At 49.5% G+C, this 71,360-nt stretch overlaps 1 protein-coding gene across 12 annotated transcripts; it reads right to left on the bottom strand.

Moving 5' to 3' along the window:
* Positions 1-1,910: 1,910 nt before the first annotated feature.
* LOC137361279 (class I histocompatibility antigen, F10 alpha chain-like) lies at positions 1,911-42,117 on the bottom strand. Of its 12 annotated transcripts, none has more exons than XR_010972139.1 (9): positions 41,685-42,117; positions 33,593-33,853; positions 26,293-26,565; positions 25,468-25,743; positions 17,420-17,545; positions 16,329-16,364; positions 15,891-15,938; positions 10,628-10,690; positions 1,911-2,099 (listed from the first exon to the last, which is right to left on the bottom strand). XR_010972139.1 is itself a non-coding variant. In XM_068026164.1 (8 exons), exons 1-7 carry the CDS (start codon positions 42,100-42,102, stop codon positions 15,892-15,894), a joined length of 1,437 nt encoding a protein of 478 aa, XP_067882265.1. In that variant the 5' UTR covers positions 42,103-42,117; the 3' UTR covers positions 12,850-14,016; position 15,891. The 12 variants fall into 12 exon arrangements, 8 of the variants coding, with proteins under 8 accessions (XP_067882270.1, XP_067882265.1, XP_067882271.1 ...); XR_010972140.1 differs by having other exon boundaries at positions 10,583-10,690; XR_010972141.1 differs by lacking the exon at positions 16,329-16,364.
* Positions 42,118-71,360: the final 29,243 nt, after the last annotated feature.

Raw genomic sequence — 71,360 nt, forward strand, 5'->3', positions numbered from 1 at the left:
CCTCGACAAAATCCACTGCATCTCTTTGCAGACCTGCCTTGCAAATGCACATTCCAGAAGGAGGTGGGTGACAGTCTCTCCCCCACCACAGCCACCTCGAGGGCAGTGTGCAGAGGCGGTGAGACTCTGGCTATGCAGGAAGGATCTGATGGGGAGGGCCCTTGTCACCGCCAGCCAAGCTATGTCTTGGTGCTTGTTTGAATGTTCTGGCAATGAGGCATTCTGCCAAATGACTCTGACAGTCTGCTCGGGGAACCATCCGACAGGATCCACCATCTCCTTTTCCCGCAGGGCCTTGAGGACGTTCTGTGCGGACCAATGCCTGATGGACTTCTGGTCAAAGATGTTTTTCAGTACAAACATTTCCACAAGGGAGAGGTGGTACTGGACAGTCCAACTGAATGGAGCGTTCCACGGTAACGTAGCCAGACCCATCCTTCACAATACTGAGGACAGACAGATCAACAGCACATAGTGACAGCTTGTGTCTGCATACCCGAGGTCTACGCACAGCTTGATGCAGCCACAGACAAAGGTGGCCATCAGGATGAGGGTGATAGGGTGATGTTGGGTACGTTTCCCCTCCCCCCCTTTATCTAGAGGTTTGAACATCATGTCCCTGCGGACGTGGTCCATTTTCAATCTCCAGGTAAAGTAGAAGAAAGCTCTGGTGACCGCCATGACGCAGAAGTGGATATGGGCCGTCCTGTGCCATGTACAGCAACACTGAGAGCGCCTCACACCTGATGACCAGGTTCTTAGCCACAATATAGAGGGAGTGCCACTCCCACATGACCAGTTTCTGTTTCCCCATGGCTACTCACTCCTTCCGGTTTTTGTCCCCAGCCCCAGTCCCTCCGAGCCATATCCCCAGCACCTTCAGACAGTCTGACCTGACAGTGAAGGAGACAAAGGATCGATTGGCACAATTCCCAAAGAACTTGGCCTCTTTCTTGCCACAATTTACTTTGGCTCTAGAGGCCAGTTCAAAGTGGTCACAGATGCTCATCAGTGTGCGAACTGACAGCGGATCTGAGCAGAAGACGGCAACATCATCCATGCAAAGCTTGATCGGTCACTTGAACTGGTTGTGCACTCAGACTAGACCAGATTCTAGTTTTGATATGTTGGTGTTAAGTTCTATGATGAAACACCATAAAGTCAAAAAGGTTTGAAGGGCAAATAAAATGTTGAAAAAATAAATCTGGAGAAATGTGTACTTAAGTTCCCAACTTAGGTGACCCAAAGAACATACAATAGTTATTTTTAGTGAGGCTTCACCTGCTAATCTTCCTGATTGGTATTAGAGTGCAGCTGGTTTCATGTTATTTCTAATGGGTGAAAATGGGAAATGTTGTCCTTTAGTTAGGAAGGTTAAGAAAATAAAGCAGGCCTATTAAAAGTACTTTAGTGCAGAAACACTGGCTTTTGTGAGGCAGTGGGATTCTATTTGACAAACATTTTAAGTAGGATTCTATACAATGGACATACTGGGAGATAGTCTACCCATTGAATGCCATGTAGATAATCGTTCCTTTTGGGATAATGTACACTCTATGAAACATGTGAGTGAGAAAAGGATATGGATTGACTTTACTGGCTTAAAACAAATGTTGGAGAGAAATGAAATCTCTAAAATTAAATGGGTAGCTGCAAGTCACCAACAATCTGAATTGTTTTACAAAAAGAAATGCTTGTACAAAGAACTTGTTAGGGGTCTTTGGGCCGAAGGGCCTGTTTCGGTGCTGTATCTCTCTCTCTCTCTCTTTGACTCTCCATGTCCTCGAGGAGGAGCATCTGGCAATATAACGCTCTGTACTGAATATGGAAATTGTTTCTGATTTTCTTTTGAAATGTTATTTGTGCATATTAACTCTTAAGATTTATTTAAAAAGAAAGAAGGGAATCTGTTAATTGTATATCAATTGTGTTTATTTATATGCAGGTGAAGGGCATTAATTGGAGTTTTATTTTAGCACATATAAAGTGACACTTACTGAAACTGTGTGGTCGAGTTAGGAGGTATATGCTTGTAATGTTTCACACTGTAAAGACTGAGTAAAGTTTGGGTCCCATATCATCCTTCATCAGTTGGTTTTCTGCAATAGAACAAGAGAGACAGACACTGCATTAAGATTGTACAGTAAGCACCAGTTATAAAGTTCCAGTTGAAGGCCATTGAATGATCTGTTTTTTTTTAAATTCATTCATGAGGTGTGACAGTCACTGGCAAGGCCACAGCATTTATTTCCCATCCCTTATTGCCCATGAGAAGGTAGTAATGAGCTGCCTTCTTGAACCGCTGCTGTCCGTGTGGTGTAGGTACACCCACAGTGCTGTTAGGGAGGGAAACCAGGATTTTGTCCCAGCGACAGTGAAAGAACAGTGATATACTTTCAAGTCGCATGATGTGTGACTTGGAGGAGAATTTACAGGTGATGGTGTTCCCATATGTCTGCTGTCCTTGTCCTTGTAGGTGGTAAAGGTTGAGGATTTGGAGAATGCTGTTGAAGGAGGCTTGGTAAGTTGTTGCAATGGATCTTGTAGATGGTACACACTGCTACACTGTGCACTGGTGGTGGATGGGTGCAGATCAAGAGGTTGATTTTTCCTGGATGGTGTCGAGCTTCTTGAATGTTGTTGGAGCTGCACTCATCCAGGCAAGTGGAGAGTATTTCATCACACACCTGACTTAAGCTTTCCAAATATTGAGCAGAATTTGGGGAATTACTCACATCAGAATTCCCAGATGCTGACCTGCTCTTGTAGGTACAGTATATAGCTGCTTAAGCTAATTTTCTGGTCAATGGTAAACCCCACTGCCTTCCTCCAAATGTTGAACGTGGTATTTCAGTGACGGTAATGTTGTTGAATGTCAAAGGGAGATGGTTAGATTCTCTCTTGTTGGAGATGGTCATTGCCTGGCATTGTGTGGCATGAATATTACTTACCACTTATCAGCATAAGCCTGAAGGTTAAATGTTGTCCAGATCTTGCTACAGGTGGGCATGGACTGCTTCAGTATCTGAGGAGTGGCACACGGTACTGAACACTGTGCCATCCTCAGTGAATATGCAATATCCTTGGGAGAGATGATTGGCCTCCTAACCACAACCATCTTCCCTTTGTGCTGGGTATGATTCCAACCAGTGGAGAGTTTTCCCCCGATTCCCATTGACTTCCAATTTTGTGAGTGCTCCTTGATGTCATACTCGGTCAAAGGCTGCCTTGATGTTAAGGGCAGTCACTCTCACCTCACTTCCTGAATTCATCTCTTTTGTCCAAGTTTGATCCAAGCTGTAGTGAGGTCTGGAGCCGAGTGCCCTGGTGGAACCCAAACTGAGCATTGGTTAGCAGGTTGCTGCTGAGTAAGTGCCGCTTGACAGCGCTGTCGACAACACCTTCTCTCACTTTGCTGATGATTAGAGTAGACTGATGGGGTGGTAATTGTCTGGATTGAATTGGGCTGCTATATGTGGACAGGACACACCTGGGCAATGTTCCACATTGTCGAGTAGATGCCAGTGTTGTAGCTGTACTGGAACTGCTTGGCGAGGGGTGCAGCTAGTTCTGGAGCACGAATTTTCAGTACTACAACTTGGATGTTTTCAGGGCCCATAGCCTTTGCTGTATCCACAGTGCGCTGCTATTTCTCAGAGTCATAGAGTTAAACAGCACAGAAACAGGCCCTTTGGCCCACTGTGGTCTGCGCCGGCCATCAAGCCTATCTATTCTAATCCCATTTTCCAGCACTTGGCCCGTAGCCTTGTATGCTATGGCATTTCAAGTGCACATCTAAATACTTCTTAAATGTTGTGAGGGTTCCTGCCTCTACCACCCCTTCAGGCAGTGTGTTCCAGATTCCAACCACCTGCTGGGTGAAATTTCTTTTCCTCAAATCCCCTCTAAACCTCCTCCCCTTAAATCTATGCCCCTTGGTTATTGACCCCTCTGCTAAGGGAAAAAGTTTCTTCCTATCTACCCAATCTATGCCCCTCATAATTTTGTATTCCTCTATCAGATCTCCCGTCAGCCTTCTCTGCTCTAAGGAAAACAATCCTAGCCTATCCAATCTCTCTTCATAGCTGAAATGCTCCAGCCCAGGCAATTTCCTCTGCACCCTCTGCAGTGCAATCACATCCTTCCTATAATGTGGCGACCAGAACTGTACACAGTACTCCAGCTGTGGCCTAACTAGCATTTTATACAGCTCCATCATAACCTCCCTGCTCTTATATTCTATGCCTTGGCTAATAAATGCAAGTATCTCATATACCTTCCTCGCCACCTTATCTACCTATCTTGATATCATGTGGAGTGAAACTGGCTGAAGACTGGCATCTATGATGCTGGGGTCCTCAGTAGGAGGCCAAGATGGATCATGCACTCCACACATATGGCTGGAGATGGTTGAAAATATTTCAAACTTGTCTTTTGCACTGACATCCTGGGCTCCCCCATCATTGAGGATGGGGTTGTTTGTGAAGCCTCCTCCTCCTGTTAGTTGTTTAATTGTTCTCCGCCATTCCTGACTGGATGTGACAGGACTGCAGAGCCTGGATCTGATTCGTTGGTTGTGGGATCGATTAGCTCTCTCTATCCCATGCTGCTTCTTCTGCTTATCATACATGTAGTCCTGTGTTGTAGCTTCACCAGGTTGGCACCTCATTTTTAGGTATGCCTGGTGCTGCTCCTGGCATGCTCTCCTGCACTCCTCATAGAACCAGGATAGGTCCTCTGGCTTGATGCTAATGGTAGAGTGGAGGATATGAAAGGCCATGAGGTTACAGATTGTGGTTGAATATAATTCTGCTGCTGCTGATGGCCCACAGTGTCTCATGGATTCCCAGCTTTGAGCTGCCACACCTGTTTTGAATCTATCCCATTTATCATGGTGATAGTGCCATGCAACATGATGGAGGGTCTCCTCAGTGTGAAGATGGGACTTCATCTGCTCAAGAACTATGTGTAGCCACTCCTACCAAGACTGACATGGGCAGTTGGTGAGGTAAAGTATGTTTTTCCCTCTTGTTGGTTCTCTCATCACCTGCTGCAGGCCCAGTCTGGCAGATATGCCCTTCAGGACTTGGGCAGCTTGGTCAGTAATGGTGCTGCCAAACTGCTGTTGGTGATGGACATTGAAGTCCCCTACCCAGAGTACATTCTGTACCCTTGCTGCCCTCAGTGCTTCTTCCAAGTGATGTTTATCATGGATGAGTGATTCAACAGCTGAGGGGGAGCTGTAGGTGGTATTCAGCAGGAGGTTTCCTTGTTTATTTTTGACCTGATGACATAAGACATCATGGGGTCTGGAGTCGATGTTGAGGACTTCCAGGACAACTACCTCCCAACTGTATACCACTGTGCTGCCACCAATGGTGGTTCTGTCCTGTCGGTGGGACAGGACATACCCAGGGATGGTGATGGAGGAGTCTAGGACATTGGCTGTAAGGTATGATTCTGTGAGTATGACTATGTCAGGCTCTTGTTTGACTGGTCTGTGGCACAGCTCTCCCAATTTCGGCACAAGTCCCCAGATGTTAGCGACGAGAGCTTTGCAGGGTCGACTGGGCAGGGTGGAGCCTTTGTTTTTTTCGCTGTCTAGGTCAATGCCGGGTGGTCTGTCTATTTTTATTCTTTGACTTTTCTGTCATGGTTTGATACAATTGAGTGGCTTGCTAGGCCATTTCAGAGGGCAGTTAAGAGTCAACCAAATTACAGTCAGTCTGAAGTCACATGTAGGTCAGATCAGGTAAGGACAGCAGTGAACCAGATGGGTTTTTATGACAATCTGGTAACTTGATGATTCCAATTTCTGAGACATACTTTTTATTTTATTTTATTTATGAAATAATTGAATTTAAACTGCACCAGCTTTAATTGAGGGATTTGAACTCATGCCTATGGAGTATTAGTCTGAGCTTCTGGATTAGTTGTCCTGTAACATTACTACTATACTATTGATCCGTTGAGACAGAAGATGAGCCATGATCATAGTGAATGGTGGGGAAGGTTCGATGGGCCTTATCATCGACTCCTCCTATTTCTTCTGTGCTTAGAATCCTATTTTTACAACATATCTGCAAATGAGTCAGTAAAACAAATATGAATAAATTAATCCATGATAATCTTATTCAACATCAGGAATAACAACTTTTTCCACATTACGTGACATTTAAAAGAATATAAGAAATAGGAGCAGCAGTAGACCATACGGTTCGTCAAGCCTGCTCCACTTTTCAATTTGATCATGGCTGACCTTCTGCCTCAATTCCACTTTCCATCCCATTCCCCATATCCCTTGATTCCCTGAGTGACCTGTCTCTCTCAGCCTTAAATATATTCAACGATGGAGCATCCACAACCCTCTGGGGTGGAGAATTCCAAAGATTCACAACGCTTGGAGTGAAGTAATTTCTCCTCATCTCATTCCTAAATGATCGGTCCTGTATCCTGACACTGTGCCCCCGGATTCTAGATTCCCTGATCAGTGGAAACAATCTCTCAGTATCTACCCTATCCAGCATCTTCAGAATGCTGTATGTTTCAATGAGATCACCTCTCATTCTTCTAAACTCCAGAGAACATGAACCCAATTTACTCAGCCTCTTATCATAGGACAATTCTCTCATCCTAGGAACCAATCTAGTGAACCTTTAAAGTACAGCCTCCAATGCAAATAGATCTTTCCTTCAGTATAGTGATTGGAATTGCACAAAGCATTCCAGATGTGGTCTCACCAAAGCCCTGTACAATTGTGGCAAGATTTCCTTATTCCTGGACTCCAATTCCCTTGCATTTGCCTTCCTAATTGCTTGCTGTACCTACATGTTAACTTTCTATGAGTACACCTAAGCACTGCTGAACACCAATGTTTGGAAGTTTCACACCTTTTAAAAAATAATCTGCTTTTCTATTTTTTCACACTAGGTCACAACAGGATGCATCTGTCCTGAGCTCAGCATTTCAAGGCATCAACAGTTTAGCTAATATTTACATATCCTTTCACACCTTATGTGACAATTTGCATACTGCAATTTATTCTTACACATCTTGTTAAATACTTGTTATTAAAAATGGAGAAGAGAAAGTTTATCCCATGTATACTCTTCACCTTGAAGAGAAGGAATCCTATCCAACTCCTCACATTTAGACAATTAGTTTTTAATTAATGCAGCCAATTTAAAACTCAAATATTTTGTCAAACATTTCATTAAGCATCACAAATAACATACATCATGATTATTAGTACAGTGATTACAATTCTCTGAGCACAAATTATAATCATAGACCAAATCCCTCTCCATGGGTGCTGACTGACATTATACCCTACTTTGCACCATTTATTATTGCCTAACATTACTGTGCCCCTTTCCATGGTAGTTTATATGACAGTGACTACAAACATCAGTTATATTACAGCTTGGTGGCATAGTGACATTCAGACACATTTTATCTGTCTCACTCTAGACAAGGACAAACTGTACCGATTAACTAATGGTACAAGGACTAGGGGACACAGATTGAAGGTTTTGGGCAAGAGAAGCGTGGGAATATGAGAAAGAACTTGTTACACAGCGGGTGGTAAGGATCTGGAACTCGCTGCCCACAAGGGTGGTGGAAGTGGAGGCAATCAATGACTTCAAAAGGAAATTAGATGGCCAGTTGAAGGAAATATATCTTCAGGAGATTGAGTGGGGGAGTAGGACTGATTAGGGAGCTCCGTGGAGAACTGGCATGGACTTGATGGGCCGAATGGCCTCCTTCTGTGCTGGATATGACTCTATGACTCTCCATACGATCTCTGTAGTAGTAGGTAGCCTCTCAAGGTAGGTAACCAGACCTAGAACAATTAATACTCTAAGAAACACATTCCACCTGCCGGCAAGGTGTAGTATTTATTCCTTGACAGTTTTGAGCTGATTAATGTGATACTATTTGATATAACTCAGACATTTCTTACTTGAAAACTGAACTATATACATGGCAGGACTGGCCTGATCAGTGATAGGGTATAGTCCTGCCGTTTTTGTTCTAACAAAATGGTCCTTTTTACCATAATTTAGGACCATTACAGAGTCTCCAATTTGATACTCAAATGGATGATCCTATTTGTCAAAGTACTTTTAGACCTGATTCTTGGATTCTCCCAAATTCCATGTTACGAATTGATTCGTCTGATCGATGTAATGGATCATCTGCTTCAACCACTCAGTGGTACAACTGCTTTAAAGCAAAGGACCTGCTGTGGGCACCAGTAGGTGTCCAGGCATACACATCAGACATCCTGTCATTACCCGATAGGGGTAAATTCATGTAGTACGACACTGTCTAGATCACATCACCAGTAAATACATTGGTAACATGCTCACCCATTGAAAGGGGTGATCTGCACAGAACTTTTTAAACATTGTTTGAAGTCCTATTCTCTCTTTCCACTACTCCAGATCATTGAGGATGGTGACATATGGGCAATTTGTATTTAATCCTCATCAATTTCTGTCGTTCAGTCAAAACGTTTCCTGTAAGATGTGATCCTTGATCACTAGCTACCTGTATGTGCACTCCCCACCTGCAGATCACCTCAATCAATGGTATTTTAGCCTCAACAAAAGCACGATTATTATGGTAAGGAAAAGCCTCTGTCCATTTGATCAACTTGTCTAATATAAGTAGCACATGTTACTGGTTAACTGGAGGAGTTGGCAATGAACTGATAACATCGAGCTGAAGGTGCATCCAGGGTCCTGCAGGAGGTCATAGAGTCATTACAACACAGATTGAAGCCATTTGGCCCATTGTGTCCATGCCAGCTCCCTATACAGAGTCAGTCCCATTCCCTCGCCCTACCCCCGTAGGCCGGAAAGTTTCTTTCTCTCAAGTGTCGATCCAATTTCCTTTTGAAATCATTGATCGGCCCTGCTTCCATCACCCTCGTAGGCAGCGAGTTACAGGTCATTACCACTCGCTACATATAAAAATTCTTCTTCATATTTCCCCTGCATCTTTTGTCCAAAACCTTAAATCTGTGTCCCCTCGTCCTTGCACCATCAGCCAATGGGAACAGATTTTCTTTGTCTACCTTATCTAAATCTGACATAAATGTGTACCTCTCTGTTAAATCTCCCCTCAACTTCCTTTGCTCCAAGAAGAATAACCCCAGTTTCTCCAACCTAACCATGTAACTAAAATCCTGCAGCTGGAATTTTACACCCCCTGCAGGAGCGGGCTGGAGGTGGAGGAGGGAGGTTGTAAAACTGAGTGGGAGGTGGGGGGGTGCCGTTCCCGTCGCCTTCCAGCACTCGCTGCAGTTTCACGTGCGGTGGTGGCGGCAAGAAACGGCCCACCCGCCTCAGGCCAATTAAAGCCCTTAAGTAGCCAATTAACAGCCACTTCAGGGCCTCCTCCCATCACTGCCAGTCCATTACCAGCAGCATGTGGGCAGCTCAAGACCTTAAGAGGCCACTCGGCAAAACCTAGCAGCCACCACTGCAGCACATTCCTCCCCTCCGCCCCCACAACTGACTCCGCTTGCCTTGACAGGGCCCGGCCGATTGTCCCCGGTGAGGCCCCGCACACTTAGCTTCATTCTAAGGCCAGCATCCATGCTGCACCTCTCGCCGGGTGCAGTACCAGTCGTGCCACCGCTCCTGGTGGCACTGCTGGGACTGAGAGCTGACAGCCCGCTGATTGGCAGCTCCTGGAGGTTGGAGTTCCTGCCTCAGAGGGGTTGAACTCCTGCCCGAGGACAATTAACGGCCAGGGGCCCGTAAAATCTCTGCATGGCTTCCAGGTGGGATGGAGGCGGGCTCACCCCCGAATTCTTGGCCATTGGGTGGGGCCTCCAGCCCAATGTACGATTCCAGCCTGCATCCCTGGAACCATTCTGGTAAATCTCCTCTGCACCCTCTCAAAGACTCTCACAACCTTCCTAAAGTGTGATGTTCAGAACTGGATGCAATACTTTAGTTGTGGCCTAACCAGAGATTCAAAATGGTAAAGCATAATTTCTATTCAATTATTTATCTATTTATGCAGTACAAGTTCCCACATGCTCTGCTAATTATTCTCTCAACATGTTCTGCCACCTTCAAAGGTCTACGCACATGAATACCCTGGTCCCTCTGTTCCTGCAAACTGTGTTGTTAAGTCTCTATTGCTTCTTCCTATTTCTTCTGCCAAAATGCAACATCTCACATTGCTCTGTAGTAAATTCCATCTGCTACTTGTACAGGAAAGTGCAGTTGGTGTTTGTAGGAGGATTGTACTGTGCTTACAGGTAATGTTACTTGTCTTATCTGGCTCCCATACAGTTTGAGCTATTTTCTGGACAGTTAATATCCACAAAGAAATGTGCTCCCAGGACGACTGTGAAACAGCTCAAAGAGCTCCTCCCCCACCCCCCTTCTCACATCATATCACATTCATTTCTCATCAGTTCATAACAGGATGCACCTGTCCTGAGCTTTGCATTTTGTAGGCATCAACAGTTTAGCTTTATATTTGACACAGATCCTTTTGCACCTCGCATGACCATTTGCATACTGTAATTTATTTTTACACACGTATTATTGCTGCATACTTGTAATTAAAAATCGAGAAGAGAAAGCTTATTCCGTGCCCTTACAGTGCCTCATCTCCAGGCCGATCCTCCAATGTCATCCAACCATCTGTGCTCAGACTGTTTCAACTGGAACAAAGGAGACAAGAGGAGATTTCATTGAGGGATTTTCAAATGATGAAGGGTTTTGATCAAGTGAATCGGGAAATACGATTTCCTCTGTTTTAGGGGCCATTGAAGAGGGGGCAATAATTTAAATGCTCATTGAGTGAGGAGAGAAGATAGGAGACATTCCTTCTGAGTTGTTTGGAACATGGAATGCCCTACAAACAGGGAGTGGGTGATGGAAAGAGCTTTGCATCTTTTAAAGGGAAATTGGATCAATATTTGAAGGAGTGAAAGAGACTGGTTGGTCAGATTGCAGAGCTCACAGAGGCTGTCTATAGTGTGTGAGTCAGAGTTTGGAGAGTAAGGTCACTGAGTCTGTCATCCCTACCACTTCCACCTTCGGGATTCTGACATTGATTTCTATTGTTAAATATATAAATTGACCCCGTCTCCCCTTGTGCTGGACCTCCACATCCAGACATCCTGTCCCCACATCAGCATCAAGCAGCAAACCTGCTCCAGCTCCAACTCCACTTCACCATTGCTTGGGGTTAATGACACTGAAACTGGTTAGTGCCAAGTCCATACAGTCATCTCCCACTGATGTCAGCTGTGGGTTCACCTTGGGACTGAACAGGACAGGCTCAGGATGGGGAGGCTCCTGTTGTCTTGATGGTTCAGAGTGGGACAGGATGCTTATGGCCACTCACCAACCTGTCCCTGATATCCCAGTCCACACCATCAGGTGAAGCCTTGTTAACAGCTTCTATTGAGACCTCCCAGGATGAAGACAAATGGTCCTCTTTGGGCACCAGCGCCTCTGAGGTGTCTGTGCACAGACACAATGGGCTGAATGGCCTCCTTCTGTGCTGTAATTGTTCTGTGGGTCTATGGTGCCAGAGTCAGGCTGGTTCACCCAGGCAGCACCAGCTACTGTCGGTGAGTCCATCACCCGAGGCATCTGCCATCCCCTCTGGTGCCACTAACCCAGCCCTGGGACATTGGTCTCCAGTTGGCACTGGCTCATTTGGGGACATCACCCTCTGAGGACTCAACCATGCTGAGGATCGTCGATGTTGTGGGTGATTTCCACGGTGAGGGCAGTCGCAGGTCTCTGTTCACTTTTTATAGATCAGTGCCTCCCCCACCATCACTGTGGAGCCACCTTCAACCTCTCCCTCTAACTGCTGAGGGACAGCCAGATTGCGAGGGCACCCTCTCCCAGGGAGGGTACATGTGTCTCAGTGCCACTTCCCCCAAGTGGCAGGGGTTCACATCTCGAAGGTTTAACCAATGACTTGTATTCATCAGTTTATAGCTGCCTTGATCCCTGCTCCCAGGACTCCCTATCAACCTTCCCTGTCGGCTCAGCCTGTGGAAGCTTCCTGGAATTGGGAGCCAGAGTCGGAACACAACCAGCATCTGCTGAGGCCTTTTCATGAGAGAGAGAGAGAGTCAGAGACCAGGAGCAGGTTGGTATCTGCCATCCCACACTGCTGCCACAGAGGGATTGGGCCAGTAGTTAACAGGGATGTCTCCAAAGGCCATTCCTAATTTACTGCTGGGTTGGAGAGAGCTCTTGGCTGTGGCTTTCTGTTCCTTCAAGGAATATTATACCTACATTCCCTCCGTTCAGGGGCAGTGCCAGGAGCCAGTGGACAGTCAGTTCCTCAGGGAGCCAGTAATTGTCCAGTCTTTGGTTGGCAGGGTAAGTGAGAACACTGTCCGGTCAATGCAAATACAGGCAAACGGCAGACTGTGGTAGTGGGGCTAAGCTGCTCGTGATGGAGGTGGAATGAAAGGCTGGTCTGTCCAAAGACACAGGGAACTGTCTCAAACTGTTCATAGTGTAACCAGTCCACTGGCCTACTCTAGATAGTAGAGCAGGAGGGACAGGCAAGATTTCCCTGAGAGGCAGCAGAGAGGGAAGGAGGGTAATGGGAAAGCAGTAACTGAGCTCTGGATAGACATGGAACTTTCATCCAGGTAGGATGGTGAAGGCCAGTGAGAATTACTGGCTGCTCTGGGAATTCCCTGTCTAGTATTGTACTGGTCATGGGGCAGGGGGAAGGGATGGTCAGGGTGATGGTTTCAAAGTCAACCCTGATCAAATGATTCTTAGTGATCCTGGTTCTTTGTGTCAGGGTCTGGGACTGGACAGAGTGAACACACAGATACAGTTTGTGGAACAAGTGTTTTTATTATTCAATAGGTACAAATGTAAACTTTAATCCAGTACGTAGAGTGGTACAGAGTGCAATCCCAAACATTTTACATTCCCCACCCTCGGCTCACACAACAGGCCAGTGACAGACTGGGTTTAGGGAAGTGAAGCTGTTCATTTCATTTAATAAACCACATTCCCGGGAAACACAGGATCCAACCTCAGGCACCAATGAAGACGGACAGTTAAAAAACAGAAACTTAAACTGATCAGAGAATTAAAACGTCGAACCTCCCAGAGGGAAGAGATAGAAACATAGTCAGTGATCTGTGATTGGTCAGTGGCCTGTCGATCCCTCCCTATAATCAGTGATCTGTGATTGGTCAGTGGCCTGTCGATCCCTCCCTATGCTCAGTGATTTGTGATTGGTCAGTGGCCTGTCGATCCCTCCCTGTGCTCAGTGATCTATGACCGGTCACCGGCCTGTCGATCCCTCCCTGTGTTCAGTGATCTGTGATTAGTTACGGCCTGTCGATCCCTCCCTGTGCTCAGTGATCTGTGATTGTTCATCTGCCTGTCGATCCCTCCCTGTGCTCAGTGATTCGTCACCAGCCTGTCGATCCCTCCCTGTGCTCAGTGATCTATGATTGGTCACCGGCCTGTCGATCCCTCCCTGTGCTCAGTGATCTATGATTGGTCACCGGCCTGTCGATCCCTCCCTGTGCTCAGTGATCTATGATTGGTCACCTGCCTGTCGATCCCTCCCTGTGCTCAGTGATCTGTGATTGGTCACCGGCCTGTCGATCCCTCCCTGTGCTCAGTGATCTGTGATTGGTCACGGCCTGTCGATCCCTCCCTGTGCTCAGTGATCTGTGATTGGTCACGGCCTGTCGATCCCTTCCCTTTACTGGTTTAAATGAACATTTCTCAGATGCAGGAATGCAAGCAACAACAGCAATTAGAAATATCTCAATATTAAACTCCAAAATATTCAACTGGAGATTTCTACCAAATTACCAAGCAGAAAATAAACTCAGAATTCCAATAAATGATAGATGTATTGTTTCACTATATAAAACACAGCCAAATAAAGATAAAACATCCAGATTGTTTCTAAATGAATCCTCCCAGTGACACAGCCAGTCCAATCTCTAGTTCGAGTAATCTTCAATTCGGAATCAACCTGGCAAATGAAAGATGGACAGAATCACATGGAGGCTTCACACCCAGTACAGGAGTTGGAACCCAGAAAGATCAATGTGGAAACTCTGTTCCTTAGACACTTACTCCATCCCTCTCCCTGGTCACTGTCAGACTGAACCAGATTGTTCACAACCTCAGTGTCCTATTTATTCCTGAGCTGAGCTTCCAACACCATAACCTCTCCATCACCAAGATCCCCTCTTGATCCAGCGCAGTAACACTAACCTACTCCATCTCTGCCTCAGCTCATCTGCTGCCGAAACTCTCATCAATACCTTCATTACCCCCAGACACTGCTGACCAACCTCTCATATTTCATCCTCCATAAACTTCAGGTCATCCAAAACTCTGCTGCCCGAATCCTAACTCACACCAAGTCCCATTCACCATCACCCCTGCGTTCTCTATCCTACATAGGTTCCTGGTCCGGTAATGTCTCAAATGATTTTAAGGTTCTCATCCTCATTGTCAAATCCCTCCATATCTTCATAACCTCTGTAGCCCCCCAACTTAGAGATCTCTACACACCTCCAATTCTGACCTCTTTCTTCCCCCCCTCCCCCCCCAATCCCACTCCCTTTAACACATCATTGGCAGCTGTTCCAGGTGTCATGGGACAGGTTCCCTACAGTCACAGGTAAAGAGTGCAGTGATATGACTGAACCCAGACTGACCAGCCTGAACCCACAATCCATCCCCTGAAACTTCTCCAGGAGCACCATATCTCAGTGAAGATCGAGTGTCCCAGCACTGGATCACCAGGCTCACTGCACAATCTATCAGTCTAAGACCCAGGCTCCAAAATGAAGTCTAATCTCTGTCCCCACGTACACAGCACAACTATCTCCCCCTCTCCAGGTGACAGATCCCATCCTCCTGTATATTAAACAGCTGCAGTGTCTCACTAAGCAGCTGACAGCATCCGGAAGTTTGTTGCTCACCAGACCAGCTTTAGAAAGTTCCAGTTCTCCGTGTGATTCATGTCTTTGCTGCCTGGAATATTAACCTGCACAATCCAGTCACACTCCTGGAATCACCTGCTCCCTTCCCAACATATTGACCTCCCATTGGTCCAAAACAGTTGTACGTTTAATTCATTGGCTCAAGGGAACTGGATGCAGGTCAGGCACATTTAACAGAACAAGAGAATCCCAGGAGGTTCGTGTTACACCATCAGTGCAGGACCAGGGGTACAAAGTAACAAGACAAGTTCAGAACAAGTCAGCAGTACTTAGACTGGTCTCTGGATAGAGACGTGGACAGCAGTTAGACATGGGGGAGTGTGAGGAATCATAGCAGTCTGAGCAAGGAGGAGCCAGAGAGGCTGAATGGCCTCCCTGTGGTTTGTAATATACAAGTATATCTTTGTGATGGGGAAGAGCAGCAATGAATGGTGAAGAGCAGTAGGAGAATGAAAGGAGGTGACTCGAGGTTAAATTGAGGAGGAAAGCTTCATTCTACCTGACCAGACCTGGGCCTGCTCGATACTGATGGTGGGTTAAAAAAACTGCTCCTTGTCACAAAACCAGCTGATATTGATGGAACTCCTGTGTATTAAACCAGAGTTGATCAATGGTAGGCCACGACTATCAGAGTTAGTCACTTTACCATTGGAGCTTGTGTCTCTTACAGACTGGCTCATGAAACTCAACTTACACTTTATTTATTTATTTTTATTTCTATTTAGAGATACAGCACTATGTGAGAAATTTATGTAAACAAGTAAAAACACTGCGAGCCAGTGGTGAAACTCAGTAAAGTCCCTTCCGATACCCTGAGCTCACAGTTACTGCTGTTTATAAACTGCTTTGATGCTAGTTTAGCTGCTGTTAAACTCCAGTGAGTGATTCATACCTCAGGCCAGGGCTGATGAGTTCGAGGATGATTCCACTCCTCTTACAGCTGTGAAAAAGAAAGATTTCAGTCACACAGTCACTTTACAACATGGTGAATGTTCCATATAGAGACAGAGAGAGAGACAGAGAGAGAGACAGAGAGAGAGACAGAGAGAGAGACAGAGACAGAGAGAGACAGAGACAGAGAGAGACAGAGACAGAGACAGAGACAGAGAGAGAGACAGAGACAGAGACAGAGACAGAGATAGAGAGAGACAGAGAGAGAGACAGAGAGAAACAGAGAGGTAAACACACACAGAGACAAAGTAATGGAGCTATACTGTCTTAACAGACCAGAAATGGCTGTTCAGCCAATCGAGTCCATGCCAGAAAGTTCTGCCTCGAAGACAAGGCAGCTAACAACTGAACCAGACTATTGTAATATTTGCACACTTACGATTTGCTGAGCTGTAACTGTGTTTATATTCTCCTCCTACAAAGATCAGAAACAGAACTTCAGTTAACAAAAGCTCCCCCACCCACCCCTCACCCACACAAACTTACTGTAGTCATGGGGGGAATGACCAGCTTAACCTGAGCTCGCTTACAGGAGACTCTGCTCCTCACTCAACCCTTTACTCTGCATTCAGCCCAGTCCCTTCATCCCCTGTACAGGCCCCCCAGTCCCCTCACTCCCTGTAGGGGACCTCAGTCCCCTGACTCCCCATATGGGCCCTCAGTCACCTCACACCCTGTACGGGACCTCAGTCCCCTCACCCCCTGTACGGGATCTCAGTCCCCTCACTCCCTGTAGGGGACCTCAGTCCCCTGACTCCCTATATGGGCCCTCAGTCACCTCACACCCTGTACGGGACCTCAGTCACCTCACTCCCTGTACGGGATCTCAGTCCCCTCACTCCCTGTACGGGACCTCAGTCCTCTCACTCCCTGTACGGGACCTCAGTCACCTCACTCCATGTAAGGGTCCCTCAGTCCCCTGACTCCCCATATAGGCCCTCAGTCACCTCACTCCCTGTACGGGACCTCAGTCCCCTGACTCCCGATATGGGCCCTCAGTCACCTCACTCCCTGTACAGGCCCCCAGTCCCCTCACTCCCTGTACAGGCCCTCAGTCACCTCACTCCCTGTACAGGCCCCCAGTCCCCTCACTCCATGTACGGGACCCCCAGTCCCCTCACTCCGTGTAAGAGTCCCTCAGTCCCAGCTCCCCATATGGGCCCTCAGTCACCTCACACCCTGTACAGGCCCTCAGTCACCTCACTCCCTGTACAGGCCCCCAGTCACCTCACACCCTGTACAGACCCCCAGTCCCCTCACTCCGTGTAAGAGTCCCTCAGTCCCAGCTCCCCATATGGGCCCTCGGTCCTCTCACTTCCTGTTCCTCAGCCCCCTCACGCTCTGTACATCACTGGACTGTGTGTGCATTTCCCACATGTGTAGGAAAGTCTCTAATGCTTTGATATTTGTGCTTTAACATTTTAAAACTGCTGATACCAGAGAGTGACAGACCCTGCCCTCACTTCCTACCTCTCCTTTTCAACGCAACTGCACCGATGACAACAGCAATCAGAGCGATGGCAGCAACAACAATTCCAACAATCAGTCTGATATTTGTTCCCTCTGAAGATCCTACAGTCACTGGGAGCATCCTGGCTGTGGGGGGGGGGGAGGGGGGAAATGAGGAGGAGATCAATGAATAACCACAATCGCTGCTCATTCAGAAGCAAGTGTACCAAAGCGGGGCCTGAGTTTGAATGAGATTCAAGTCTGTGATGTAATGGGCAGTCTCTGAGCAGAGCATGTTGTAGGTTAGAAAGGTTCAGCATGACTTGGATTACACTCCTGTGAAGCACTTTGGGATGTTTATCTACATTAAAGGAGATAAATAAATGCAGACATTGGAATTCCACATCATTCCAAAGACACTTCCAGTCACCCAAACAAGTGATTAATTCCCACATCAATCTCAGAATAGGCTTGTTGCAGCATAGTGATGGGAGGTAGGGAGTTTCTAGGGAAAGGAAAGAGGGGGTGCCATATTGATCAAAGATACTGTTACAGCACTGGAAAGGGGTGACATGCTGGAGGATTCAATGTCAGAATCTATTTGGGTAGAGTTAAGGAACAATAGAGGAGCTATTTCATTGCTGGGTGTAAACTATTGGTCACCCCAAATATAGGGAAGGAGGTCGAGAAGCAAATCTGCAGGTAGATTGCAGAAAGATGTAAGAACTTTAGAATGGTGATAATGGGGGAGTTCAATCATCCTAATATAGACTGGGATAGTAACAATGTAAAGGCAAAGGTCAGAAAGGAATTCCTGAAATGTATACAAGAGAACTTTATTGATCATTGTGTTTCCAGTTCAATGTGAAAGGAGGCAGTGTTGGATCTAGTTCTGGGGAATGAAGTAGGGCAAGTGGAGCATGTTTTAATTGGGGTGCATTTGGGAAACAGTGATCACAATATCATCAGGTTTACAGTAGTTATGGAAAATGACATGGAAAAATTGAACATGAAATTACTCAACTGGAGGAGGGCTAATTTCAGTGAGTTGAAAAGCAGTCGATTGGTTTGATAAACATCACTAAAGAGGGTGCTGCTAATTTCACAGTAGAGGAAGAGGTAGTAGAGAAACTGAATAGAATAAAAATTGATAAAGAGGAGGTAGTTAAAAGGTTGGCAATGCTGAAAGTAGAAAAGTCACTGAGATTACTGAGGGAATTAAAGGTGGAGATATCGGAGGCTGTGGTCACAATCTTGCAATCCTCCTTCGGTAGTGGGATGGTGCCAGAGAACTGGAGAGGTTCAAATGTTATACACAGACACACAGACACACAGACACACAGACACACAGACACACAGACACACACACACACACACATACACACACACGGGCAACTACTGTTAGCCTGACTTCAGTGGTGCGAGAATGTTGAGACAACAGGAATAGGAGTAGACCATTCAATCCTTAGAGCCTGTTCTGCCATTCAGTGATATTGAGGGTGATCTGTGTCCTAACTCCATATACCTCAATAGATTAGCTAGCAAAAAAATCTATTGACCTCAGATCTGAATTTAATTGAGCTAGCATTTACTGCTTTTTATGGAACAGAGTTACACACTTCTCCCACCATCTGTTTGAAGAAACGCTTCCTAACTTCTCTCCTGAATGGTCTGGGTCTGATTTCAATGTTATATCCCCTTTGTCCGAGACTCCACCACCAGCAGAAAAGTTTCTTTCCATCTACCTTACCCTCAATTCCTTCCAAAATCCTGAAAACCTCAATCGTCCTTTAACCTTCTCTATCCCAGGGAACACAAGCCTAGTCTGTGTAATCTCTCCTCATAATTAAACCTTTGTAGCCAAGTAACATTCTGTTGAATCTGTGCTGCACTCCTTCCAAGGCCAGTATATTTATACCTTTCTAAAGATGAGGTGCCCAGAACTGTACACAGTTCTCCAGGTCTGGTCCGAGACAAGGCTTTCCACCATTTAGAAAATACGCTGATCTACCCTTATTTCATCCAAAATGGATGACTTCACGTTTGCCTGCACGGAAATACATCTGCCACAATTTTGCCCACCCAAACAATCAATGTCTCTTGTAATTTTATGCTCCTGTCTACTCTGCTTGCTATGCCACTGAACCTGGTGTCATCAGTAAACTTGGATATGTGTCGCTCTATTGTGCTTTTTAAGACTTTAAATACTGAATGGTTGAGGCCCCAGCACAGATCCCCGTGAGATACCACTGGTCATTTCCTTCCAATTCATACATACCCATTATCCCTACAGTCTGTCTACTGCCAAATCAATTTCCTAATCAGCTCAATAATATGCTTTCAATTCCAAGAGCTTTAAGAAATCTCTTATGTGGAACCTTATCGAAAGTCTTCAGCAAGTCCACATAAACTATATCCATAGACATTCCCCTATCCACTACTTTAGTTACTTCCTCAAAAAAATTCAATTTGTTTCATTAGACATGACCTCCCCCTTACAAATCCACATTGGCTCTCTTCAATCAGCTCAAATTTCTCTAAGTACTCAGTCACTCTGTCTTAATGATAGATTCCATAACCTTCCCCACAACAGATGTTAGACTAACAGATTTATAATTTCTTGGTTTCTCTCTCACCTTTCTTTAATAATGAAGTTATGTATACAATTTTCCAATCGATAGGAATAATTCCTGCATCGAGGGAGCTTTGGAAGATTATGGCGAAATTATCTACAATTTCCTCACCTACTTTCTTTAAAACCCAGGGGTGAAACCAACAGGTCCTGGGCATTTCTCAGTCTCTACAGTCATTTTTCTAAATACTATTTTCCAGCTTACATTGTCATTGGTTCATTATTTGTTTCCCTGCAATGTCAGGTATATTATCCTTTCCCATTCCTATGAAGATTGAAGCCTGGAAAAAGTAAAGCAGTAACAGAACAATGGAGAACATTCGGGAAGAGATAGTTCAGACAGAAACATATAAACTAGATATGTTCCTTTGAAGGGGAAAGGGCAGAGCATCCAAAGCTAATGTGCCATGGATGACAAAGGAAGTAAAAGTTAAACTAAAGCAGAGAAAAAAGGAGGCTATGACAGATGTCACTAGCAAGATTCAGTTAATAACCAGGAAGATTATGAAAAGTACAGGAATGTACAAATACACCAATCACTACAGGTTAGCAAGGCTTTCTTTCTAGAGGAATAGAATTGAAAAGTACTGAAATTATGTTAAACCTGTATCAAACCGCGCGACGTCCCAGTTGCCATATTATAAAAAAAGAGATAGAAGCACTCAAGAGAGTGAAAGAAGATTTACAAGGACAATACAGGAAATACATGGGTATACATATCAGGAAAGGATGAACAGCTGGGTCTCTTTTCTCTTTAAAAACAAGGATGAATTGTGACTGAAAAGAGGTCTTTAAAATTTGACAGGATTTCACAGAGTGGATAGAGAGAGAAATTTTCCACTTGTTGGGAAGACCATAACAGGAGGAGATCAATAACAGATAGCTACCATGTGAACACAGAATTCGCTATCACAGGGAGTGATTGAAGCAAATAGTATCGATCTATTTAAGGAGAAACTAGACAAGCATATGAGGGAGAAGGGAATACAGAGTTCCGATGACAGATTTTTTTTAGTTTAGAGATACAGCACTGAAACAGGCCCTTCGGCCCACCGAGTCTGTGCTGACCATCAACCACTCATTTATACTAATCCAACACTAATTCCATTTTCCTACCACATCCCCACCTGTCCCTATATTTCCCTCCCTATACTAGGAGCAATTGCTAATGGCCAATTCACCTGTCAACCTGCAAGTCTTTGGCATGTGGGAGGAAACCGGAGCACCCGGAGGAAACCCACGCAGACACAGGGAGAACTTGCAAACTCCACAGAGGCAGTACCCAGAATTGAACCCGGGCCGCTGGAGCTGTGAGGCTGTGGTGCTGACCACTGCGCCACTGTGCCGCCCTTTAAATGAGGAAAGATGGGAGGAGGCTTGAGTGGTGCCACCAACATGGACTGGTTGGGCCGAATGGCCAGTTTCTCTACTATTTATCCTATGTAATCTTTCAATCTTCATTGGATATAGGAGCGCTATTGGAGAACTGGAGGGTTGCTAATGTTATACCACTATTAAAGAAAGGGGAGAGGGATAAACCAGGAAATCACAGGCCAGTCAGCTGATAATTGGTAGTGGGGAAGTTATTCAAATCCAGTATCAAGGACAAAATTAACTTTCAATTGGAAAGGCATGGGTTAATCAAGAAGAGCCAGCATGGGTTTGTTAAAGGCAAATTGTGTCTGACCAACTTGATTGAATTCTTTGATGAGGTAACGAAGAAGATTGATCAACATAGTTCAATAGATATAAAAACAAGAAATGCTGGAACCACTCAGTAGGTCTGGCAGCATCTGTGAAAAGAGAAGCAGAGTTAATGTTTCGGGTCAGTGACCCTTCTTTGGAACTGACAAATAGTTCAATAGATGTTGCACATATGGACTTTTGGAAGGCGTTCAGCAAAATGCTGCACAGGAGGCTTATTAAGGAGATGTCAGCCCATGGAACCAAGGGGATATGAAACTGGCTCAGTGACTGGAAGCAAAGGATGTTGGTAGATGTTTTTCAGATTGGGAAGTGGGGGGCAGTGTTGTTTCCCAAGGGTCAGTTTTGGGTCCATTACTCTTGGCAACATTTATAAATGGCTTAGGCTTAGGTGTAGGGAACAGCATTATAAAGTTTGCAAATGATAAAACTTTTGGCAAAGTAGTATGGAGTAATGAGGATAGGATGAACATGGAGAGACAATATAGAATAAAGGGTACAATTCAGAAGGGGGGGCAGGAGCAGAGGGACCTATGTGTATATGTGCAAAAGTCATTGAAGGTGGCAGGACAGGTTGAAAGAGAGGTTAATAAAGCATACAGTATCCTGTGCTTTATTAGTAGGGGGGTAGAGTACAAGAGCAAGGAAGTTGAATTTATATAAGACACTAGTTTGGCCTCAGCTGGAGCATTGCATCCAGTTCTGGTGGCCGCACTTTAGGAAAGATGTGAAGGCATTGGAGAGATTACAGAAAGGATTCACGAGAATGGTTCCAGGGATGAAGAACTTCAGTTATGAAGATAGATTGGAGAAGTTAAGACTGTTTTCCTTGGAGAAGAGAAGGCTGAGAGGTGATTTGATAGAGGTATTCAAAATCATGAGGGGTCTGAACAGAGTAGAGAGAGAGAAACTGTTCCCACTCGTGAAAGGATCGAGAATGAGAGGGCACAGATTTCAAGTATTTGGTAAAGTTAAGCAAAAGTGACATGAGGAAAAGCTGTTTCATGCAGCGAGTGGTTATGGTTTAGAATGCACTGCCTGAGAACGTGGTGGAGGCAGGTTCAATTGAAGCATTCAAAAGGGAATTAGACAGTTATATGACAAGGAAGAATGTGCAGGGTTACAGGGAGAAGGCAGCTGAATGGAACTGAGGAAATTGCTCTTTCAGAGAGCCAGTGTAGACAAGATGGACCGAATGGCCTTCTCCTGCACGGTAACGATTCTGTGATTCAATCATTCTAGGCTTCAGGGTGACAGGATGGTGAAATGGACAAAGACATGGCAGGTGAAGTTCAATGTAGGGAAGTGTGAAGTGATGCACTTTGGAAGGACTAATGTTGAAAGAATGTAGATGATATTTTGAAAAGTGTAGATGAATAAAGAGACCTTGGTTTCCAAATGCACAAATCCTTAAAGATGGCACAGCAAGTTGATAAGGTGGTTGTAAAAGTATATGGGTTACATGGATTTATAAATCGAGGTACAGAATATAAAAGTAAAGAGATCATGCTAGAACTTTATAAATCACTGGTTAGGCCTCGGTTGGAGTATTGTGGACAATTCCGGCCACCACACTTCCGAAAAGATGTAAAGGCCTTAGAAAGGGCACAGAGGAGGTTTATCAGGATGTTAACAGAGATAACAGACTATAGTTATGAGGAGAGGTTGGAAAAGTTAGGACTGTTCCCCTTGGAATAGAGAAGGTTAGGAGGTGACCTAATAGATTTTTTTCAAGATGATGAGCAGTTTTGCTAAGGTAAAGAGAGGAAAGTTATTCCCTCCGGTGAGTGGGTCAATAACCAGAGGTTATAGATTTAAAATCATTGGTAAAAGATAGAGAGGGGAAATGAGGATTTTATTTTACTCAGCTGTCGGGATCTGGAATGTTCTACCTGAAAAGAAGTGGAAGCTGATTCCAGAAACAATTTTAAACAGGGTGTTGTACAGATATTTGAGGATGATGAGCTGACACATTTAGGGACAAAAAGCAGACACATGGCACTAAGAATGACTACTCATCCCAAGAGCCAGCATAGGCTCGATGGGCCAAATGGCCTCCTACTGTGCTGTAGGGTTCTATGATTCAATGACACGAAGTTCCAACAAAATAAAACACTGCAGATGCTGGAAATCTGAAATAAAAACATAACATTCTAGAAATACTCAGCAGGTCAGGCAGCATCTATGATGTGAGCAACAGAGTTAATGTTTCAGGTCAATACCACTTTGTCAGAATGGAGGTCACTGATCTGAAAGGTTAACACTATTGCTCTCTGTACAGATGCTACCTGACCTGCTGAGTATTTCCAACATTGTCTGTTTTTATTGTATTATTCTAAAAGTCCTACCCTTTCCTTATTCACATTTGCAGTATGACCGCAATGATTTTTAAAGGGCCACATGGGCCTTTTGCTTCTGACATAATTGTAAAAGCTTTGTGTTAATCTTGATACCCTCATAAATGTCTGTTGATATTTCTGCTCTTACTGTATGTTCTTTCGCTCTCTCCCAGTCCACTCGATCTATACTATGCTTTGCTTTATCCTTTAGTTTTAGGTTACCTTTCACTTCTTCTCAAGTAGACCTCTCGGCCCTTCTCGTTTCTGTATTAAGCTAAATTCTTTTCTGAACACCTCCCACTGTTCATCTGTAGTTTTACCCAATAACAGTTTTGTTCAGTTTGCGGTCATCAGTCTCTGTCTCATCCTATTAAAAGTTAGCCTTACCAAATTCGAGGATCTTCATAACAGTATTATGTTTTTCCTTTTCAAACATGTCAGGCTCGCAGTTAAGTAAATGTTCCCTTACCGTTAGATTAACTATGTCTGGCTCACTACTAGATCTAGTGTGGCCTGCCTGTTTGTTGGTTCCAGAAAACTATGTTGAATGCAGTCAAGAAATTCACAAGCTTTCTGACTTGAGCTACTCTGTTCTTCCCAATCTATATGGGAATTAAAGTCTCCCATTAAAACATCTCTTCATTGACTACAAGTCTCTTTGATCTCTGAATTAACAGCTATGCAGTGGAAGAATGTATTATCAGGATGCCTGTAGCCAACTCCCATTACAATTCTTATCACAGTCTCCATTGATTGCTTTCACTTACCTCGATCCTCTCTTGTTAATGTTGTAACAATCTGGGACAAACTTAATGTCAGGTGGAAAAACATGGGTTAATAAATTGAAAGCGAGCACAGAATTGTCAAAGGCAAACTTGTCAAACTTGATCAAGTTCTCTGATGAATAGACGGACAGTGTTGATGAGGGTAGTGTGCTGTATGTTGTGTATATGGGCTTTCAGAAGGCATTTGATAAAGTGCCACAAAATAGACTTACTAGTAAAATTGAAGCCAATGGGATAAGAGGGACAGTGTCAGAGTGGATATGGAATTGGATCAGGGACAGAAATCAGAGAGGAATGGTGAATGATTATTTTTCAGACTGGAAGGAAGTAGAAAGTGAAGGATTGGTATGAGGATCACATCTCTTTTTGATATATATTAATGATCTGGACTTGGGTATAAGGGCATAAATTCAAGGTGTGCAATGACACAAAACTCAGAAATGCAGTAACCAATGAAGAGGATTAGAACAGATTTCAGGAGGACATAGACAGACTGGTGAAATGGGCAGACACGTGACAAATGCAGTTTAATGCAGAGAAGTGTTAGGTGATTGATTTTGGAAGGCAGAATGAGGAGAGGTGATTCTAAACAGTCACTGTTCCTCTTACCCCAGTCTAGGATCTCCATTCCTTCTTTTTCGCTTTGCTCATACTGACAGGAATAGTTGGCACCATTCTCAGGTGCGATCTGAACCCATCTCCTGAGCTGGTAGGTGCCATCATGGTTGGGTAGGATGCCAGTGGAACATGTGTCTGCAATCGGTGCGCCATTTCTCAAGAGGGTGACTTCGATATCGCGAGGGTAAAATCCTGTGACGAGGCAGCAGAGTTGTGTCGGTTTAGCAGCTGATGCCTTGTCCGCGGAAAGAAACACTTGAGGAGCAACTGAGAGTAAAACAGATCAGAGGCAGGTCAGTGTGAGAGACAGGGAATGGCAAATATCCCTTTAAATTGGGGATTAGACCCCTGACCCCAGGGAAAGGTACATACCCCTTTAAACTGGGGTTTAGACACCCTGACTCCAGGTAACAGTACGTACCCCTTTAAACTGGGGTTTAGACCACCGACTCTCAGTCACCTCTTCTGACTCACCGACTCTCAGTCCCCCCTTTACTCACCAACACTCAGTCCCTTCCCCCTCAATCACCGACTCTCAGTCCCCCCTCACTCACCAACTCTCAGTCCCCCCTCACTCAGAGTCTCAGACCCCCTCACTCAGAGTCTCAGTCCCCCCTCACTCAGAGTCTCAGTCCCCCCCTCACTCGCTGAGTCTCAGTCCCACCTTACTCGCTGACTTTCAGTCCCCCCTCACTCGCTGACTCTCAGTCCCCCCCCCTCACTAACTGACTCTCAGACCCCCCTCACTCACTGACTCTCAGTCCCACCTCATTCACTGACTCTCCCCCCTCCCCCCACCCCCACCCACTCACTCACCGTGTCTCAGTTCCTTTTCTCCAAGTTTCAGGTACTTCTTCAGCCATTCGATGCAGGTCCCCTCCAGGTAACCCTTCCTCTGCTGGTTCCTGGCCTTGTCCTGGTCCCACTTGTTCTTGGTAATCAGTCCCCAGCTTACCGGTGTTACCCACACCATGTTATCCTTATCAAAGCTGATGTAATCCCGCCCGTCCCAGCCTTCCTGATGGAACCCGCTGGTGCTCCCGTCATCCTGCAGCTCACAGCCATACATCACCTGTACTGTGTGGATCCCTGTCAATCAAACACACACAGCCAATCAGAGCCAAATAACAGAGAGCCAACAGTTCTGACTGCCTTCCACAACTGTCAGTGAAACACACACAGCCAAACAGATCCAGGAGCAGAGTGAAGGGGAGGTGGGGGAAAGCCGGGAATGATTGGGAGTTGGTAAAGAGCTGGTCCTGTCTTTCAGCCCCACAACAAAGTGCATCACTCCACCCAATTCCCGGCTTCTGTTTACTATATAGTGGAGAGACCATTACGGTTGGAGCGTATGAAACAAAAATTGTGTTTGGAAAATATGTTTGAGATTTTTGAAGAAGTAACTGATAAGATGAATAAGGAGTACCAATGGATGTAGTGTATTTGAATTTTCAAAAAGCATTCAATGAGGTGCCATCCAAGAGCTTTTTTCCACTAAATTAGGACTCAAGGCTTTGAGGATTAGTTAAAGGACAGAAAACAGAGAGTAGGAATAAACGGGTCATCTCCGGGATGGCAGGCTGTAATGAGTTGGGTACCACAGGGATCAGTACTTGGGTCTCAGCTATTTAGGCCCAAGACACAAAAAGTTCCACAGAGGGATAGGGCAGGTTGAGTGAGTAGGCAAGAACATGTCAGATGAAATACAATGTGGTAGGGTGGCCATTTGGTCTGCATCCATTACTTTGGAAATGTCCAGCCTCTCGTCTTCATTGGCTAATATCAGTGTCATTTAAAATCAGAATTCTATTGGTCCTGTGAGTACCCGCAAAGATCCTATTGGACCTAACCATGTGCCTGTCTTTTAGACGCCCGAACGCTATATCTGTTGCTTGTACTGTGATGAAAGTGGAGCCATTGTCTTCTTCATCAAAATGCTCAAGCAAAAGACATTGTTCAATGCAGTATGGTCAAAAGAAAGTGATTTCATAGCAAAAAAAAAATCAGGAAGGGAGAGGATCAAACACTCTGCATTTTGTACCAAGGTGATACCAATGTCAGCCACCAAGGAAAGGGAGATGTGGATCAACACATTTTGTTGGAAAAACACAAAGTGAGCACCCAATTTGCAAGTACATCATCATTGAGGTCTTTTTTTCAAATCATCTGCATCACCTCAAAACAATAAAGTAACTGCTGCTGAACTACAAATGTCTGCCACGCGGTGAAGAATCACCAGTCTTATAGAAATATCGACTGCAGTACAAGGTGACAAAGAAATCTCCTTCATACCAAGAGACCTGACATGTGGGGAAACAAAGGCAAAAACACTGAGCGAGAAGCTTCATGCAGAAGTACTTGGATTGCATTAAAGCAGATGATCTTTTTATTTTCTTTGGCAATTGATGCGTCAAACAAGGGTGAAACAAAATGTTTCCCCTTCGGTTTGGGATATTTTAATTTTGAGAAGGGGATCCCGCATTTACTGTTGGATTTTTATACTGATAGCCAGGAAACCTGGGAAGCAATCGCAACAGAAAAATGATCCAAACTCAGTGCCTTTGATCTCATCCCATGAAGACTTTCCGTGTATTTGGCTGACAACACTAGTGTTAATTCTGAAAAGCACAACAGTATTTACCAAGAAGTAAAAGGCTCTCAAACGGACATAGTTGCAGCCAACTGTTTGGCTCATATTTTGCATAATACAACAAGGTACATCATCTGAAACCTCGCTGTTGATACAAAAAACCATCATTCTCAAGGTATACGGTCACTTCCACACTTCTGCAATCAGAACAGAGCATTTAAGGGAGTTTTGTGACTTTGTTGGCATGGAGGAGCGCAATCTGTTGAAGCACGTTGTGATCAGGTGGCTTTTTCTACTGCTGGCTATTGACAGATTGTGGAAATGCTGGAAAACTCGAACAAGATCATTTCAGAGTTTAGGTGAGCAAGAATGCCCCAAAATACGATGGAAATGCTTCAGGGATGAGGAGGTTGCTAATGACGTGGCTGAGCTTTACTTTCTCTTTCTCAGCATTGCTCAAACTATTCACTTTATCAAAGCTTTAGAGGCCAAGTCGTTCAGCATCCTCTTGGTGTATGAGCTGATTTAATTAAATTAAATCAATCAGATTAGAGAACATAGGAAATTGGAGCAAGAGTAGGCCATTCAGCCCCTTGAGCCTACTCCACCATTTAACTAGATCATGGCTGATTTTCTACCCTAAGGGCATCCTCCTGCACTATCCCCATATTCATTGATATCTTCAATATCTAGAGAACTATCAATCTCTCTCTTGAACACACTCAATGACTGAGCCTCCACAGCCCGCTGGGGTAGAGAATTCCTAAGATTTACTACCCTCTGAGTGAAGAAATTCATCCTCTCTCAGTCCTAAATGGCCTAATCCTTAATCTGAGACTGTGGCCGCTGGTTCGAGACTCCCCAGCCGGGGGAAACCTCCATCCTGCATCAACCTTGTCGAGACTTCGAAGAATTTTGTATGCTTCAATGAGATCATTCTTCCAAACTCTGGAGCATACAGGCCCAGTCTCCTCAATCTCTCCTCATAGGACAATCTCACCATCCCAGGAATCAGTTTGGTGAACCTTCATTGCACTCCCTCTATGGCAAGTATATCCTTCCGGAGGCAAGGAGACCAAAACTATACTCGACACTCCAGGTACGGTCTCACCAAGGCTCTATAAAATTGCAGCAAGACATCTTCACTCCTGTACTCAAATCCTCTTGCAATATAGGCCAACATACCATTTGCCTTCCTAATTGCTTGCTGTACCTAGAGTCATAGAGTTATACGGCACCGAAATAGGCCCTTTGGCCCATCGTGTTCATACTGGCCATCAAGCACCTAACTATTCTAATCCCATTTTCCAGCACTTGGCCCATCGCCTTGTGTACTGTGGCGTTTTTTTTTTAAACACCTGCATGTTACTTTTTAGTGACTGATGAACAAGGAGACCCAGGTCCCTTTGGACATCAACACTTCCCATTCTCTCACCATTTAAGAAATACTCTGCATTTCTGTTTTTCCTACCAAAGTGGATCCACATTATATTCCACCTGTCATGTTCTTGTCCATTCACTTAGCCTATCTAAATCCCCTTGAAGCCTCTTTGTATGCTCCTCACAACTCACATTGCCTCCTAGTTTTGTGTCATCAGCATAATTGGAAATATTACATTTGGTCCCTATATCCAAATCATTGATATAGATTGTGAATAGCTGGGATCCAAGCACTGATTCCTGCCATACACCACTAGTCACAGCCTGCCAACCTGAAAATGGCCCATTTATTCCTACTCCATGTTTTCTGGTCATTAACCAATTCTCAGTCCATGCCAGTATATTACCCCCAATCCCATGTGCTCTAATTTTGCTTACTTACTCTTGTGTGGGACCTTATCGAATGCCTTCTGACAATCCAAATACACCACATCCTCCGGTTCCGCCTCATCTATCCTGCTAATTACATCCTCAAAATATTCCAACAGGTTTGTCAAACATAATTTTCCTTTCATAAATCCATGGTGACTCTGCCCAATCCTACCATTATTTTCTAAGTGACCAGTTATCACATCCTTTATAATAGATTCTAGCATTTCCCCTACTAATGTCGGGCTAACATGTCTGTAGTTACCTATTTTCTCTCTCCCTCCTTTCTTAAATAGTGAGGTTACTTTTTCTACCTTCGATATGATAACTACAATTACACAGGGTATAGTTGAGGTCACACCTGGAATATTGTGTGCAGTTTAAGGAAAGAACGTACTTGCCCGAGATGGAGTATAACAAAGGTTCTCTAGACTGATTCCAGTTAATTGGCCTATAAGAAGAAATTGAGTATGGTAGACCTATATTCCCTGGAATTTAGAAGAATGGGAAGTGATCTAATTGGAATATACAAGATTCTGAAGGGGCTTGACAGAGTAGACACTGAGAGGTTGATTCCCCTGTTCGGGGAATCTAGAATACGGGGTCACAGTCTCAGAATAAGGAGTTGGTCATTGTAGATTGAGTTGATAAAAAAATGTCTTCATGCAGAAGGTTGTGAATCTTTGGAATTCTCCACCCTAAAGAACTGTGGATGCTCACTCATTGAGTAGATTCAAGACAAAGGTTGATAGATTTTTGGGTGCAAAGGGAATGAAGGGAGGGGAGGACGGTGCAGGAAGGTGGAATTGAGATAGAAGATCAGCCATGATCTTTTAAATGTTGGAAAAGGCTCAATAGTCTATTCCTGCTCCTATTTCTTAAGTTCTTTTGAGACACAGCAGGGGTAGGGGAACAGAGAGAGATGAGTTGGGGGAGTAGAGAGACACAGGGGGCTGAAATTTATAGTCCTGTCACCATAATCGGCGGTGGGCGAAAGCAGGGCGGGCTGCACATTGCACAGCCCCCGCGATATTAAGTGCGGCGGCTCATTTAAATAGCCGATTCGGACCGCCCACCACGATGACATGGAGAGGGCGGCTGTCCGTCCCCGGCAACAGCGTCAGCTACCTTTGTGCAGGCGCTGAGGCCATTTTTAAAGGGCTTCCAACCCTAGATTTCAATTTAAATATTTAAAGAGCGATTGATTTTTAAAAATTAAATAAATTGATCTTGCCCCTCTCCCACCAACCCCCCCCAATAACCATCGATTAAATTACCAGCCCTCTCCCCCTACAAAACAGTTACCTTGCGCACCTGACCTTCCCCCCACAATGTGCATCAACTTTACACTTCACCCCTTCCCCCCCATCCCCTGCACCAATGAGATAACTGTGACCCAACTCCCTCCTCTCCACACAGAGAAACACACCTGCTCCGCCCTCTCCACCAGTGTTCCGCCTTTAATCCCTGGACGGGGATCCGAAGGTGTGGGATTGCCGGCCACTGACACAAATACCACACCAGGACAGACGGCGGGAGTGTAAAGGGAATTTCTTTGTTTATTTAAATTAATTTATGTATTTAAATTGGGCTCCCGACGCCAAGCGGTGGGAGTGCCGCCATGAGGCCTCGTCACCGCCGGCAATATCGGGCCGGGCCTTCCCGGCATCATGGTCTGTGGTGAGCCTGTCCCTCAGGCATTTTCCGGACTCCCCACATCACGACCCCTGATGTCAGGGGGTCTGTAAAATTCTCCCCAGGGGAACAGAAAGACATGAGGAGTGAAGAGAGAGAGAGAGAGAGAAAAACAGGGTGTGGGAAGAAGAGAAAAACTAGGGAGGGTGGGGGAACAGTTAGAAATGGGACGGGAAATAGATATGGAGGGGAATAGTGAGACACAGGAGCGGAATAGATCGAGAGACACAGGAGGGGAAAAGATAGAGAGACACAGGAGGGGAATAGATAGAGAGACACAGGAGGGGAAAAGAGAGACACAGGAGGGGAAAAGAGAGACAGGGGGAGGGTTCAGAGAGAGATGGTGGGGGGGGGGTGGCGTGCGTGGTGGGATAGTGACACGGGAGTTGAGAAAAACCAGGGGAGTTGGGGGAATAGAAACATACATAGAAACATAGAAAATTGGAGCAGGAGTAGGACATTCGGCCCTTCGAGCCTGCTCCACCATTCATTATGATCATCGCTGATCGCAGTGGTTAGCACCGCAGCCTCACAGCTCCAGCGACCTGGGTTCAATTCTGGGTACTGCCTGTGTGAAGTTTGCAAGTTCTCCCTGTGTCTGCGTGGGTTTTCTCCGGGTGCTCCGGTTTCCTCCCACAGCCAATAGACTTGCAGGTTGATAGGTAAATTGGCCATTATAAATTGCCCCTAGTATTGGTAGGTGGTAGGGAAATATCGAGACAGGTGGGGGATGTAGTAGAAATATGTATAGGATTAGTATAAATGGGTGGTTAATGGTCGGCACAGACTCGGTGGGCCGAAGGGCCTGTTTCAGTGCTGTATATCTAAATCTAAATCTAAATCCAACTCAGTAACCTGGTCCCGCTTTCGCCCCATACCCTTTGATCCCTTTAGACCCAAGAGCTACATCTAACTCCTTCTTGAAAACATACAATGTTTTGGCCTCAACTGCTTTCTGTGGTAGTGAATTCCACAGGCTCACCATTCTCTGGGTAAAGAAAGTTCTCCACATCTCAGTCCTGAAAGGTTCAAGCCCTGGTAGAATTTTATAGGTTTCTATGAGATTCTCCCTCACTCTTCTGAACTCCAGCGAATATAATCCTTAGCGAATTAATCTTTCCTCATACCTCAGTCCCGCCATCCCAGGAATCAGTCTGTTAAACCTTCGCTGCACTCCCTCTATAGCAAGAACATCCTTCCTCAGATAAGGAGACCAAAACTGCTCACAATATTTCAGGTGTGGCCTCACCAAGGCCCTGTATAATTGCAACAAGACATCCCTGCTTCTGTACTCGAATCCTCTCACTATGAAGGCATGGAGTGTCAAATAGATATGTGGGGGGAATAGAGAGATACGGGAGGGAGGAATAGAGAGACATGGGGGTAGAATAAAGACAGATGGAGGAATAGAGAGACATGGGAGGGGATATAGAGAGTTACTGGGGTGAAAATAGAGCAGCAAAGGGGTGAAATACAGAGACACGGGGGGCATAGAGAGAGAGAGAGACGGATGGGTGTACAGAGAAACATTGTGGGGGAGGCAGTTGAGAGACTGGGGTCTAATAGAAAGACACCATAGTGGAACAGAGAGACTTGGAGGGAATAGAGAGACATGATGGGGTTTGGGGGGGCGGGCGGGGGGGGCGGGGGGGGGAGGGGTTGGGGGTTGGGAATAGAGAGACACTGGGGTGGAGTAGAGAGGCACAGAGTGGTGTAGAGAGAGATGTGGGGGAGGAGGCAATTGAGAGATGGGGGTCCAATAGGGAGACACCTTGGTGGAAAAGAGAGACTTGGAGGGGAATAGAGAGAGATGGGGGAATAGAGAGACACGGAGAGAGGAATAGAGAGACAGGGTGGTGGAATAGACAAATATGGGAGGGGGAAATAGACACAACGGTGGGGAATAGAGAGACACGGTGAGGCTTGAATTTAGGAATATGAGACGGTAAATAGACATGAGGAAAATGTAGAGAGAAACAGTGGTGCGGGAATAGAGAGCATTGTGGGAGGGCAAGGTCTCACCACCCGTCTGGTTGGTCCGGTTTAAGGCGGTCTGAATATTGGTCTGTCCAATGTGCTCTGAGCTCCGCAGGATCTGTGTCTGCTGTTCCCAGTACTCAGGGCCCTGACTCTCCGCCATCCACTGTTGCCGAGAGATTACTTCCTGAAGATTGCTGTCGTAGTAATCAATCGTAGCATCGTCCACATAACCGACGGCCACAAACTCTGGCAGACCAGGAATCGGGGTCATTGCCGTGTAGAAATACCGGAGAGAGTGAGATCCTGAAACACAGAAAGACATCAGGCATGAACCCCAAAACACCAACCCAACAGAGAGAAAGAGAGAGAGACATCAGGGCATGAACCCCAAAACATCAACACCACAGAGAGAGAGAGAGAGACATCAGAGCATGAACCCCAAAACACAAACCCAACAGAGAGAGAGAGAGAGAGACATCAGGGCATCAACCCCAAATCACCAACCCCACAGAGCGAGAGAGAGAGAGAGAGAGACATCAGGGCATGAACACGAAAACATCAACACCACAGAGAGAGAGAGAGAGAGAGAGAGACATCAGGTCATCAACCCCAAATCATCAACCCCACAGAGAGAGAGAGAGAGAGACATCAGGGCATGAACCCCAAAACACAAACCCCACAGAGCGAGTGAGACATCAGAGCATGAACCCCAAAACACAAACCCAACAGAGAGAGAGAGAGAGAGACATCAGAGCATGAACACTAAAACATCAACACCACAGAGAGAGAGAGAGAGAGAGACATCAGGGCATCAACCCCAAATCACCAACCCCACAGAGAAAGAGAGACATCAGGGCATGAACCCCAAAACATCAACCTCACAGAGAGAGAGAGAGACATCAGGGCATGAACGCTAAAACACCAACCGCACAGAGAGAGACATCAGGGCATGAACCCCAAAACACCAACCCCACAAAGAGAGAGAGAGAAAGACATCAGGGCATGAACCCCAAAATACCAACCCCACAGAGAAAGAGAGACATCAGGGCATGAACCCCAAATCACCAACCCCACAGAGAAAGAGAGACATCAGGGCATGAACCCCAAAACATCAACCCCAGAGAGAGAGAGAGAGAGAGAGAGACATCAGGGCATGAACCACAAATCACCAACCCCAGAGAGAGAGACATCAGGGCATGAACCCCAAAACATCAACCCCACACAGAGAGAGACATCAGGGCATGAACCCCAAAACATCAACCCCACAGAGATAGAAAGACATCAGGGCATCAACGCTAAAACACCAACTGCACAGAGAGAGAGCTCAGGGCATGAACCCCAAATCAACAGCCCCACAGAGAGAGAGACATCAGGGCATGAACCCCAAAACATCAACCCCACACAGAGAGAGACATCAGGGCATGAACCCCAAAACATCAACCCCACAGAGAGAGAAAGAAATCAGGGCATGAACCCCAAATCAACAACCCCACACAGAGAGAGACATCAGGGCATGAACCCCAAAACATCAACCCCACAGAGAGAGAAAGAAATCAGGGCATGAACCCCAAATCAACAACCCCACACAGAGAGAGACATCAGGGCATGAACCCCAAAACATCAACCTCACAGAGAGAGAGAGAGACATCAGGGCATGAACCCTAAAACATCAACCTCACAGAGAGAGAGAGACATCTGGGCATGAACCCCAAATCAACAACCCCACAGAGAGAGAGACATCAGGGCATGAACCCCAAAACATCAACCCCACAGAGAAAGAAAGAAATCAGGGCATGAACCCCAAAACATCAACCTCACAGAGAGAGAGAGACATCTGGGCATGAACCCCAAATCAACAACCCCACAGAGAGAGAGACATCAGGGCATGAACCCCAAAACATCAACCTCACAGAGAGAGAGAGAGACATCTGGGCATGAACCCCAAATCAACAACCCCACAGAGAGAGAGACATCAGGGCATGAACCCCAAAACATCAACCCCACAGAGAGAGAAAGACATCAGGGCATGAACCCCAAAACATTAACCCCACAGAGAGAGAAAGACATCAGGGCATGAACGCTAAAACACCAACCGCACAGAGAGACACATCAGGGCATGAACCCCAAAACACCAACCCCACAAAGAGAGAGAGAGAAAGACATCAGGGCATGAACCCCGAAATACCAACCCCACAGAGAAAGAGAGACATCAGGGCATGAACCCCAAATCACCAACCCCACAGAGAAAGAGAGACATCAGGGCATGAACCCCAAAACATCAACCCCACAGAGAGAGAGACATCAGGGCATGAACCCCAAAACATCAACCCCACAGAGATAGAGACATCAGGGCATGAACCCCAAAACATCAACCCCACAGAGAGAGAGAGAGACATCAGGGCATGAACCCCAAAACAACAACCCCACAGAGAGAGAGAGAGAGAGAGATCAGGGCATGAACCCCAAAACATCAACCCCACAGAGAGAGAAAGACATCAGGGCATGAACGCTAAAACACCAACCGCACAGGGAGACACATCAGGGCATGAACCCCAAATCACCAAACCCATGAGAGAGAGAGACATCAGGGCATGAACCCCAAAACACCAACCCCACAAAGAGAGAGAGAGAAAGACATCAGGGCATGAACCCCAAAATACCAACCCCACAGAGAAAGAGAGACATCAGGGCATGAACCCCAAATCACCAACCCCACAGAGAAAGAGAGACATCAGGGCATGAACCCCAAAACACCAACCCCACAGAGAGAGAAAGAGACATCAGGGCATGAACCCCAAAACATCAACCCCACAGCGAGAGACAGACATCAGGGCATGAACCCCAAAACATCAACCCCACAGAGAGAGAGAGAGAGACATCAGGGCATGAACCCCAAAACATCAACCCCACAGAGAGAGAGAGAGAGACATCAGGGCATGAACCACAAAACATCAACCCCACAGAGTGAGAGAGAGACATCAGGGCATGAACCCCAAAACATCAACCCCACAGAGAGAGAGAGAGAGACATCAGGGCATGAACCCTAAAACACCAACCCCAGAGAGAGAAAGAGAGACATCAGGGCATGAACCCCAAAACACCAACCCCACAGAGAGAGATAGACATCAGGGCATGAACCCCAAAACACCAACCCCACAGAGAGAGAGAGAGAGACATCAGGGCATGAACCCCAAAACATCAACCCCACAGAGAGAGAGAGAGACATCAGGGCATGAACCCCAAAACATCAACCCCACAGAGAGAGAGAGAGAGACATCAGGGCATGAACCCCAAAACATCAACCCCAGAGAGAGAAAGAGAGAGAGATCAGGGCATGAACCCCAAAACACCAACCCCACAGAGAGAGATAGACATCTGGGCATGAACCCCAAAACACCAACCCCACAGAGAGAGACATCAGGGCATGAACCTCAAAACATCAACCCCACAGAGAGAGAGAGAGACATCAGGGCATGAACCCCAAAACACCAACCCCACAGAGAGAGAGAGAGAGACATCAGGGCATGAACCCCAAAACATCAACCCCACAGAGAGAGAGAGAGAGAGACATCAGGGCATGAACCCCAAAACACCAACCCCACAGAGAGAGAGAGAGAGACATCAGGGAATGAACCCCAAAACATCAACCCCACAGAGAGAGAGAGAGAGACATCAGGGCATGAACCCCAAAACATCAACCCCAGAGAGAGAGAGAGACATCAGGGCATGAACCCTAAAACATCAACCCCACAGAGAGAGAGAGACATCAGGGCATGAACCCCAAAACATCAACCCCACAGAGAGAGAGAGAGAGACATCAGGGCACGAACCCCAAAACATCAACCCCACACAGAGAGAGAGAGAGACATCAGGGCATGAACCCCAAAACACCAACCCCACAGAGAGAGAGAGAGAGAGAGACATCAGGGCATGAACCCCAAAACATCGACCCCACAGAGAGAGAGAGAGAGACAGAGAGACATCAGGGCATGAACCCCAAAACATCAACCCCAGAGAGAGAGAGAGAGAGAGAGACATCAGGGCATGAACCCTAAAACATCAACCCCACAGAGAGAGAGAGAGAGAGAGACATCAGGGCATGAACCCCAAAACATCGACCCCACAGAGAGAGAGAGAGAGAGAGACATCAGGGCATGAACCCCAAAACACCAACCCCAGAGCGAGAGAGAGAGAGACATCAGGGCATGAACCTCAAAACACCAACCCCAGAGAGAGAGAGAGAGAGAGACATCAGGGCATGAACCCCAAATCCTCAACTGCGCGCACACACAGACACCCCATCTCCCACAGATATCAGAGCATAAAGCCTAAAACAGCAATGCCATACATATATAGAGAGTGACATCAGGGCAAGAAGCCCAAACACAAAACCCACAGTGACAGTATATGAACCCAAAGATGCATCCAAGCAACACAACATAGAGCCCATATGAATAAACACCAACACAACACAGAGCCCCTGTAAATAAACCCCAACACAACACAGAGCCCCTGGAAATAAACACCGACACAACGCAACATAGAGGCCCTGTAAATAAACCCCAACACAACACAGAGCCCCTGGAAATAAACACCCACACAACACAACATAGAGCCCCTGTAAATAAACACCAACACAACACAGAGCCCCTGGAAATAAACACCAACACAACACAGAGCCCCTATAAATAAACACCAACACAACACAGAGCCCCTGTAAATAAACACCAACACAACACAGAGCCCCTGTAAATAAACCCCAATAAAACACAGAGCCCCTATAAATAAACCCCAACATAACACAGAGCCCCTGGAAATTAACATCAATACAACACAGAGCCCCTGTAAATAAACACCAACACAACACAGAGCCCCTGAAAATAAATCCCAATAAAACACAGATCCCCTATAAATAAACACCAACACAAAACAGAGCCCCTGGAAATAAACCCCAACACAACACAGAGCCCCTATAAATAAACCTCAGCACAACACAGAGCCCCTGTAATTATACCCCAACACAACACAGAGCCCCTATAAATAAACCCCAACATAACACATAGCCCCTGGAAATTAACACCAATGCAACACAGAGCCCCTGTAAATAAACACCAACACAACACAGAGCCCCTGGAAATAAACCCCAATAAAACACAGAGCCCCTATAAATAAACACCAACACAAAACAGAGCCCCTGGAAATAAACCCCAACACAACACAGAGCCCTTATAAATAAACCCCAGCACAACACAGAGCCCCTATAAATAAACCCCAACATAACACAGAGCCCCTGGAAATTAACACCAATACAACACAGAGCCCCTGTAAATAAACACCAACACAACACAGAGCCCCTGTAAATAAACACAACACAACACAGAGCCCCTGTAAATAAACACAACACAACACAGAGCCCCTGTAAATAAACACCAACACAACACAGAGCCCCTGTAAATAAACCCCAGCACAACACAGAGCCCCTATAAATAAACACCAACACAACACAGAGCCCCTGTAAATAAACACAACACAACACAGAGCCCCTGTAAATAAACACCAACACAACACAGAGCCCCTGTAAATAAACCCCAGCACAACACAGAGCCCCTATAAATAAACACCAACACAAAACAGAGCCCCTGTAAATAAACCCCAACACAACACAGAGCCCTTATAAATAAACCCCAGCACAACACAGAGCCCCTATAAATAAACCCCAACATAACACAGAGCCCCTGGAAATTAACACCAATACAACACAGAGCCCCTGTAAATAAACACCAACACAACACAGAGCCCCTGTAAATAAACACAACACAACACAGAGCCCCTGTAAATAAACACAACACAACACAGAGCCCCTGTAAATAAACACCAACACAACACAGAGCCCCTGTAAATAAACCCCAGCACAACACAGAGCCCCTATAAATAAACACCAACACAACACAGAGCCCCTGTAAATAAACACAACACAACACAGAGCCCCTGTAAATAAACACCAACACAACACAGAGCCCCTGTAAATAAACCCCAGCACAACACAGAGCCCCTATAAATAAACACCAACACAACACAGAGCCCCTGTAAATAAACCCCAGCACAACACAGAGCCCCTGTAAATAAACCCCAGCACAACACAGAGCCCCTGTAAATAAACCCCAGCACAACACAGAGCCCCTGTAAATAAACCCCAACACAACACAGAGCCCCTATAAATAAACCCCAGCACAACACAGAGCCCCTATAAATAAACCCCAACATAACACAGAGCCCCTGGAAATAAACACCAACACAACACAGAGCCCCTGGAAATGAACACCAACACAACACAGAGCCCCTATAAATAAACACCAACACAACACAGAGCCCCTGGAAATGAACACCAACACAACACAGAGCCCCTATAAATAAACCCCAGCACAACACAGAGCCCCTATAAATAAACCCCAACATAACACAGAGCCCCTGGAAATAAACACCAACACAACACAGAGCCCCTGGAAATGAACACCAACACAACACAGAGCCCCTGTAAATAAACACCAACACAACACATGGTCCCTGTAACTAAACCTCAACACAACAGAGCATCCTGTAAATAAAACCCAACATAACTCAGAGCCTCTGTAAATAAACCAGTACACATCACAGAGGGCCTGTCAATAAACCCCAACACAACACAACACAATACAGAGCCCCTGTTATCCATAGGGGTGGATTTATGCTCCAGCTGAACAGAGCTTTGGCTAGAGCACATCTGGAGAGCTGTGTTTAGTTCTGAACACTGCACCTCTGGAATGATCTATTGGGCTTGGAGTGGGTACAGGGCAGATTGATTGGGTTCAGGACAAATTTCTTAGATTTGGCTCATATTCTCTCGAGTTTAGAAGATTAAAGGGTGAATTATTGAAGTGATTAAAATGTTACAAGAATTTGATAGAATAGATACAGCAAAACTACTTCCTGATTGGGGGAATGACGAATATGGGGATATAGTCTTCACATTGGAGCTATGCCGTTCAGGGGTGATGTCAAGAAAGACTTCTTCACACAAAGGCCAGTGGAAATTTGGAAATCGCTCGATCAAAAGGCTCTGGATGCTGGGGATCAATTGGAGTTTTCAAAATGAGAGATATTTGTTCACTAAGGGTATCAAGGGATAATGGAGCAAAGCTGGGAAACAACAAGAACTTGTATTTATATAGTGCCTGTGACATTACACAATATCCCAAAGTGCTTCACAGGGGCATTACAAAACAAAATATGACAGAGGGCCACATAAGGAGATATTAGAACAGCGGATCAAAAGCTTGGTTAAAGAGGTAGGTTTTCAGGTGTGTCTTAAAGGAGGAAAGTGAGTTAGAGAGGTGGAGAGGTGTAGGGAGGGAATTCCAGAGCCTGAGGCCTTGTCAATCAAAGGTAAGGGCACCAATGGTGGAACGTTTAAAATCAGGGATGTTCCAGAGGCCAGAATTAGAGCAGTACAGATATCTCAGAGGGTTGTGGAACCGGAGGGTGTTACAGAGGTTGGAAGGGACGAGGCCATGGAGGGATTTGAAAATATGGATGAGAATTTTCAAATTGATATTTGTTTAACTGGGTGCGAGTGTAGGTCAGTGAGCACAGGGGTGATGGGTGAATGGGATTTGGTGCAAGTTAGGAAATGGGCAGCAAGGTTTTGGATGACCGCAAGGTTACAGAGGGTAGAATGTGAGAGGCAAGTCAGGAATGTGTTAGAATAGTGACGTCTGAAAGTAACAAAGACATGGATGAGGTTTCAGCAGCAGAAGAGCTGAGAGAGGGTGATATTACAGAGGTGGAAATGGTAAATGAAGTTGAGGTACAAATCAATTATGATCAAATACAAATGCTGTTGCTATCGTTCTCTCTCTCTATCTCCATTCTGCAGTCCCATGTCCCTCACTCCCCCTAAAGTCTCTCTCCATTCTCCAGTCCCAGTGCCCAGTCTAGCACTGAAACCCTCTCAGAGCCCATTACTCACTGACCAAGGGTTAATGCCCCAGTACCCAGCCTGGCACTGAGTCCTCTCAGAGCCCATTACCCACTGACCAAGGGTTAATGCCCCAGTACCCAGCCTGGCACTGAGACCCTCTCAGTCCCCATTACTCACCTGCAGAGACTCCTCCACACAGGAGGACCAGTTCTATCACTCCAATCATTGTTGCTTCCCTCAACAGTCTGGGATGAACAGTTTGTGGGGAATCCTTTTCCCAACTACTGTCTCGGGCTCTGTGAGCTGTGTCCAGTTCAGACTGTGTGATTCCTCTGCCCCGTGTTCTGGGTCTGTGAGCTGTGTCCAGTTCAGACTGTGTGATTTCTCTGCCCCGTGTTCTGGGTCTGTGAGCTGTGTCCAGTTCAGACTGTGTGATTCCTCTGCCCCGTGTTCTGGGTCTGTGAGCTGTGTCCAGTTCAGACTGTGTGATTTCTCTGCCCCGTGTTCTGGGTCTGTGAGCTGTGTCCAGTTCAGACTGTGTGATTCCTCTGCCCCGTGTTCTGGGTCTGTGAGCTGTGCCCAGTGCTGATTGCATTAAATCAGAAGATGTTGTTGGTTATTCAGACTGCTGCATACTGATTGGTTCGTTAGCATATTTGTGTCCAATCAGAATAAAACTACAGTAGTCTCTGGGCGAAAAAGATTTAGAAACCAGGAGCTGTGAATTGAAAAAGGGAAAGGTTTGCAGAGTGAGTCTACCTCCAAGGAAGACCAGTGACACTCCAATGTCAATAAGCAGGATGGAAAATCAGTGTGGAGTGAATATTGGAAACTGTAAGATAAACAATGGGTTAAGGGAGAAGGTAGCTGTAAAAGTAACCTAAAGGATACACAGGCAACATTAAAGGCTGCACCACAGACTAAGTCAACCCCAGATACAGGAAACCACAAATAGTGTCAACAGGAACTCGTGTTTGCTCAGGTTTAAAGTAGACATGTAGAAGTGTGGTGGAACGGCGAATGGTCCAGGAGGGGCTGGAAGATGCAACTGATTGAGATGTTCCTGCTGACAAGGGCAATACTGACTATCTTAGGGATGGACCCTGCTTAACTATTAGCACAGGCGGGTGGAGTAAGACAAGGAGCCCTGAAACATTCTCGAGCATCTTTAACATTTATATCTTGGGAGTAGGGGTGACAGGAGGAGAAGGGAAGTGAGCACCAGCCATGACAGACCCCAGATTTAAATCCTTATTCCTTGTTTGATTATCTCCCATTCTAAAGGAGAAGGTGGGAGTGTCGGTCCACAAAGGATTGGACTGGGAACAAGCTATATAAGAGGTGACACCAGGTTGGGATCATCCAGCAGGTGAGTGAGTTTGAGCAGCGGAGACTCAGAAAAGGCAGGTCTCAGCTGTGGACGAGCCTTGTCCCACTAGGGACAGAGACTGGGACTGAGCCAGTCCACAAGCGAGCCACACACAGTCTGAACTACTCGTACTGTGATAAACCAGGTCATGTGGACAGGAATTGGAGATCTGGGAGAGAAAGGGGGTCCACACTTTGGACGAGCACCCTAGGGAGGAGATGGAGGAGAAAGTGATCACATTCACTGCTTTGGACAACAGATTGAGTGATTAGAAACTCTGCTGAACATGGAGAAGATTACTGAGAGAGTGGCTGCAGCAAGCTGAGGGCCTCCCATTATCCTAAAGTCAAGATCAACAGAAGGAGGCATGGCCAACAGAGAATCCCAATAGAGAAGGAGAGGACTCCTCATAGTCAGGAGTGAGGGTCCAATGTGATGGGTTAGGGAGGAGGGAGTGGTCTCCCCACAGTTGAGAGTGAGGGTCCGATGTGATGGGTTAGAGAGGCGGGAGTGGTCTCCCCACAGTTGGAGTGAGGGTCCGATGTGATAGGTTGGGGAGGAGGGAGTGGGCTCTTCACAGTTGAGAGTGAGGGTCCAATATGATGGGTTAGGAAGGAGGGACTGGTCTTCCCACAGTTGAGAGTGAGGGTCCGATGTGATAGATTAGGGAGGAGGGAGTGGGCTCCCCACAGTTGAGAGTGAGGGTCCGATGTGATGGGTTAGGGAGGAGGGAGTGGTCTCCCCACAGTTGGAGTGAGGGTCCGATGTGATGGGTTAGGGAGGAGGGAGTGGTCTCCCCACAGTTGGAGTGAGTGTCCGATGTGATGGGTTAGGGAGGAGGGAGTGGGCTCCCTACAGTTGGAGTGAGGGTCCGATGTGATAGGTTAGGGAGGAGGGAGTGGGCTCCCTACAGTTGGAGTGAGGGTCCGATGTGATAGGTTAGGGAGGAGGGAGTGGTCTCCCCACTGTTGAGAGTGAGGGTCCACTGTGATGGGTTAGGGAGGAGGGAGTGGTCTCCCCACAGTTGGAGTGAGTGTCCGATGTGATCGGTTAGGGAGGAGGGAGTGGTCTCCCCACAGTTGGAGTGAGTGTCCGATGTGATGGGTTAGGGAGGAGGGAGTGGGCTCCCTACAGTTGGAGTGAGGGTCCGATGTGATAGGTTAGGGAGGAGGGAGTGGGCTCCCTACAGTTGGAGTGAGGGTCCGATGTGATAGGTTAGGGAGGAGGGAGTGGTCTCCCCACTGTTGAGAGTGAGGGTCCACTGTGATGGGTTAGGGAGGAGGGAGTGGACTCCCCACAGTTGGAGTGAGTGTCCGATGTGATCGGTTAGGGAGGAGGGAGTGGTCTCCCCACAGTTGGAGTGAGGGTCCAATGTGATAGGTTAGGGAGGAGGGAGTGGGCTCCCTACAGTTGGAGTTAGGGTCCGATGTGATAGGTTAGGGAGGAGGGAGTGGGCTCCCTACAGTTGGAGTGAGGGTCCGATGTGATAGGTTAGGGAGGAGGGAGTGGGCTCCCTGCGGTTGGAGTGAGGGTCCAATATGATGGGTTAGGGAGGAGGGAGTGGTCTCCCCACAGTTGAGAGTGAGGGTCCGATGTGATAGGTTAGGGAGGAGGGAGTGGTCTCCCCACAGTTGAGAGTGAGGGTCCAATATGATGGGTTAGGGAGGAGGGAGTGGGCTCCCTACAGTTGGAGTGAGGGTCCGATGTGATAGGTTAGGGAGGAGGGAGTGGGCTCCCTACAGTTGGAGTGAGGGTCCGATGTGATAGGTTAGGGAGGAGGGAGTGGGCTCCCTACAGTTGGAGTGACGGTCCAATGTGATAGGTTAGGGAGGAGCGAGTGGGCTCCCTACAGTTGGAGTGAGGGTCCGATGTGATAGGTTAGGGAGGAGGGAGTGGGCTCCCCACAGTTGAGAGTGAGGGTCCGATGTGATAGGTTAGGGAGGAGGGAGTGGTCTCCCCACAGTTGAGAGTGAGGGTCCAATGTGATGGGTTAGGGAGGAGGGAGTGGTCTCCCCACAGTTGAGAGTGAGGGTCCGATGTGATAGGTTAGGGAGGAGGGAGTGGTCTCCCCACAGTTGAGAGTGAGTGTCTAATGTGATGGGTTAGGGAGGAGGGAGTGGGCTCCCTACAGTTGGAGTGACGGTCCAATGTGATAGGTTAGGGAGGAGCGAGTGGGCTCCCTACAGTTGGAGTGAGGGTCCGATGTGATAGGTTAGGGAGGAGGGAGTGGGCTCCCCACAGTTGAGAGTGAGGGTCCGATGTGATAGGTTAGGGAGGAGGGAGTGGTCTCCCCACAGTTGAGAGTGAGGGTCCAATGTGATGGGTTAGGGAGGAGGGAGTGGTGTCCCCACAGTTGGAGTGAGGGTCCAATGTGATGGGTTAGGGAGGAGGGAGTGGTCTCCCCACAGTTGAGAGTGAGGGTCCAATGTGATGGGTTAGGGAGGAGGGAGTGGTCTCCCCACAGTTGAGAGTGAGGGTCCAATGTGATGGGTTAGGGAGGAGGGAGTGGGCTCCCTACAGTCGGAGTGAGGGTCCGATGTGATAGGGTAGGGAGGAGGGTGTGGGCTCCCCACAGTTGCGAGTGAGGGTCCGATGTGATAGGTTAGGGAGGAGGGAGTGGTCTCCCTGCAGTTGGAGTGAGGGTCTGATGTGATAGGTTAGGGAGGTGGGAGTGGTCTCCCCACAGTTGAGAGTGAGGGTCCAATGTGATGAGTTAGGGAGGAGGGAGTGGTCTCCCCACAGTTGGAGTGTGTCCGATGTGATCGGTTAGGGAGGAGGGAGTGGTCTCCCCACAGTTGGAGTGAGGGTCCGATGTGATAGGTTAGGGAGGAGGGAGTGGTCTCCCCACAGTTGGAGTGAGTGTCCGATGTGATCGGTTAGGGAGGAGGGAGTGGTCTCCCCACAGTTGAGAGTGAGGGTCCGATGTGATAGGTTAGGGAGGAGGGAGTGGTCTCCCCACAGTTGAGAGTGAGGGTCCAATGTGATGGGTTAGGGAGGAGGGAGTGGGCTCCCCACAGTTGAGAGTGAGGGTCCAATGTGATGGGTTAGGGAGGAGGGAGTGGTCTCCCCACAGTTGGAGTGAGGGTCCAATGTGATGTTAGGGAGGAAGGAGTGGTCTCCCCACAGTTGGAGTGAGTGTCCGATGTGATTGGTTAGGGAGGAGGGAGTGGTCTCCCCACAGTTGGAGTGAGGGTCCGATGTGATCGGTTAGGGAGGAGGGAGTGGTGTCCCCACAGTTGGAGTGAGGGTCCAATGTGATGGGTTAGGGAGGAGGGAGTGGTCTCCCCACAGTTGGAGTGAGGGTCCGATGTGATCGGTTAGGGAGGAGGGAGTGGTCTCCCCACAGTTGGAGTGAGGGTCCAATCTGATGGAGGATTGAGGGAGGAGGGAGTGGTCTCCCCACAGTTGGAGTGAGGGTCCAATGTGATGGGTTAGGGAGGAGGGAGTGGTCTCCCCACAGTTGAGAGTGAGGGTCCAATGTGATGGGTTAGGGAGGAGGGAGTGGTCTCCCCACAGTTGAGAGTGAGGGTCCAATGTGATGGGTTAGGGAGGAGGGAGTGGGCTCCCTACAGTCGGAGTGAGGGTCCGATGTGATAGGGTAGGGAGGAGGGTGTGGGCTCCCCACAGTTGCGAGTGAGGGTCCGATGTGATAGGTTAGGGAGGAGGGAGTGGTCTCCCTGCAGTTGGAGTGAGGGTCTGATGTGATAGGTTAGGGAGGAGGGAGTGGTCTCCCCACAGTTGAGAGTGAGGGTCCAATGTGATGAGTTAGGGAGGAGGGAGTGGTCTCCCCACAGTTGGAGTGTGTCCGATGTGATCGGTTAGGGAGGAGGGAGTGGTCTCCCCACAGTTGGAGTGAGGGTCCGATGTGATAGGTTAGGGAGGAGGGAGTGGTCTCCCCACAGTTGGAGTGAGTGTCCGATGTGATCGGTTAGGGAGGAGGGAGTGGTCTCCCCACAGTTGAGAGTGAGGGTCCGATGTGATAGGTTAGGGAGGAGGGAGTGGTCTCCCCACAGTTGAGAGTGAGGGTCCAATGTGATGGGTTAGGGAGGAGGGAGTGGGCTCCCCACAGTTGAGAGTGAGGGTCCAATGTGATGGGTTAGGGAGGAGGGAGTGGTCTCCCCACAGTTGGAGTGAGGGTCCAATGTGATGTTAGGGAGGAAGGAGTGGTCTCCCCACAGTTGGAGTGAGTGTCCGATGTGATCGGTTAGGGAGGAGGGAGTGGTCTCCCCACAGTTGGAGTGAGGGTCCGATGTGATCGGTTAGGGAGGAGGGAGTGGTGTCCCCACAGTTGGAGTGAGGGTCCAATGTGATGGGTTAGGGAGGAGGGAGTGGTCTCCCCACAGTTGGAGCGAGGGTCCGATGTGATCGGTTAGGGAGGAGGGAGTGGTCTCCCCACAGTTGGAGTGAGGGTCCAATCTGATGGAGGATTGAGGGAGGAGGGAGTGGTCTCCCCACAGTTGGAGTGAGGGTCCAATCTGATGGAGAATTGAGGGAGGAGGGAGTGGGCTCCCCACAGTTGAGAGTGAGAGTCCAATGTGATGGGTTAGGGAGGAGGGAGTGGGCTCCCCACAGTTGAGAGTGAGGGTCCGATGTGATAGGTTAGGGAGGAGGGAGTGGTCTCCCCACAGTTGAGAGTGAGGGTCCAATGTGATGGGTTAGGGAGGAGGGAGTGGGCTCCCTACATTTGGAGTGAGGGTCCGATGTGATAGGTTAGGGAGGAGGGAGTGGGCTCCCCACAGTTGAGAGTGAGGGTCCGATGTGATAGGTTAGGGAGGAGGGAGTGGTCTCCCCACAGTTGAGAGTGAGGGTCCAATGTGATGGGTTAGGGAGGAGGGAGTGGTCTCCCCACAGTTGGAGTGAGGGTCCGATGTGATAGGTTAGGGTGGAGGGAGTGGTCTCCCCACAGTTGGAGTGAGTGTCCGATGTGATCGGTTAGGGAGGAGGGAGTGGTCTCCCCACAGTTGGAGTGAGTGTCCGATGTGATGGGTTAGGGAGGAGAGAGTGGTCTCCCCACAGTTGGAGTGAGGGTCCGATGTGATGGGTTAGGGAGGAGGGAGTGGGCTCCCCACAGTTGGAGTGAGGGTCCGATGTGATAGGTTAGGGAGGAGGGAGTGGGCTCCCCACAGTTGGAGTGAGGGTCCGATGTGATCGGTTAGGGAGGAGGGAGTGGTCTCCCCACAGTTCCAGTGAGGGTCCGATGTGATCGGTTAGGGAGGAGGGAGTTGTCTCCCCACAGTTGGAGTGAGGGTCTGATGTGATCGGTTAGGGAGGAGGGAGTGGTCTCCCCACAGTCGGAGTGAGGGTCCGATGTGATCGGTTAGGGAGGAGGGAGTGGTGTCCCCACAGTTGGAGTGAGGGTCCAATGTGATGGGTTAGGGAGGAGGGAGTGGTCTCCCCACAGTTGGAGTGAGGGTCCGATGTGATCGGTTAGGGAGGAGGGAGTGGTCTCCCCACAGTTGGAGTGAGGGTCCAATCTGATGGAGGATTGAGGGAGGAGGGAGTGGTCTCCCCACAGTTGGAGTGAGGGTCCAATGTGATGGGTTAGGGAGGAGGGAGTGGTCTCCCCACAGTTGAGAGTGAGGGTCCAATGTGATGGGTTAGGGAGGAGGGAGTGGTCTCCCCACAGTTGAGAGTGAGGGTCCAATGTGATGGGTTAGGGAGGAGGGAGTGGGCTCCCTACAGTCGGAGTGAGGGTCCGATGTGATAGGGTAGGGAGGAGGGTGTGGGCTCCCCACAGTTGCGAGTGAGGGTCCGATGTGATAGGTTAGGGAGGAGGGAGTGGTCTCCCTGCAGTTGGAGTGAGGGTCTGATGTGATAGGTTAGGGAGGAGGGAGTGGTCTCCCCACAGTTGAGAGTGAGGGTCCAATGTGATGAGTTAGGGAGGAGGGAGTGGTCTCCCCACAGTTGGAGTGTGTCCGATGTGATCGGTTAGGGAGGAGGGAGTGGTCTCCCCACAGTTGGAGTGAGGGTCCGATGTGATAGGTTAGGGAGGAGGGAGTGGTCTCCCCACAGTTGGAGTGAGTGTCCGATGTGATCGGTTAGGGAGGAGGGAGTGGTCTCCCCACAGTTGAGAGTGAGGGTCCGATGTGATAGGTTAGGGAGGAGGGAGTGGTCTCCCCACAGTTGAGAGTGAGGGTCCAATGTGATGGGTTAGGGAGGAGGGAGTGGGCTCCCCACAGTTGAGAGTGAGGGTCCAATGTGATGGGTTAGGGAGGAGGGAGTGGTCTCCCCACAGTTGGAGTGAGGGTCCAATGTGATGTTAGGGAGGAAGGAGTGGTCTCCCCACAGTTGGAGTGAGTGTCCGATGTGATCGGTTAGGGAGGAGGGAGTGGTCTCCCCACAGTTGGAGTGAGGGTCCGATGTGATCGGTTAGGGAGGAGGGAGTGGTGTCCCCACAGTTGGAGTGAGGGTCCAATGTGATGGGTTAGGGAGGAGGGAGTGGTCTCCCCACAGTTGGAGCGAGGGTCCGATGTGATCGGTTAGGGAGGAGGGAGTGGTCTCCCCACAGTTGGAGTGAGGGTCCAATCTGATGGAGGATTGAGGGAGGAGGGAGTGGTCTCCCCACAGTTGGAGTGAGGGTCCAATCTGATGGAGAATTGAGGGAGGAGGGAGTGGGCTCCCCACAGTTGAGAGTGAGAGTCCAATGTGATGGGTTAGGGAGGAGGGAGTGGGCTCCCCACAGTTGAGAGTGAGGGTCCGATGTGATAGGTTAGGGAGGAGGGAGTGGTCTCCCCACAGTTGAGAGTGAGGGTCCAATGTGATGGGTTAGGGAGGAGGGAGTGGGCTCCCTACATTTGGAGTGAGGGTCCGATGTGATAGGTTAGGGAGGAGGGAGTGGGCTCCCCACAGTTGAGAGTGAGGGTCCGATGTGATAGGTTAGGGAGGAGGGAGTGGTCTCCCCACAGTTGAGAGTGAGGGTCCAATGTGATGGGTTAGGGAGGAGGGAGTGGTCTCCCCACAGTTGGAGTGAGGGTCCGATGTGATAGGTTAGGGTGGAGGGAGTGGTCTCCCCACAGTTGGAGTGAGTGTCCGATGTGATCGGTTAGGGAGGAGGGAGTGGTCTCCCCACAGTTGGAGTGAGTGTCCGATGTGATGGGTTAGGGAGGAGAGAGTGGTCTCCCCACAGTTGGAGTGAGGGTCCGATGTGATGGGTTAGGGAGGAGGGAGTGGGCTCCCCACAGTTGGAGTGAGGGTCCGATGTGATAGGTTAGGGAGGAGGGAGTGGGCTCCCCACAGTTGGAGTGAGGGTCCAATGTGATCGGTTAGGGAGGAGGGAGTGGTCTCCCCACAGTTCCAGTGAGGGTCCGATGTGATCGGTTAGGGAGGAGGGAGTTGTCTCCCCACAGTTGGAGTGAGGGTCTGATGTGATCGGTTAGGGAGGAGGGAGTGGTCTCCCCACAGTCGGAGTGAGGGTCCGATGTGATCGGTTAGGGAGGAGGGAGTGGTCTCCCCACAGTTGAGAGTGTGGGTCCGATATGATCGGTTAGGGAGGAGGGAGTGGTCTTCCCACAGTCGGAGTGAGGGTCCGATGTGATCGGTTAGGGAGGAGGGAGTGGTCTTTCCACAGTCGGAGTGTGGGTCCGATGTGATCGGTTAGGGAGGAGGGAGTTGTCTCCCCACAGTTGAGAGTGAGTGTCCAATCTGATGGAGGATTGAGGGAGGAGTGGTGTCCCTACAGCTGGTATAAGGGTCCAATGTGATGGGAGAGTGAGGTGGGGTGTTCTCCCCACAGTCGGAGTGAGGGTCTGATGTGATAGGGGCGTGAGGAGGGAGTGGTCTTCCCACAGTCGGAGTGAGGGCCTGATGTGATAGGGGCGTGAGGAGGGAGTGGTCTTCCCACAGTCGGAGTGAGGGTCTGATGTGATAGGGGCGTGAGGAGGGAGTGGTCTTCCCACAGTCGGAGTGAGGGTCTGATGTGATAGGGGCGTGAGGAGGGAGTGGTCTTCCCACAGTCGGAGTGAGGGTCTGATGTGATAGGGCCGTGAGGAGGGAGTGGTCTCCCCACAGTCGGAGTGAGGGTCCAATGTGATGGGTTAGGGAGGAGGGAGTGGTCTTCCCACAGTCGGAGTGAGGGTCCGATGTGATAGGGGCGTGAGGAGGGAGTGGTCTTCCCACAGTCGGAGTGAGGGTCTGATGTGATGGGGTTGCTCTACCCAGTTGTTCTGGTTGGCCACAGACAGGATTTATTGATAAACACTGGATCATTATTGACCATCACACATACCTCACAGTGTCAAACCCAGCCAATGAGGAAAGGGAAACTTGCTTCACTTTCAGGCTTTAACAGGCTGGTTATCCCAGAATATGAAGCTCAGTCATGTTACATAGAAATTGTAGACAGTTTATGGTTGTGGGTACAGGAGCCCATCCTGGTGACTATAACAGGAAACTCGGGTAAACTGGGCTCTGATGTGTTCTCTGTGGTGGGGATGTGTGTTAAATATATAATGGATAACTGCATCTACATGTTGTGTCAGGAAGGAATGTTGAAATGTCAGATGCTTACAAGGTTTGTGCTGTTCAGAAACCTGAGGTCTCTCTGTTCCCAATGCACAGAGACAGAGCCCTATAAGAACATTGCAAAATACACCAGCAAGTTTGTTAAACACAAACACAACTGCAGAAAGTTAGCAGGAGTGGAATACATAACAGGGTCACCTCACCAAACCCGAAAGGAATTCCCTATACCTGAGGAGAGTGAACCTCATTATCAAGACCAACCTTGATCTACTTTTTTCAGTCAAACCCACTGCACTGTCAGTGGAAATATTCTTTTTATGTGATGTCAGCTGGGCCTCGATGGTAGCACTCTCACCTCACAATCAGAATTTCCCAATCATTCAGCACAAAATCTAGGCTGATACTTTGGTGCAGTACTGAGGGAGTGCTGCACTGTCGGAGGGTCAGTACGGAGGGAGTGCTGCACAGTCGGAGGGTCGGTACTGAGAGAGCACAGCACTGTCGGAGGGGCAGTACTGAGGGAGTGCTGCACTGTCGGTGGGACAGTACTGAGGGAGTGCTGCACTGTCGGAGGGTCGGTACTGAGAGAGCACAGCACTGTCGGAGGGGCAGTACTGAGGGAGGGCTGCACTGTCAGAGGGTAAGTACTGAGGGAGGGCTGCACTGTCAGAGGGTAAGTACTGAGGGAGTGCTGTGCTGTCAGAGGGTAGGTACTGAGGGGCAGCTGCATTGTCGGTGGGTCAGCACTGAGGGAAAGCTGCATTGTCAGAGGGTAAGTACTGAGGGAGGGCTGCACTGTCAGAGGGTAAGTACTGAGGGAGGGCTGCACAGTCGGTTGGTCAGTACTGAGGGAAAGCTGCATTGTCAGAGGGTAAGTACTGAGGGAGAGCTGCACTGTCAGAGGGTAAGTACTGAGGGAGGGCTGCACTGTCAGAGGGTAAGTACTGAGGGACAGCTGCATTGTCGGTGGGTCGGTACTGAGGGAGAGCTGCACTGTCGGTGGGTCAGTACTGAGGGAGAGCTGCATTGTCGGTGGGTCAGCATTGAGGGAAAGCTGCATTGTCAGAGGGTAAGTACTGAGGGAGGGCTGCACTGTCAGAGGGTAAGTACTGAGGGAGGGCTGCACTGTCAGAGGGTAAGTACTGAGGGACAGCTGCATTGTCGGTGGGTCGGTAGGGAGGGAGTGCTGCACTGTCGGTGGGTCAGTACTGAGGGAGTGCTGCATTGTCGGTGGGTCAGTACTGAGGGAGGTCTGCACTGTCAGAGGGTAAGTACTGAGGGAGTGCTGCACTGTCGGTGGGTCGGTACTGAGGGAGAGCTGCACTGTCGGTGGGTCAGTACTGAGGGAGGGCTGCACTGTCAGAGGATAAGTACTGAGGGAGTGCTGCACTGTCGGTGGGTCAGTACTGAGGGAGAGCTGCATTGTCAGTGGGTCGGTACTGAGGGAGTGCTGCATTGTCGGTGGGTCAGTCCTGAGGGAAAGCTGCAGTGTCGTTGGGTCAGTACTGAGGGAGTGCTGCACTGTCGGTGGGTCAGTACTGAGGGAGAGCTGCACTGTCGGTGGGTCGGTACAGAGGGTGAGCTGCATTGTCAGAGGGTCAATACTGAGGGAGGGCTGCACTGTCAGAGTAAGTACTGAGGGAGGGCTGCACTGTCAGAGGGTAAGTACTGAGGGAGGGCTGCACTGTCAGAGGGTAAGTACTGAGGGAGTGCTGCACTGTCGGTGGGTCAGTACTGAGGGAAAGCTGCATTGTCAGAGGGTAAGTACTGAGGGAGGGCTGCACTGTCAGAGGGTAAGTACTGAGGGAGGGCTGCACTGTCAGAGGGTAAGTACTGAGGGACAGCTGCATTGTCGGTGGGTCGGTACTGAGGGAGAGTTGCACTGTCGGTGGGTCAGTACTGAAGGAGTGCTGCATTGTCGGTGGGTCAGTATTGAGGGAAAGCTGCATTGTCAGAGGGTAGGTACTGAGGGAGGGCTGCACTGTCAGAGGGTAAGTACTGAGGGACAGCTGCATTGTCGGTGGGTCGGTACTGAGGGAGAGCTGCACTGTCGGTGGGTCAGTACTGAAGGAGTGCTGCATTGTCAGAGGGTCAGTACTGAGGGAGTGCTGCACTGTCATAGGGTCAATACTGAGGGAGGGCTGCACTGTCAGAGGGTAAGTACTGAGGGACAGCTGCATTGTCGGTGGGTCGGTACTGAGGGAGAGCTGCACTGTCGGTGGGTCAGTACTGAGGGAGTGCTGCACTGTCGGTGGGTCAGTACTGAGGGAGAGCTGCATTGTCAGAGGGTCAATACTGAGGGAGGGCTGCACTGTCAGAGGGTACGTACTGAGGGACAGCTGCATTGTCGGTGGGTCGGTACTGAGGGAGAGCTGCACTGTCGGTGGGTCAGTACTGAGGGAGAGCTGCACGGTCAGTGGGTCGGTACTGAGGGAGTGCTGCATTGTCAGAGGGTCAGTACTGAGGGAGTGCTGCACTGTCGGTGGGTCAGTACTGAGGGAGTGCTGCACTGTCGGTGGGTCAGTACTGAGGGAGTGCTGCATTGTCGGTAGGTCGGTACTGAGGGAGAGCTGCACTGTCGGTGGGTCAGTACTGAGGGAGGGCTGCACTGTCAGAGGATAAGTACTGAGGGAGTGCTGCACTGTTGGTGGGTCAGTACTGAGGGAGAGCTGCATTGTCAGTGGGTCGGTACTGAGGGAGTGCTGCATTGTCGGTGGGTCAGTACTGAGGGAAAGCTGCAGTGTTGGTGGGTCAGTACTGAGGGAGTGCTGCACTGTCGGTGGGTCAGTACTGAGGGAGAGCTACACTGTCGGTGGGTCAGTACTGAGGGAGAGCTGCACTGTCGGTGGGTCGGTACAGAGGGTGAGCTGCATTGTCAGAGGGTCAATACTGAGGGCGGGCTGCACTGTCAGAGAGTAAGTACTGAGGGAGAGCTGCATTGTCAGAGGGTAAGTACTGAGGGAGGGCTGCACTGTCAGAGGGTAAGTACTGAGGGAGGGCTGCACAGTCGGTTGGTCAGTACTGAGGGAAAGCTGCATTGTCAGAGGGTAAGTACTGAGGGAGGGCTGCACTGTCAGAGGGTAAGTACTGAGGGAGGGCTGCACTGTCAGAGGGTAAGTACTGAGGGACAGCTGCATTGTCGGTGGGTCGGTACTGAGGGAGAGCTGCACTGTCGGTGGGTCAGTACTGAGGGAGAGCTGCATTGTCGGTGGGTCAGCATTGAGGGAAAGCTGCATTGTCAGAGGGTAAGTACTGAGGGAGGGCTGCACTGTCAGAGGGTAAGTACTGAGGGAGGTCTGCACTGTCAGAGGGTAAGTACTGAGGGACAGCTGCATTGTCGGTGGGTCGGTACTGAGGGAGAGCTGCACTGTCGGTGGGTCAGTACTGAGGGAGAGCTGCACTGTCGGTGGGTCAGTACTGAGGGAGAGCTGCACTGTCGTTGGGTCGGTACTGAGGGAGTGCTGCATTGTCAGAGGGTCAGTACTGAGGGAGTGCTGCACTGTCAGAGGGTCAGTACTGAGGGAGGGCTGCACTGTCAGAGGGTAAGTACTGAGGGACAGCTGCATTGTCGGTGGGTCAGTACTGAGGGAGTGCTGCACTGTCGGTGGGTCAGTACTGAGGGAGTGCTGCATTGTCGGTGGGTCAGTACTGAGGGAGGGCTGCACTGTCAGAGGGTAAGTACTGAGGGAGTGCTGCACTGTCGGTGGGTCGGTACTGAGGGAGAGCTGCACTGTCGGTGGGTCAGTACTGAGGGAGGGCTGCACTGTCAGAGGATAAGTACTGAGGGAGTGCTGCACTGTCGGTGGGTCAGTACTGAGGGAGAGCTGCATTGTCAGTGGGTCGGTACTGAGGGAGTGCTGCATTGTCGGTGGGTCAGTCCTGAGGGAAAGCTGCAGTGTCGTTGGGTCAGTACTGAGGGAGTGCTGCACTGTCGGTAGGTCAGTACTGAGGGAGAGCTGCACTGTCGGTGGGTCGGTACAGAGGGTGAGCTGCATTGTCAGAGGGTCAATACTGAGGGAGGGCTGCACTGTCAGAGAGTAAGTACTGAGGGAGGGCTGCACTGTCAGAGGGTAAGTACTGAGGGAGGGCTGCACTGTCAGAGGGTAAGTACTGAGGGAGTGCTGCACTGTCGGTGGGTCAGTACTGAGGGAAAGCTGCATTGTCAGAGGGTAAGTACTGAGGGAGGGCTGCACTGTCAGAGGGTAAGTACTGAGGGAGGGCTGCACTGTCAGAGGGTAAGTACTGGGGGACAGCTGCATTGTCGGTGGGTCGGTACTGAGGGAGAGCTGCACTGTCGGTGGGTCAGTACTGAAGGAGTGCTGCATTGTCGGTGGGTCAGTATTGAGGGAAAGCTGCATTGTCAGAGGGTAAGTACTGAGGGAGGGCTGCACTGTCAGAGGGTAAGTACTGAGGGACAGCTGCATTGTCGGTGGGTCGGTACTGAGGGAGAGCTGCACTGTCGGTGGGTCAGTACTGAAGGAGTGCTGCATTGTCAGAGGGTCAGTACTGAGGGAGTGCTGCACTGTCATAGGGTCAATACTGAGGGAGGGCTGCACTGTCAGAGGGTAAGTACTGAGGGACAGCTGCATTGTCGGTGGGTCGGTACTGAGGGAGAGCTGCACTGTCGGTGGGTCAGTACTGAGGCAGTGCTGCACTGTCGGTGGGTCAGTACTGAGGGAGAGCTGCATTGTCAGAGGGTCAATACTGAGGGAGGGCTGCACTGTCAGAGGGTACGTACTGAGGGACAGCTGCATTGTCGGTGGGTCGGTACTGAGGGAGAGCTGCACTGTCGGTGGGTCAGTACTGAGGGAGAGCTGCACGGTCAGTGGGTCGGTACTGAGGGAGTGCTGCATTGTCAGAGGGTCAGTACTGAGGGAGTGCTGCACTGTCGGTGGGTCAGTACTGAGGGAGTGCTGCACTGTCGGTGGGTCAGTACTGAGGGAGTGCTGCATTGTCGGTAGGTCGGTACTGAGGGAGAGCTGCACTGTCGGTGGGTCAGTACTGAGGGAGGGCTGCACTGTCAGAGGATAAGTACTGAGGGAGTGCTGCACTGTTGGTGGGTCAGTACTGAGGGAGAGCTGCATTGTCAGTGGGTCGGTACTGAGGGAGTGCTGCATTGTCGGTGGGTCAGTACTGAGGGAAAGCTGCAGTGTTGGTGGGTCAGTACTGAGGGAGTGCTGCACTGTCGGTGGGTCAGTACTGAGGGAGAGCTGCACTGTCGGTGGGTCAGTACTGAGGGAGAGCTTCACTGTCGGTGGGTCGGTACAGAGGGTGAGCTGCATTGTCAGAGGGTCAATACTGAGGGAGGGCTGCACTGTCAGAGAGTAAGTACTGAGGGACAGCTGCATTGTCAGAGGGTAAGTACTGAGGGAGGGCTGCACTGTCAGAGGGTAAGTACTGAGGGAGGGCTGCACAGTCGGTTGGTCAGTACTGAGGGAAAGCTGCATTGTCAGAGGGTAAGTACTGAGGGAGGGCTGCACTGTCAGAGGGTAAGTACTGAGGGAGGGCTGCACTGTCAGAGGGTAAGTACTGAGGGACAGCTGCATTGTCGGTGGGTCGGTACTGAGGGAGAGCTGCACTGTCGGTGGGTCAGTACTGAGGGAGAGCTGCATTGTCGGTGGGTCAGCATTGAGGGAAAGCTGCATTGTCAGAGGGTAAGTACTGAGGGAGGGCTGCACTGTCAGAGGGTAAGTACTGAGGGAGGGCTGCACTGTCAGAGGGTAAGTACTGAGGGACAGCTGCATTGTCGGTGGGTCGGTACTGAGGGAGAGCTGCATTGTCAGTGGGTCGGTACTGAGGGAGTGCTGCATTGTCGGTGGGTCAGTCCTGAGGGAGAGCTGCAGTGTCGTTGGGTCAGTACTGAGGGAGTGCTGCACTGTCGGTAGGTCAGTACTGAGGGAGAGCTGCACTGTCGGTGGGTCGGTACAGAGGGTGAGCTGCATTGTCAGAGGGTCAATACTGAGGGAGGGCTGCACTGTCAGAGAGTAAGTACTGAGGGAGGGCTGCACTGTCAGAGGGTAAGTACTGAGGGAGGGCTGCACTGTCAGAGGGTAAGTACTGAGGGAGTGCTGCACTGTCGGTGGGTCAGTACTGAGGGAAAGCTGCATTGTCAGAGGGTAAGTACTGAGGGAGGGCTGCACTGTCAGAGGGTAAGTACTGAGGGAGGGCTGCATTGTCAGAGGGTAAGTACTGGGGGACAGCTGCATTGTCGGTGGGTCGGTACTGAGGGAGAGCTGCACTGTCGGTGGGTCAGTACTGAAGGAGTGCTGCATTGTCGGTGGGTCAGTATTGAGGGAAAGCTGCATTGTCAGAGGGTAAGTACTGAGGGAGGGCTGCACTGTCAGAGGGTAAGTACTGAGGGACAGCTGCATTGTCGGTGGGTCGGTACTGAGGGAGAGCTGCACTGTCGGTGGGTCAGTACTGAAGGAGTGCTGCATTGTCAGAGGGTCAGTACTGAGGGAGTGCTGCACTGTCATAGGGTCAATACTGAGGGAGGGCTGCACTGTCAGAGGGTAAGTACTGAGGGACAGCTGCATTGTCGGTGGGTCGGTACTGAGGGAGAGCTGCACTGTCGGTGGGTCAGTACTGAGGCAGTGCTGCACTGTCGGTGGGTCAGTACTGAGGGAGAGCTGCATTGTCAGAGGGTCAATACTGAGGGAGGGCTGCACTGTCAGAGGGTACGTACTGAGGGACAGCTGCATTGTCGGTGGGTCGGTACTGAGGGAGAGCTGCACTGTCGGTGGGTCAGTACTGAGGGAGAGCTGCACGGTCAGTGGGTCGGTACTGAGGGAGTGCTGCATTGTCAGAGGGTCAGTACTGAGGGAGTGCTGCACTGTCGGTGGGTCAGTACTGAGGGAGTGCTGCACTGTCGGTGGGTCAGTACTGAGGGAGTGCTGCATTGTCGGTAGGTCGGTACTGAGGGAGAGCTGCACTGTCGGTGGGTCAGTACTGAGGGAGGGCTGCACTGTCAGAGGATAAGTACTGAGGGAGTGCTGCACTGTTGGTGGGTCAGTACTGAGGGAGAGCTGCATTGTCAGTGGGTCGGTACTGAGGGAGTGCTGCATTGTCGGTGGGTCAGTACTGAGGGAAAGCTGCAGTGTTGGTGGGTCAGTACTGAGGGAGTGCTGCACTGTCGGTGGGTCAGTACTGAGGGAGAGCTGCACTGTCGGTGGGTCAGTACTGAGGGAGAGCTTCACTGTCGGTGGGTCGGTACAGAGGGTGAGCTGCATTGTCAGAGGGTCAATACTGAGGGAGGGCTGCACTGTCAGAGAGTAAGTACTGAGGGACAGCTGCATTGTCAGAGGGTAAGTACTGAGGGAGGGCTGCACTGTCAGAGGGTAAGTACTGAGGGAGGGCTGCACAGTCGGTTGGTCAGTACTGAGGGAAAGCTGCATTGTCAGAGGGTAAGTACTGAGGGAGGGCTGCACTGTCAGAGGGTAAGTACTGAGGGACAGCTGCATTGTCGGTGGGTCGGTACTGAGGGAGAGCTGCACTGTCGGTGGGTCAGTACTGAGGGAGAGCTGCATTGTCGGTGGGTCAGCATTGAGGGAAAGCTGCATTGTCAGAGGGTAAGTACTGAGGGAGGGCTGCACTGTCAGAGGGTAAGTACTGAGGGAGGGCTGCACTGTCAGAGGGTAAGTACTGAGGGACAGCTGCATTGTCGGTGGGTCGGTACTGAGGGAGAGCTGCACTGTCGGTGGGTCAGTACTGAGGGAGAGCTGCACTGTCGGTGGGTCAGTACTGAGGGAGAGCTGCACTGTCGTTGGGTCGGTACTGAGGGAGTGCTGCATTGTCAGAGGGTCAGTACTGAGGGAGTGCTGCACTGTCAGAGGGTCAATACTGAGGGAGGGCTGCACTGTCAGAGGGTAAGTACTGAGGGACAGCTGCATTGTCGGTGGGTCAGTACTGAGGGAGTGCTGCACTGTCGGTGGGTCAGTACTGAGGGAGTGCTGCATTGTCGGTGGGTCAGTACTGAGGGAGGGCTGCACTGTCAGAGGGTAAGTACTGAGGGAGTGCTGCACTGTCGGTGGGTCGGTACTGAGGGAGAGCTGCACTGTCGGTGGGTCAGTACTGAGGGAGGGCTGCACTGTCAGAGGGTAAGTACTGAGGGAGGGCTGCACTGTCAGAGGATAAGTACTGAGGGAGTGCTGCACTGTCGGTGGGTCAGTACTGAGGGAGAGCTGCATTGTCAGTGGGTCGGTACTGAGGGAGTGCTGCATTGTCGGTGGGTCAGTCCTGAGGGAAAGCTGCAGTGTCGTTGGGTCAGTACTGAGGGAGTGCTGCACTGTCGGTGGGTCAGTACTGAGGGAGAGCTGCACTGTCGGTGGGTCGGTACAGAGGGTGAGCTGCATTGTCAGAGGGTCAATACTGAGGGAGGGCTGCACTGTCAGAGAGTAAGTACTGAGGGAGGGCTGCACTGTCAGAGGGTAAGTACTGAGGGAGGGCTGCACTGTCAGAGGGTAAGTACTGAGGGAGTGCTGCACTGTCGGTGGGTCAGTACTGAGGGAAAGCTGCATTGTCAGAGGGTAAGTACTGAGGGAGGGCTGCACTGTCAGAGGGTAAGTACTGAGGGAGGGCTGCACTGTCAGAGGGTAAGTACTGAGGGACAGCTGCATTGTCGGTGGGTCGGTACTGAGGGAGAGCTGCACTGTCGGTGGGTCAGTACTGAAGGAGTGCTGCATTGTCGGTGGGTCAGTATTGAGGGAAAGCTGCATTGTCAGAGGGTAAGTACTGAGGGAGGGCTGCACTGTCAGAGGGTAAGTACTGAGGGACAGCTGCATTGTCGGTGGGTCGGTACTGAGGGAGAGCTGCACTGTCGGTGGGTCAGTACTGAAGGAGTGCTGCATTGTCAGAGGGTCAGTACTGAGGGAGTGCTGCACTGTCATAGGGTCAATACTGAGGGAGGGCTGCACTGTCAGAGGGTAAGTACTGAGGGACAGCTGCATTGTCGGTGGGTCGGTACTGAGGGAGAGCTGCACTGTCGGTGGGTCAGTACTGAGGGAGTGCTGCACTGTCGGTGGGTCAGTACTGAGGGAGAGCTGCATTGTCAGAGGGTCAATACTGAGGGAGGGCTGCACTGTCAGAGGGTACGTACTGAGGGACAGCTGCATTGTCGGTGGGTCGGTACTGAGGGAGAGCTGCACTGTCGGTGGGTCAGTACTGAGGGACAGCTGCATTGTCGGTGGGTCAGTACTGAGGGACAGCTGCACTGTCAGTGGGTCGGTCCTGAGGGAGTGCTGCACTGTCGGTGGGTCAGCACTGAGGGAGTGCTGCACTGTCGGTGGGTCAGTACTGAGGGAGGGCTGCACTGTCGGTGGGTCAGTACTGAGGGAGGGCTGCACTGTCAGAGGGTAAGTACTGAGGGAGTGCTGCATTGTCGGTGGGTCGGTACTGAGGGAGAGCTGCACTGTCGGTGGGTCTGTACTGAGGGAGGGCTGCACTGTCAGAGGGTAAGTACTGAGGGTGTGCTGCACTGTCGGTGGGTCAGTACTGAGGGAGAGCTGCATTGTCAGTGGTTCGGTACTGAGGGAGTGCTGCATTGTCGGTGGGTCAGTACTGAGGGAAAGCTGCAGTGTCAGTGAGTCAGTACTGAGGGAGAGCTGCATTGTCAGTGTGTCGGTACTGAGGGAGGGCTGCATTGTCAGAGGGTCAGTACTGAGGGAGTGCTGCACTGTCGGTGGGTCAGTACTGAGGGACAGCTGCATTGTCGGTGGGTCGGTACTGAGGGAGAGCTGCACTGTCGGTGGGTCAGTACTGAAGGAGAGCTGCACTGTCGGTGGGTCAGTACTGAGGGACAGCTGCACTGTCAGTGGGTCGGTCCTGAGGGAGTGCTGCAGTGTCGGAGGTGCCATATACAGGTTAAGAGAGTGGATGATGCTGTGGTAAATGGTGTTTAATGTGGGGAAGTGAGTCGTCATCCACTTTGGACACAACAAAGATAAATGGTGAAAAACTCAGGACTATTGAGAATCAAAGCGATTTGTTTTAAAAAACAAGAAATGCTGGAAATGTTCAGCCGATCAGGCAGCATCAGTGGTGAGAAAAACCACGTTAATAATCCGGTGTTTACTGAGGTGGGATTTTCTAGCTGGGGAGAAGAGTTCAGACTGGGTAACCCCTGACTCCATATTTAGATGGCAGCGTGGAGTTTTAACTACACATTGTGCATTTGTTTTTTTAACAGGTTCCCTGCCCCAATCCCCAGTCTGATTGACAGGCTCAGCTCTCTGGAGGGAGTGAAACACTGCAGAAAGGCTCGAGCTCAGGAGCAGGAAGTTTCATGCTGCTTAGGGTAAAGATTGCAGGGTCACAGAGGGTGGGGTGGGGGGCGGGTGAGGGGGGTTACAGCAAGGTGTCGAGGGTCCGGGTGGGATCGTGTGGGGGATGGGGGTCAGAGAGAGATGGGGCAGAGATGGTGGATCAGAGACAATACAGAATGATCAGAGGGGAGGGTGTGTCATATATCAGAGAAAGAGAAGGAAAGGGTCAAGGAGCAATCATAGAGGAATTAGAGGGAATACAGATAGAGATCAGAGGGAGAAATCTGAGGGAGAGTTTGGTGGGAGAAATTGGTAGGGGGCCTATGGGAGATCAGAGGGAGATTTTGGAGGGGGATCAGGGTGAGATTGGAGCGGTGGGGGATAAATCTGAGGGAGATTTTGGAGGGAACTGGGTGAGATTGGAGGAATGTCACAGAGAGATTGGAGGGTGTGGTCACAGAGAGATCAGAGGGAGAGATTGGAGGGTGTGGTCACAGAGAGATCAGAGAGAGAGATTGGAGGGTGTGGTCACAGAGAGATCAGAGAGAGAGATTGGAGGGTGTGGTCACTGAGAGATCAGAGGGAGAGATTGGAGGGTGTGGTCACAGAGAGATCAGAGGGAGAGATTGGAGGGTGTGGTCACAGAGAGATCAGAGGGAGAGATTGGAGGGTGTGGTCACAGAGAGATCAGAGGGAGAGATTGGAGGGTGTGGTCACAGAGAGATCAGAGAGAGTGATTGGAGGGTGTGGTCACAGAGAGATCAAAGGGAGAGATTGGAGGGTGTGGTCACAGAGAGATCAGAGGGAGAGATTGGAGGGTGTGGTCACAGAGAGATCAGAGAGAGTGATTGGAGGGTGTGGTCACAGAGAGATCAGAGGGAGAGATTGGTGGGTGTGGTCACAGAGAGATCAGAGGGAGAGATTGGAGGGTGTGGTCACAGAGAGATCAGAGGGAGAGATTGGTGGGTGTGGTCACTGAGAGATCAGAGGGAGAGATTGGAGGGTGTGGTCACAGAGAGATCAGAGAGAGAGATTGGAGTGTGTGGTCACAGAGAGATCAGAGGGAAAGATTGGAGTGTGTGGTCACAGAGAGATCAGAGAGAGTGATTGGAGGGTGTGGTCACAGAGAGCTCAGAGGGAGAGATTGGTGGGTGTGGTCACAGAGAGATCAGAGAGAGAGATTGGAGGGTGTGGTCACAGAGAGATCAGAGGGAAAGATTGGAGTGTGTGGTCACAGAGAGATCAGAGAGAGAGATTGGAGAGTGTGGTCACAGAGAGATCAGAGGGAGAGATTGGTGGGTGTGGTCACTGAGAGATCAGAGGGAGGGATTGGAGGGTGTGGTCACAGAGAGATCAGAGAGAGAGATTGGAGGGTGTGGTCACAGAGAGCTCAGAGGGAGAGATTGGAGGGTGTGGTCACAGAGAGCTCAGAGGGAGAGATTGGAGGGTGTGGTCACTGAGAGATCTGAGGGAGAGATTGGTGGGTGTGGTCACAGAGAGATCAGAGGGAAAGATTGGAGGGTGTGGTCACAGAGAGATCAGAGAGAGTGATTGGAGGGTGTGGTCACAGAGAGATCAGAGAGAGAGATTGGAGGGTGTGGTCACAGAGAGATCAGAGGGAGAGATTGGAGGGTGTGGTCACAGAGAGATCAGAGGGAGAGATTGGAGGGTGTGGTCACAGAGAGATCAGAGGGAGAGATTGGAGGGTGTGGTCACAGAGAGATCAGAGGGAGAGATTGGAGGGTGTGGTCACAGAGAGCTCAGAGGGAGAGATTGGAGGGTGTGGTCACAGAGAGATCAGAGGGAGAGATTGTAGGGTGTGGTCACAGAGAGGTCAGAGGGAGAGATTGGTGGGATGTCACAGACAGATCAGAGGGAGAGATTGGAGGGTGTGGTCACAGAGAGATCAGAGGGAGAGATTGGAGGGTGTGGTCACAGAGAGATCAGAGGGAGAGATTGGAGGGTGTGGTCACAGAGAGATCAGAGGGAGAGATTGGAGGGTGTGGTCACAGAGAGATCAGAGAGAGAGATTGGAGTGTGTGGTCACAGAGAGATCAGATGGAAAGATTGGAGTGTGTGGTCACAGAGAGATCAGAGAGAGTGATTGGAGGGTGTGGTCACAGAGAGCTCAGAGGGAGAGATTGGTGGGTGTGGTCACAGAGAGATCAGAGAGAGAGATTGGAGGGTGTGGTCACAGAGAGATCAGAGGGAAAGATTGGAGTGTGTGGTCACAGAGAGATCAGAGAGAGAGATTGGAGAGTGTGGTCACAGAGAGATCAGAGGGAGAGATTGGTGGGTGTGGTCACTGAGAGATCAGAGGGAGGGATTGGAGGGTGTGGTCACAGAGAGATCAGAGAGAGAGATTGGAGGGTGTGGTCACAGAGAGCTCAGAGGGAGAGATTGGAGGGTGTGGTCACAGAGAGCTCAGAGGGAGAGATTGGAGGGTGTGGTCACTGAGAGATCAGAGGGAGAGATTGGTGGGTGTGGTCACAGAGAGATCAGAGGGAAAGATTGGAGGGTGTGGTCACAGAGAGATCAGAGAGAGTGATTGGAGGGTGTGGTCACAGAGAGATCAGAGAGAGAGATTGGAGGGTGTGGTCACAGAGAGATCAGAGGGAGAGATTGGTGGGTGTGGTCACAGAGAGATCAGAGGGAGAGATTGGAGGGTGTGGTCACAGAGAGATCAGAGGGAGAGATTGGAGGGTGTGGTCACAGAGAGCTCAGAGGGAGAGATTGGAGGGTGTGGTCACAGAGAGATCAGAGGGAGAGATTGTAGGGTGTGGTCACAGAGAGGTCAGAGGGAGAGATTGGTGGGATGTCACAGAGAGATCAGAGGGAGAGATTGGAGGGTGTGGTCACAGAGAGATCAGAGGGAGAGATTGGAGGGTGTGGTCACAGAGAGATCAGAGGGAGAGATTGGAGGGTGTGGTCACAGAGAGATCAGAGGGAGAGATTGGTGGGTGTGGTCACAGAGAGATCAGAGGGTGAGATTGGAGGGTGTGGTCACAGAGAGATCAGAGGGAGAGATTGGTGGGTGCGGTCACAGAGAGCTCAGAGGGAGGGATTGGAGGGTGTGGTCACAGAGAGATCAGAGGGAGAGATTGGTGGGTGTGGTCACAGAGAGGTCAGAGGGAGGGATTGGAGGGTGTGGTCACAGAGAGGTCAGAGGGAGAGATTGGTGGGATGTCACAGAGAGATCAGAGGGAGAGATTGGAGGGTGTGGTCACAGAGAGATCAGAGGGAGAGATTGGAGGGTGTGGTCACAGAGAGCTCAGAGGGAGAGATTGGAGGTTGTGGTCACAGAGAGATCAGAGGGAGAGATTGGAGGGTGTGGTCACAGAGAAATCAGAGGGAGAGATTGGAGGGTGTGGTCACAGAGAGATCAGAGGGAGAGATTGGAGGGTCTGGTCACAGAGAGATCAGAGGGAAAGATTGGAGGGTCTGGTCACAGAGAGATCAGAGGGAGAAATTGGAGGGTGTGGTCACAGAGAGATCAGAGGGAAAGATTGGAGGGTGTGGTCACAGAGAGGTCAGAGGGAGAGATTGGAGGGTGTGGTCACAGAGAGATCAGAGAGAGAGATTGGAGGGTGTGGTCACAGAGAGGTCAGAGGGAGAGATTGGAGGGTGTGGTCACAGAGAGATCAGAGGGAGAGATTGGAGGGTCTGGTCACAGAGAGATCAGAGAGAGAGATTGGAGGGTCTGGTCACAGAGAGATCAGAGGGAGAGATTGGAGGGTGTGGTCACAGAGAGATCAGAGGAAGAGATTGGAGGGTGTGGTCACAGAGAGATCAGAGGGAGAGATTGGAGGGTGTGGTCACAGAGAGATCAGAGGGAGAGATTGGAGGGTGTGGTCACAGAGAGATCAGAGGGAGAGATTGGAGGGTGTGGTCACAGAGAGGTCAGAGGGAGAGATTGGAGGGTGTGGTCACAGAGAGATCAGAGGGAGAGGTTGGAGGGTGTGGTCACAGAGAGATCAGAGGGAGAGATTGGAGGGTGTGGTCACAGAGAGATCAGAGGGAAAGATTGGAGGGTGTGGTCACAGAGAGATCAGAGAGAGTGATTGGAGGGTGTGGTCACAGAGAGATCAGAGGGAGAGATTGGAGGGTGTGGTCACAGAGAGATCAGAGGGAGAGATTGGTGGGTGTGGTCACAGAGAGATCAGAGGGAGAGATTGGAGGGTGTGGTCACAGAGAGCTCAGAGGGAGAGATTGGAGGGTGTGGTCACAGAGAGATCAGAGGGAGAGATTGTAGGGTGTGGTCACAGAGAGGTCAGAGGGAGAGATTGGTGGGATGTCATAGAGAGATCAGAGGGAGAGATTGGAGGGTGTGGTCACAGAGAGATCAGAGGGAGAGATTGGAGGGTGTGGTCACAGAGAGATCAGAGGGAGAGATTGGAGGGTGTGGTCACAGAGAGATCAGAGGGAGAGATTGGTGGGTGTGGTCACAGAGAGATCAGAGGGAGAGATTGGAGGGTGTGGTCACAGAGAGATCAGAGGGAGAGATTGGTGGGTGTGGTCACAGAGAGCTCAGAGGGAGGGATTGGAGGGTGTGGTCACAGAGAGATCAGAGGGAGAGATTGGTGGGTGTGGTCACAGAGAGGTCAGAGGGAGGGATTGGAGGGTGTGGTCACAGAGAGGTCAGAGGGAGAGATTGGTGGGATGTCACAGAGAGATCAGAGGGAGAGATTGGAGGGTGTGGTCACAGAGAGATCAGAGGGAGAGATTGGAGGGTGTGGTCACAGAGAGCTCAGAGGGAGAGATTGGAGGTTGTGGTCACAGAGAGATCAGAGGGAGAGATTGGAGGGTGTGGTCACAGAGAAATCAGAGGGATAGATTGGAGGGTGTGGTCACAGAGAGATCAGAGGGAGAGATTGGAGGGTCTGGTCACAGAGAGATCAGAGGGAAAGATTGGAGGGTCTGGTCACAGAGAGATCAGAGGGAGAAATTGGAGGGTGTGGTCACAGAGAGATCAGAGGGAAAGATTGGAGGGTGTGGTCACAGAGAGGTCAGAGTGAGAGATTGGAGGGTGTGGTCACAGAGAGATCAGAGAGAGAGATTGGAGGGTGTGGTCACAGAGAGGTCAGAGGGAGAGATTGGAGGGTGTGGTCACAGAGAGATCAGAGGGAGAGATTGGAGGGTCTGGTCACAGAGAGATCAGAGAGAGAGATTGGAGGGTCTGGTCACAGAGAGATCAGAGGGAGAGATTGGAGGGTGTGGTCACAGAGAGATCAGAGGAAGAGATTGGAGGGTGTGGTCACAGAGAGATCAGAGGGAGAGATTGGAGGGTGTGGTCACAGAGAGATCAGAGGGAGAGATTGGAGGGTGTGGTCACAGAGAGATCAGAGGGAGAGATTGGAGGGTGTGGTCACAGAGAGGTCAGAGGGAGAGATTGGAGGGTGTGGTCACAGAGAGATCAGAGGGAGAGGTTGGAGGGTGTGGTCACAGAGAGATCAGAGGGAGAGATTGGAGGGTGTGGTCACAGAGAAATCAGAGGGAGAGATTGGAGGGTGTGGTCACAGAGAGATCAGAGGGAGAGATTGGAGGGTCTGGTCACAGAGAGATCAGAGGGAAAGATTGGAGGGTCTGGTCACAGAGAGATCAGAGGGAGAGATTGGTGGGTCTGGTCACAGAGAGATCAGAGGGAAATATTGGAGGGTGTGGTCACAGAGAGGTCAGAGGGAGAGATTGGAGGGTGTGGTGACAGAGAGATCAGAGGGAGAGATTGGAGGTTGTGGTCACAGAGAGGTCAGAGGGAGAGATTGGAGGGTGTGGTCACAGAGAGATCAGAGGGAGAGATTGGAGGGTCTGGTCACAGAGAGATCAGAGAGAGAGATTGGAGGGTCTGGTCACAGAGAGATCAGAGGGAGAGATTGGAGGGTGTGGTCACAGAGAGATCAGAGGGAAAGATTGGAGGGTGTGGTCACAGAGAGATCAGAGAGAGTGATTGGAGGGTGTGGTCACAGAGAGATCAGAGAGAGAGATTGGAGGGTGTGGTCACAGAGAGATCAGAGGGAGAGATTGGTGGGTGTGGTCACAGAGAGATCAGAGGGAGAGATTGGAGGGTGTGGTCACAGAGAGCTCAGAGGGAGAGATTGGAGGGTGTGGTCACAGAGAGATCAGAGGGAGAGATTGTAGGGTGTGGTCACAGAGAGGTCAGAGGGAGAGATTGGTGGGATGTCACAGAGAGATCAGAGGGAGAGATTGGAGGGTGTGGTCACAGAGAGATCAGAGGGAGAGATTGGAGGGTGTGGTCACAGAGAGATCAGAGGGAGAGATTGGAGGGTGTGGTCACAGAGAGATCAGAGGGAGAGATTGGAGGGTGTGGTCACAGAGAGATCAGAGGGAGAGATTGGTGGGTGTGGTCACAGAGAGATCAGAGGGAGAGATTGGAGGGTGTGGTCACAGAGAGATCAGAGGGAGAGATTGGTGGGTGTGGTCACAGAGAGCTCAGAGGGAGGGATTGGAGGGTGTGGTCACAGAGAGATCAGAGGGAGAGATTGGTGGGTGTGGTCACAGAGAGGTCAGAGGGAGGGATTGGAGGGTGTGGTCACAGAGAGGTCAGAGGGAGAGATTGGTGGGATGTCACAGAGAGATCAGAGGGAGAGATTGGAGGGTGTGGTCACAGAGAGATCAGAGGGAGAGATTGGAGGGTGTGGTCACAGAGAGCTCAGAGGGAGAGATTGGAGGTTGTGGTCACAGAGAGATCAGAGGGAGAGATTGGAGGGTGTGGTCACAGAGAAATCAGAGGGAGAGATTGGAGGGTGTGGTCACAGAGAGATCAGAGGGAGAGATTGGAGGGTCTGGTCACAGAGAGATCAGAGGGAAAGATTGGAGGGTCTGGTCACAGAGAGATCAGAGGGAGAAATTGGAGGGTGTGGTCACAGAGAGATCAGAGGGAAAGATTGGAGGGTGTGGTCACAGAGAGGTCAGAGGGAGAGATTGGAGGGTGTGGTCACAGAGAGATCAGAGAGAGAGATTGGAGGGTGTGGTCACAGAGAGGTCAGAGGGAGAGATTGGAGGGTGTGGTCACAGAGAGATCAGAGGGAGAGATTGGAGGGTCTGGTCACAGAGAGATCAGAGAGAGAGATTGGAGGGTCTGGTCACAGAGAGATCAGAGGGAGAGATTGGAGGGTGTGGTCACAGAGAGATCAGAGGAAGAGATTGGAGGGTGTGGTCACAGAGAGATCAGAGGGAGAGATTGGAGGGTGTGGTCACAGAGAGATCAGAGGGAGAGATTGGAGGGTGTGGTCACAGAGAGATCAGAGGGAGAGATTGGAGGGTGTGGTCACAGAGAGGTCAGAGGGAGAGATTGGAGGGTGTGGTCACAGAGAGATCAGAGGGAGAGGTTGGAGGGTGTGGTCACAGAGAGATCAGAGGGAGAGATTGGAGGGTGTGGTCACAGAGAAATCAGAGGGAGAGATTGGAGGGTGTGGTCACAGAGAGATCAGAGGGAGAGATTGGAGGGTCTGGTCACAGAGAGATCAGAGGGAAAGATTGGAGGGTCTGGTCACAGAGAGATCAGAGGGAGAGATTGGTGGGTCTGGTCACAGAGAGATCAGAGGGAAAGATTGGAGGGTGTGGTCACAGAGAGGTCAGAGGGAGAGATTGGAGGGTGTGGTCACAGAGAGATCAGAGAGAGAGATTGGAGGTTGTGGTCACAGAGAGGTCAGAGGGAGAGATTGGAGGGTGTGGTCACAGAGAGATCAGAGGGAGAGATTGGAGGGTCTGGTCACAGAGAGATCAGAGAGAGAGATTGGAGGGTCTGGTCACAGAGAGATCAGAGGGAGAGATTGGAGGGTGTGGTCACAGAGAGATCAGAGGGAGAGATTGGAGGGTCTGGTCACAGAGAGATCAGAGAGAGAGATTGGAGGGTGTGGTCACAGAGAGGTCAGAGGGAGAGATTGGAGGGTGTGGTCACAGAGAGATCAGAGGGAGAGATTGGAGGGTGTGGTCACAGAGAGATCAGAGAGAGAGATTGGAGGGTGTGGTCACAGAGAGATCAGAGGGAGAGATTTGAGGGTCTGGTCACAGAGAGATCAGAGAGAGAGATTGGAGGGTGTGGTCACAGAGAGGTCAGAGGGAGAGATTGGAGGGTGTGGTCACAGAGAGATCAGAGGGAGAGATTGGAGGGTGTGGTCACAGAGAGATCAGAGAGAGAGAGTGGAGGGTGTGGTCACAGAGAGATCAGAGAGAGAGATGGGAGGGTCTGGTCACAGAGAGATCAGAGAGAGAGATTGGAGGCAGGTCAGGGAGTGATCCAAAGAAGAGTTTGGAAGGGGTCAGGGACAGATCGAAGGGAGAGATTAGAGGGAGACTGGAGGGAGAAATTCGAAGGAGGTTTCGGGGAGACTGGAGGGAGAGATAGGAGGGAGGTTGGTGTGAGATTGGAGGGAGAGATCAGAGGGAGGATAGGGGTGAAATTGGAAGGAGAGATTGGAGGGAACAATCGGAGGGAGAGACTGGAAGGAGGTCAGTGTGAGATTGGAGAGAGCGATCAGGGGAGGTTCTGGGACAACTCAGAATGCACCTATTCAAGAATAGACCAACCTCCACTCAACAGAACGCCTCAAGAAAGAAGACGGTGCCACAGCAGCTCGGGAAGCAAGGACCAAGGACACCCTATATCCTGCTGCACAACTACTGCTGTTGGTTAAGTATTGCTTGTATATTATTATTGTAAATCTCCAAGGACCACTTGGGTGAAGACCTGTGGGATCCCCTCCCCCTAATCTTCCTGTTAATGTGGTTTTGAAGATTTTAAATCAAGCGGGACAGCAGACAGGAACTATCTCCCGATCCCAGCCCCTGAGCCCAAGTGATTTCCAAGCCTGGGTCCATGAGATAGGCACTGTTGAAATGGGGACTTAGTGTGAATTGAGAATTTTGGAACTTGAAATAGATTGCCCATGAGGAAGAATGGATAAAAGGAAAAGAAATGATGATAGCCCATCGTAAAGGTTAGGACGGTGTGTGAGCGACCGGATTGGTCGTGATAAGAAGTTCAAGTTGAAACTGTCACTGCTCAGCTATCCAGCTCAGCTCCTGTGTCGAGACATTTAAACCAAGAGTAACTCCTGTCTGTGTGATTCTGTATGTGTGTGTGCTCAGTGTCCTGTATCACTGAAATGTAGATTAATTAACCCTCTTTAGTCCAGTTTTGCATGCTGTTTTCAAGTTATTGCTTGTTTAATGTGTGTACTGCATACATTTGTATCAATGTTGGGTTAAACAAGAAAAGGATAAGTTCTGTTGAAATGAAGGAGAACGGAAGATGTGAAGTTTTCGTGTTCTGTCCCTTTAAGAATCTCCCTGTGACTGAAAGCCCTGCTTAACAGGCTGCAAAAGGTTTGCTGGGTGATTTTCTTTTTGGGCTATTAATGTTGAATGCTTCCTTTTGGTTTGTGGAATTAAATCTTTAGTTATTGCAGCATTTATAAAAGGTACCTGAAGAAAGAAGACAAGTGATGTAATTTATTTTCTTCTTTTCCCTTTTAAAGGAAAAGTATGTGTTTATTCTGTTCTGTGTTTAGTTGATAAGTAGGTTTAAGTTATTAAAGTTGAAAAGACCCAGAGTGGCTGCAGTGTATGTGAGAGGAAGCTTCCGAATTTCTGAATGAAAGACCTTTTCTCAGTTTGGGTTTGTGCGCGATTCTTTTGTTTGAATGTTTTTTGTGTGTCCTCTTCACTGCAGTGAACTGAAAGCTGTTTAACCCTTTCTGGTCTGGAGTGCAACTTGTTTTAAATTGTCTGTTTCATGTGTGTGTG

The sequence above is a fragment of the Heterodontus francisci genome, unplaced genomic scaffold (genome assembly GCF_036365525.1).
Source record: "Heterodontus francisci isolate sHetFra1 unplaced genomic scaffold, sHetFra1.hap1 HAP1_SCAFFOLD_932, whole genome shotgun sequence".
In the NCBI taxonomy this organism is placed as follows: Eukaryota; Metazoa; Chordata; class Chondrichthyes; order Heterodontiformes; family Heterodontidae; genus Heterodontus; species Heterodontus francisci.

Coding starts and splice junctions, on each gene's coding strand:
- LOC137361279 (XM_068026164.1), bottom strand. CDS start 42,102: ATGCAATCAGCACTGGGCACAGCTCACAGACCCAGAACACGGGGCAGA. Junction 25,744..26,292: donor AGAAAAGGAACTGAGACACG/GTGAGTGAGTGG, acceptor TTTTACTCTCAG/TTGCTCCTCAAGTGTTTCTT. Junction 16,365..17,419: donor AGTTGCGTTGAAAAGGAGAG/GTAGGAAGTGAG, acceptor TGATCTTTGTAG/GAGGAGAATATAAACACAGT.